This window comes from Poecilia reticulata, chromosome 6 (assembly GCF_904066995.2).
Source record: "Poecilia reticulata chromosome 6, P_reticulata-male-v2, whole genome shotgun sequence".
Taxonomy (NCBI): domain Eukaryota; kingdom Metazoa; phylum Chordata; class Actinopteri; order Cyprinodontiformes; family Poeciliidae; genus Poecilia; species Poecilia reticulata.
Genome location: NC_088835.1, coordinates 24,496,888 through 24,560,813, shown reverse-complemented (window position 1 = coordinate 24,560,813; position 63,926 = coordinate 24,496,888). Strand labels below are relative to the sequence as shown.

The 63,926-nt window shown below is 37.7% G+C and overlaps 4 protein-coding genes and 1 long non-coding RNA gene across 11 annotated transcripts; 2 read left to right on the top strand and 3 right to left on the bottom strand.

The window, feature by feature from the left end:
• Positions 1-22,917: 22,917 nt before the first annotated feature.
• On the bottom strand, positions 22,918-26,466 carry c6h15orf61 (chromosome 6 C15orf61 homolog). 3 transcript variants are annotated; one of them, XM_008412193.2, is made up of 4 exons: positions 26,376-26,466; positions 25,821-25,898; positions 23,601-23,948; positions 22,918-23,180 (listed from the first exon to the last, which is right to left on the bottom strand). In XM_008412193.2, exons 2-4 carry the CDS (start codon positions 25,843-25,845, stop codon positions 23,056-23,058), a joined length of 498 nt encoding a protein of 165 aa, XP_008410415.2. In that variant the 5' UTR covers positions 25,846-25,898; positions 26,376-26,466; the 3' UTR covers positions 22,918-23,055. The 3 variants fall into 3 exon arrangements, with proteins under 3 accessions (XP_008410415.2, XP_008410417.2, XP_008410416.2); XM_008412195.3 differs by lacking the exons at positions 25,821-25,898; positions 26,376-26,466 and adding an exon at positions 24,869-24,994; XM_008412194.3 differs by lacking the exons at positions 25,821-25,898; positions 26,376-26,466 and adding an exon at positions 24,716-24,973.
• On the bottom strand, positions 26,116-50,432 carry iqch (IQ motif containing H). Of its 5 annotated transcripts, none has more exons than XM_008412189.3 (20): positions 50,124-50,431; positions 49,908-50,030; positions 49,717-49,814; positions 49,535-49,610; positions 45,818-45,905; positions 45,522-45,608; positions 44,610-44,767; positions 43,599-44,144; positions 42,330-42,396; positions 41,361-41,444; positions 41,117-41,286; positions 39,584-39,856; positions 39,310-39,435; positions 33,443-33,563; positions 32,892-33,178; positions 29,964-30,116; positions 28,556-28,678; positions 27,790-27,851; positions 26,734-26,842; positions 26,116-26,505 (listed from the first exon to the last, which is right to left on the bottom strand). In XM_008412189.3, the coding sequence occupies exons 1-20, from the start codon at positions 50,172-50,174 to the stop codon at positions 26,437-26,439; spliced, it is 2,871 nt and encodes a 956-aa protein (XP_008410411.2). In that variant the 5' UTR covers positions 50,175-50,431; the 3' UTR covers positions 26,116-26,436. The 5 variants fall into 5 exon arrangements, with proteins under 5 accessions (XP_008410411.2, XP_008410410.2, XP_008410412.2 ...); XM_008412188.3 differs by having other exon boundaries at positions 39,310-39,498; positions 50,124-50,429; XM_008412190.3 differs by lacking the exon at positions 26,734-26,842 and having other exon boundaries at positions 39,310-39,498; positions 50,124-50,430.
• On the top strand, positions 41,453-49,124 carry LOC103466535 (uncharacterized). The gene is made up of 3 exons (XR_533955.3): positions 41,453-41,739; positions 46,479-46,576; positions 48,575-49,124. It is a non-coding gene; the product is annotated as an uncharacterized LOC103466535 (long non-coding RNA).
• Positions 50,433-50,634: 202 nt separating the features above from the next.
• aagab (alpha and gamma adaptin binding protein) lies at positions 50,635-54,301 on the top strand. The gene is made up of 10 exons (XM_008412196.3): positions 50,635-50,821; positions 51,946-52,136; positions 52,224-52,320; positions 52,418-52,507; positions 52,595-52,678; positions 52,765-52,844; positions 52,991-53,087; positions 53,182-53,286; positions 53,432-53,481; positions 53,677-54,301. The coding sequence occupies exons 1-10, from the start codon at positions 50,728-50,730 to the stop codon at positions 53,752-53,754; spliced, it is 966 nt and encodes a 321-aa protein (XP_008410418.1). The 5' UTR covers positions 50,635-50,727; the 3' UTR covers positions 53,755-54,301.
• Positions 54,302-54,966: 665 nt separating this feature from the next.
• smad3b (SMAD family member 3b) lies at positions 54,967-63,705 on the bottom strand. Its single transcript, XM_008412197.3, has 9 exons — positions 63,192-63,705; positions 61,478-61,671; positions 61,253-61,387; positions 60,850-60,924; positions 60,709-60,759; positions 59,401-59,613; positions 59,150-59,287; positions 58,691-58,835; positions 54,967-57,284 (listed from the first exon to the last, which is right to left on the bottom strand). The coding sequence occupies exons 1-9, from the start codon at positions 63,392-63,394 to the stop codon at positions 57,161-57,163; spliced, it is 1,278 nt and encodes a 425-aa protein (XP_008410419.1). The 5' UTR covers positions 63,395-63,705; the 3' UTR covers positions 54,967-57,160.
• Between the last annotated feature and the right edge of the window lie 221 nt (positions 63,706-63,926).

Genomic DNA, 63,926 nt, shown 5'->3' with positions numbered 1-63,926 from the left:
CTCTTGTCTTATCAGCAGCAGCATATCAATGAAGCCAGTGTCTCATTTGTGCAAATGGTAATTACAACATCCATATTTTCCGTGCATTAAACTAATCACATTTCAGTGAAGATTCTGCGGGAAACAGCAGACATTCAGGGAGGCATTTGGGAGATGTTTCAGCGTAAACAAAGGGAATTCATCTTTGTTCATGCAGTTCAAACACATATATACTGCTCAGGTGACAATCCGGCAGTCCCTTGGATAAATCTTCCACAGTGTGTGCTCTTCCCATCGTGATGCAAAAGAAAAGATTTAAAGTGCAAAAGCATTTAAGCAGGATGAAGCTCAGAGTTTAATGCGGTCCATCAATTCCATTCGCACAGGGCGGCTGCCTCCGTATCGGTCCTGGGAGACCATCAGAGTAGTTTAGTGGCATGTTGTAGTTTAAAGGTGCAACAGAAGAGTCAGGTAACAAGGGACAAAATAGTCTCGCCAACTCTCAGTTTTAACTACCCGGGTTCCCTTTGGCCCACACTCATTAAACGCAGAATGCATTTTGTCCTTGTAGCTTTTCACACGCAAACCACACACAAGCTCACAAAAATGGACTCTTGTTGTTCACAACTCAACACATCAAAAAGGCAACGGCCATTAGGTGTAAATGGATGGTGTTCTGCACTAGTCTCAGCTGAGCCCATGTTTCAGGAGCGGAGGAAAAGCAAAGGCCAACAGATCCATTAAACTCTGTCCAAAACCACAGGAACTATCTCTGTCACAAAAGGCTGATGGGGGGGGAAAAAAGCTCAGTTAGGAGTCTCAGCCAAAATATCTCCACAGAAAAATCCGAAAAATGTTTGGCAAGGACTACATTTCATAACCCAACACAGGAGCAAATGCAGGGAGGAGTGAGTAGGTGAACATATGATTTAGAAGCAAAAGAAAAAAAGAAAATCAGTGTGGTGACAAAATTATAAAGATTTTGATATGCAAAGAACTGGTTACATATGACAAAAACATGTACAGTACCAATACAAATCTAGAGGCAGCTTTGTGTGTCACTAAAGACTCTGTAAATATCAGAGCTTTTCATTTTTAAATTTATGTTTTTGAATTTTTTAAACATTATTTTTATATGCTTTTACAACACATTTAACAACATAGAAAAACAGGTCCTCATTCACTGTACAGCTCATTTTATACAGACATAAAGGAAACATAAAAATGAAAGATTTACCAAGTTTTATTTATTTCTATGGGCCATAAAGTAACACTTTCCACTGCTCTACTTATTGCTATGCGAGTGTACCATAAGCTATGCACATGTAAAAAAAAAAAAAAAAAAAAGAAATTTGCTTTTATCTTTTCCTTTGTTAAAATGGATCAAATCTGCATTTTTTCAGGTGTTTCTTTTATGTTGTTTACAAGTGAAACACACCTTACACTTTAGATTAAATCTTCTTTGAAGCGCATATTAGCGAGAAGCTAATGTTGCTAATAACTGTATGGCGTCTCCAAGTTGTGGCCTGTCTAAAAATCCATTGAAATTAAATCTCAGGACATCAAATAGCATACGCTACAGCAGGCACGTGCAAGGAGGGGTGGGGGAGATGCTGGGGCTTTTGCTCCTTGCCCCCAAGTGCCTTTTTGGTTAAATTGTTTTTATTTATTTATTTTTTTGGGTATTATTATTTCCTAAGCCCTCTTCTGACACATAATATGTACTAAAATTTTTTTTTTTTTTGTGCAACATAATAAGCCGGTCACCTTGTTACCGTTGACCTTTTGCCCGTGACGCATGACGCAGTTGCCCCTCGCACAGTGCGATAAGGCGGCTAACTGGAGCTCAACGTAGCGAACGTTCCAAATTACAGAACAGTTTTTAGTGAATAAAAAAAAAAAAACGTTTTTGGTGAATAAAGTGGAGTAGACTTACTACTTGTCAGATGACGGAAAACGTTGAACGTATCGTTTCTGCTTCAGCTCGGAGTCGCGGTTTAAGCAGAGAGGTAATTAAATACAACAGACACTGACAGGCCTCTGCGTCTGCCTTTCTCTGAAGAACTACTGAGCGGGAGGAGACAGCCAGGTGAGGAGAAACTGTTCTTATTTACCAATTCAGTATTTTTATCATACAGACATTAGGCTGTTGTTGTTGTTGTGCTATTAGCTAGCTGCTAGCTAACGACTTTGCTAGCAAAGCAAGATAACTGAAAAGCTCCTTCCCTGTATCTTTAATGATATCAGTCATTCTTTAGTATTGCTTATGCAATAAGGGCACATCGCCCGTCCAAAACCGATCCTTTCCATAATGGATATATGTCCAATCTTCTAATTTCCTTTACTGCATAATGTACATTGCATTTATTCTAGCGTTAGGTAAATGTATCTTGAAGGAGAATAGCACTTAAATAAAAGTCCAACAAGGATATTCATTTAGAATTAAAAATAACTCACCCTGAATTACCATGATAGATATAATGTATGTAATAAAAGATAACTAACCTCAGTTAAGTAAAATAAAATTGTAATCAAAACTTTTGGAATTGTAATGATTCCTTTTTTAAAAACAAATCGTGTTGTTTAAAAAACCTTTTTTTTAATAACTAATTTTTGTCTCGTGAACTTAAGAAGTTATTTGCCAAACAAACATTTATTTGCACACATCAGAAATCTTTTGTTGTGATTTTAGGTCCTGCTCAAGATGTCATGTGAGAATCACAAGCAAAACTTTGAGTCACAAACAAAAACTTAGAATAGCAAGAAAAGATTTCTGACATGCGCAAATAAGTTTGTTTTGCAAAAAAAATTTCACTTCATGAGACAAAAATGTTATTTTTATTTTAAAAAAAAATTTTTTTTAAGCAAAACTCAGAAAGCTTTTCTGATGGCGACATGCATCAACAATTAAATATTTGCTTTTGTTTTTTTCTTTTTTCTGCAATTCCACGTTAAAGTTCGATGCAGCTCTGCTTTCCTGAATGGACCATCTTCATCTCCACTGCAAGTGTAGCAGACTGACAGCTGTTTTTTATAGATTACAGTCCACCAAAAGGTTGCATTGTGCCCTTGTTTATTTTTTTAATTCTGTAAAGACAAAATATGTCTGGTGGTCCAGCTCTGTTTCACACATCTTGCTAAATTGCGGGTTTGAATATTGCAATACTTTCCTATAACAAATAAAATATCTTAAATATGCATAGTGTTATGCTCTATGTAGAGATTTTCCTTAGCTTTGATTGTATATCTCACAATTTTGTAATTTATCATTGTTTATTAAACTCTGAAACCTGAGTGGCTTTATTAATATTCTGTCCTAGAATGCGGTTTTTTTTTAGCACCTGCCCCTTTAGTGGTCTCTGCACGGCCCTGTGCTACAGTGTAAATCAGATCTGTAAGTGGTGCGGGAGAAAAACAAAAGACAACAGTAATCTTTGCTTAAAGATGATAATTTTTTTTATCTTAAGCTCAATACTTCGACAATAATTTAGTGTTTATTGTACATTTTTGCTCATGTATTATCCTACTGCGTAGATCTGTAAGAAAACTTTTTTCTTCTGGTGCTCAGATAACACCAGATGCTGTTCCTCTGGTGCTCACATATTGTAATTTCCTTCAACTTAATACTAAATTACTGCATTAGCTTTTCAGCCTTGATTTTCACAATATCCAACGCTGACATTAGAATTGCTAAGAAAACATGAGGCACTGTTGATATCAGACGTGCCTAACTCTTCAGATCTACTAAGGAATAATAGAAAATGAATCCAAAAATGTAAAAAGCGTCAACACTACTGTGACAAATGTGATATAATTTTTTTTGATTAGTAGAGCTGGTAATTGTGTTTCAGTATTTCAATTTTGTAAGCAGGTGTTTTTGCTCAAGGTTGTCATCCCATTACTCTGATATTGGCTCATGCCTGTTAAAGACTCTAAATGGGGCTCCCGATCCTGTATCCTTGACAAAAACTATAGCTATTGATGTTCATGTATAGGAGAAAATTGGTTGGTAAGAAAACTGTCTGCACTTTATTAGAACCACACTTATGGAATGGAGTGTCATTTAAATGGAAAAACATTTTTAATCAAAGATCCTAACTGTGAAGTTTTTTTTTTTTTTTTTGAAGATAAGCAACTATGCGAATGCCCAAAGGTACATAAAAAGTCAAATAGAAAAATAACTGCCATTGTTGTGCGAGTCAGTATAAAATCCCTTCTTAACATAATCACATTACTTTTAAAGAGTTACACTAATGAAAACTGGAGGGCATTTAAAGTCCAGTAAACAACTAAAGATTCAGTAAAAAGAACAATTAAACTGGATAATAATGTTTGGAAGGCACAATAAAAACTAGGATAAGAAAGTACTTTTATATTAGACTCTGGGGGCAGACACAGGGTCAGAGAAGAAGTGGTAATCTCTACAGCCACAGTCAAGTGACTCTATTACCACATTTGCTCTTTGTGTTGACCCCTCAATTAGTGTGGAACTGTAACAATCTGCCCACCAAATACAGCCATTCATCACCAACTGCCCAAACCACCAGCCTGCTTCTCTGAGGTACCTCGCCGCAAAACAGGGCAGCTGGAGGTCAAATTAAAGTCCGGCCTTTGTGGCTGCCCTCTTTAATATCCCCTGCTGAAGAGGATGAACTCTGATAGGTACAGAGTCATTACAGATGCAGTACAACATGCTGCCGTGGATTAGGCTCACAGGAGAGACGTCTGCATGACGCTAGTCGGAGCATTTATGGTGAAAAACTAAAGATTTTAGACATCTTAAGAAACAGAACAGAACTTATGGTTCTGACTTCAGGAAAAAAGCTATCATATTTTTTTTAAACACTTTTTCTTGCGCTGACAACTTGAAATATGTCATCGATCCAATATACCCATTAATCCTTGGTGGTTGACAAGGGGCTGTCTTTTGCAGTCATTGGGTTAGAAGCAGTACACTGCGAGCAGGTCACCAGCCAATCACAGAGGCTAACAACAACATAGATACACTCACATCTACAGGCAATTTAGATGCCAAATGGCTCACCGAAGGGAGATGAGGATCAGGTGGATTTGTGTAGTACTAGCAAGGCAATGACCAAGATATTTAAGATGTTTATAATCAGTCATATTTTCTATAATGGTAACAGTCCATTTCCATTTAAGTAACGGTCCTACTCGATTTGATGTTCTTCTAAATCTACTTGCATGTTTTGATGTAGTACTATGAAAATATTAAGTTTTATGGTGTGCCCAGCTCAACAGCATTATTGGTGAGTTTTCTCCCTTCATTAAATTTGTTTAGTATTCCATTGAATGGTAAGTTATATAGTATTTATTCAAGGTGGTTTTGAAATGATTTATTATGGTCTTAACTTTTACCCTCAATTGATCATTAAAAAAAAAACAGCAATAAGAACCACGGAGGGGAGTTTGGCTCTTTTCCTAGAATTGAAAGCTATGCAGGTCATCTGCAGATTAATAACTACATCTCTTCTCCTCCTCTCAAAGGTAATGAATGATGTTTTTAAAAGGAGTGCAGTAAGTAAGGACAATGTAGGAGTAACTAAGAGAACGATGGTGCAGATAAGGTCTAAGTGGGTGTTAGGTGGGTGGTTGGCTCCCCACCGACTCCTGTCCTGCCAGACCATTCAGTGAAACGCCGAGCTCTTGGTCACGCCGTCATCGCAGACCGCCAGTGCCACGTTCCCCTTCTCCCTCTCCTGCTGCGGTTAGGGTTGCAGGCACAGTAAAAAGCGAAGCAGTGATGATTTAATTATGACACAGGTTCATTCAGTCACGGCGATTAGGTTTCCAGTCAAGGGTGAACCGATGTGAGGTAAGTTTGGTTTATGTTTACAGAGACACATGTTGGATCCCAGACAAAGAACATTTAATCTCCCAGGACGCGGGGTCTCCTGAGGGAAAAGGTCCCATCCTGCGGTCCTACTCGGCTCTGAGGAGAGCAGGGCCCGTCGCTCCGCTCTCAGAGGCCTAGTTTATTCATGATAGATAACTTTCCACTGTCCTGCTGCCCAAGCCGACTCATCTCCTGCTTGGCAAAGTGAGTGACGCACCTTACCTTGGGGGATTCAGTTACCCTGAACGCAACTTCACAGGTCCCTGACTGACTGCTTTGATTAATGGCTGAAGGCAGTTGTGATCATAACTGACATTAATCTCAACCTGCTGATTAATCAATCTTGTGCAATTTACAGCAACGGACCCATCTAGAGAATAGCGGCTCGCCCATTGTCTCGCAAAATGAAAACGCACCACTTTAGTCCGTCATGACTCCAGGGTCGTCTCTTCACTTTTCACTTTAATAGCTCCCTCTTCCTTTAAACTCCGATCAATACCTTTTAAGCAGAATTTGCATTTCATAATTAAAGCAAGCGAGAGTTATCAATTTGGAGCTATTATGCACCATGCCTTATGGTGTCTGACATTTAGTTGTGATTACACCAGTGTCTGTATACTGTCATGGAAGTCATTAGACTGCTGTCATCACAACATGTTTTCCTGGCCTCATTAACACTGCTTCCTTTGTTGTGCTGCGACTGTGATATACAGCATAGAGATAGCTGAGAATATAGGGGGAAAAAACAAAAAAAAGTATTTATTAAGAGGAGTTTCTCTTAAATAAAGATTTAGGTTTAAATGACGCAACATCTCCCCTTGAACCTTTTCACATTTTGTCTTATTGCAACTTCTAGCTTAAAAGTGTTTTGGGCAGTTTTATGTATCAGACCAACATTTAGTACAGCAAAATTGACAAGTGAAAGGACATTTGCTTTTTGTTAAATAGAAATGAAATTGATTTTATAGAAATTAAAATCTATAAAATTCAGATTTTAATTTTGTAGAAAAGAAAATCAAATAAATTGTCCAAAACAAGACAGAAATTCTCTAACCTCACATCTTGACAGAGACCAAACTGCTTATAGGTTTATATCAAGATAGAATACACATTTATACGTATAAGATCTGCATTTCTCTCAGCTTCAAATCAAGCCATATTTTATAGAAATCTGATAAGAAATGAGGACACGTCAGAATCTCCATCTTTGGAACAGCATGGTTTTGTTGCCATGACTTGATGCATAGTAATGGTGCCTGTGAGCGGGTGTCACTAGCTAAAGCGGCTAATAGATGCTGTCCAATCCACTAATATATATCAATAGCCTAACCAATCCCAGCCTCTGACAGATGTTACGACAAATAGATAATCAGTTATTTTCACTTCACCCATCAGTGGTCATGTTTGTTTTCTGACCGACATTCATTTATGTATTCAAGATCTCGGATGATTGAATACGTAACACAAATGTGCAGTTGCATTTAGCTCACAAAGCAACAAATTAAAGTAAAGCATAAAACATTTCATATTCTTTTAGAAGTACCTGTAATCCCTCAGGCTTGTTTTATTGCTGCTTTAATTTAAAAAAGGTGTATTTATTTGTGTTCAAAGAATTATTTTTCCTCACAACAGCCTGACTCTGGCTGACAGCTACATGGAAAATACCCAATGGAGCACCTACAAAAGCAATCTAATAGTATTCTCCATGACCTGCTCCACAAAAATAACCCATGTGTAGCGGTCAGCCTGGTTCGCTCTTACAAAAGACACTGCATGTACATGAGCTAAAGCACAAAACAAATGATAAAGCAGCTGAACGGCCTTGAGGCTCAAGAGCGTTTTACAGCGGCTGCAAATGGAGGAAACATCACCAACATGTATTTGTGTGGGGAGCTGCTTGAAGCCAAATGACACCGTTAGTGTTCATAATCAATTCTGTGGGATTAGTTAAAAGAGGAGGACAAAACACAAACAAATCAGGGGGCTTCTTCTAAAACAGCACCATAAAGATGTAGAAGCATATGGATTTTCTGGAGTGCTCACTTGTGTGAAGAGTTGTTGGGCTTGCAGTATTGACTTTCTCAGAACGGTGGAACCGTGATATAGTTAGAGCGCCTTTTCTCAACTCTAATTATGGTGTCATAAACGGGGGGAGACCATTAATGAAAACCACTCATGGCTTTAAAACAGCAGATAGGAATTGGACGGCTGGCAGAGGCGTTGGGGCAGCCGCTGGTATCAATCATTGCCAAGTACTCCTGTGTGTCGTAACAAGAATGAGAGGTGGTCAATAAGTCAGCCGAAGAGTCAACAGACTGTAATAGAGACACAGCGGAGGATGGGAAACAGAGGTGTTTGACCCGAGACTGCCTGTCATTTTCACGAAGCGGTGATTGTGCATCATCTGGGACAAAAGGGCACTCTGCCATGTGTTTGTCTGCACAAATCAATATCAAAGAATATCACTTTATGCCATCAGTGTCCAACAATATCATGATTCAATAAGATAGAAAAAACTTCAGAGGGCTCTGCTTTTGATCTCCTTGTGCCACGTAGTGCCAACATTGATCTTCTAGCTATGCAAAACAGCACTTGGTTAAGAAAATGTGTACAGAAATTATGAATTATTATGGCACAGTGGACTTCTGACAAACATTTGTTGTAACAAGAAGGATTTTTGGTTTGTCTAGGTCAGATTTCTGTAAACAAACGGAAACCTCTGTTCTCTGGTAATACAGCATTAATCACTAACACTAATGTGTATTACTGCAGTAAAATAACTGATGAAGTTGCACGAATCAATATATTATATAGAGTGGTACAGTGGTGATACTCTGCAAAGACGAGTGTTAGAAGTATAATTTTTTACTGTTCATTACATCAATTTGAGAGGAGAAATTGTGCAGCTCCTGTAATCAGCTCTCCTACTTTACAGCTCTGTTTTACTCTTACAGGCCTATTGCATGTAGCAGTGAATTACTGTAATTGTAAAATAAAATAAAAATATGGATTTTAAGCATTTTCAAGAATACATGCAAATATGTTTTCTATAAAAAATAAATACAATTTTAAAATGCACTTTGAGTGTTTTAATGCCGTCTCCTAGTTGTTGAAGCTGTTTCACCCTGTGAAAACATTTGTGAGGTGTTCTACAGATAACGAAAGGCATTTCTTGTTATCCTGAGAAGAAATGAAAGTTAGGCGTTAATTAAATGATCACTTCCTCACTAGAAGAAAAGTTTATTTCACTTGATAAAAATAAGTTTTGCTGAAAAATGCTCCAGGGCTGCTGAATAATACTGTAAGTGCAGTTTTTTTCAAATAATCTGATTATTCGGCATTTTTGAAACACCACCACAATAGAAAAGTCTCTTCATTTGGTGAGATTACTTCTAATAAAACTACTGTGATGCAACAGAAGTTGGAAAATCCAAAATAGTCGTATTTCAGACACTTTGAGAAAGCCCGCCCCTGGTTATACCCTAACATCATGTACTGAAAAGTTCCCAAATAAGTAAAAACTTTACTATAGCAGCATCTCATTAGAGTCTTGTTTTTCTTCGTGTTTGTGCTGCTCTTCTAGTGATGATGTGGCACGTTGCACGTCAACATGCATTTACAATATGATAGCCACAGCAAAGCCAATTTGATTTTCCACAGTGAGAGGCAATAAAATGTAATTACAACATGTTTTACCATTAACTTCAAGACGGAGTCACAATATAGCCAAAGCAATTTCATGCTGCCTGTAAAAGACAGGATCCAACAGGAAGGAGAGGCAGAGTCATGGTTGAATGGCAGAGTGTGTGTGCAAGGCACTGATGGCCCTCAGTGGACTAAAGCACAGAGCAGACCGCACGCACGCACGCACGCACGCACGCACGCACGCACGCACGCACGCACACACACACACACACACACTGTGGACCTAAACCATACAAATCCATCTCATACACATGTTAGATAAATATTCATATGCAATAAACTGTATCAATGAATCCTCGGAGGAGTGGAAGCTATTCCACAGCAGGTCAATAACTGATTCCACCAGCAGATAATCATTTTTCTCTCAATGGTGGAGCTTGATATGATGTCGATACGCGCTGTCAGAGTTCATTCTGGCTGTAGCGGTGAGAAAGAGCATCACTGAAAGGATATGACACCTTCCTATTCAGCTCCATTGATCGGGAGGTTGTGTGTTAGTGGTGACAGAGGAGCGGGTCGGCACATCTTGTGTTTTATGCTGCGTTTTGTATTAATCTGAGGCTACGGGGCACGTGGAAGGTCTGCGGCTCAGTTTGACCGCAGGAGTCAGGCCTTTTAATTGTCTCATTGAGACACAAGTAGCCGTGATTTGCAAGAGCGCTAGTGGTTGGGTGAGGGAGGGGTCTGGAATGGCAACAGCACTCTGATACGATGAACATATACAATCAGTCAGGATAAAGATCTCACCCTTGGCGGCGTGAAAGGGGGAAGTGAGCAGTGCTCGGGAAAAATCAATACGGAACCGCTCATTTTGGAGGGACATGTGTGTCACAGTCAATAGGAGTTAATAGGCTGGGTTGTTCAGCGAAGACAGGCGGCTTGGGAGAGCAGCCGCGCTCTGACAGCTTAATACATACTGAATGGAAAGCCGGCTGCATGTAACAGTCACTGTGGACACGTGGAGTGTGGAATAGAACCTGATGGGCGCAGGCAAAAGTTAATTATAGAACAGAGCTGAAGGTCTTAGACACAGAACTGCAGAATTACCCGTCCAGTAATCAGAACAGACGGAGGCTGCTGACCCTCAGTATACAGACTGCCAGCACTCACCAGTTAGCAGCAGAAAACAATGTAATGTTTGCACTGTGGGAAGGTTTGCAGGAAGCTCCTCATCTGACAAACAGGCTTCTGCTTTATAGTTACATTTTTTTAAAGTTATCTAACTCCATAGGTGTCAACAAGAAATCAATTGACAACACCTTTATGATAGATTAATAAATGGTTAATAATTTGTGTTTAAGGCATGTAAACACTTGATAAACCTTTTATATCAGATTGCGCTAATTTTTACTTTTGCTCTGTGGGTGTTGATCATTTCGTTCTTTCAACTTTTATGATTTCCAATTTTATAATTTTGTAACCGACTTCTTCAGGTTTAAAATTGGATGATTTAAAGCAGCTTTAAACTTTAAGAGTGCACCCATTAGGGGTTCAATTTAAGAAAATGTCATTTTATGATTCCCAAATATTGCTTTTGTCTATGACCATAACTGATCATATCAAACCGGAATCAGAAATGAAATGAAGACAGGGTGTGATGGAAAACATCTTAAAATTTAATATATTATGTATTTTTTTATAACTAATAAAAATACACAGTTATCAATTAAAATAAACTGAGATGCAATGGTTTAGGTATTTTTCAGGGTAAAACTGGCACAGTGTGACAAAGTGGGTTTGAATCATGACAAAGGAGCCAGTCTCTATAATTTCACTGTTTACTTAGGGTAGATTATTGCATTTTCTTTCTAGGTGGGGAGTCAACCACCCACTCAAAGTTTTCTTGGAACACTTTATCGAGTGACTTTAATAAATCAGGTGATAAACAGGAGAAACTTAAGAAACTGAGCAAAAAGCAAAGCATTTACTCTTTGGGGGTAGGTAAAAAATTATAACACATGCTTTAACTCAAATATGTCCTGTATTGACATATTTTAATGAATGTTTACATTTATGAATTAAGCCACAATCCAGCTTCATATAGCAACAACCCAGCTTTTGTAAACTTTGGGACAATAAAGGATATTTTTATTCTATAAAGTTTAGTTTGTTTGAGTTTGGAACAAGAGACTCTCTGGAGACCCAAGATGGGTCCAGACAGATTTCTTTGCACATCACCTTGTTTCCTGTTATTGTCATAATTGGTTGGGATGATGGGTCGGGGACGTTGTGGCGAAACAAACCAAAACACATTGCGTTCAGTTTCTGTGTTTTGAATTAAATCTAGATGCAGAAGGATTGGTATAATAACTTCATTAATTGGGGTCTTTAGGTCACACTATTCAGTTCCATAAAGAAAGATTGTCCTTTTAATTAGTGCTCATCAAGACCTAATTTTGATGATCATAATCTCTTAATTTTATCCAGCTAATTAATAATTAATTACAATTTCAGTGTACAGTTTAAATTGACAGTTGAAAGGAAAGGTTCAGGTCACTGATGTATTTAAAGAGACAAAATTATCTTTAATACAATTTGATAGTCAACAAATTGTATTAATTATAGAACAGAAATGTCTCATCCTCAACGATAAATAACAGTAAATTGTATTCTTTAATTTGCTAAACAATTTTGCTTTCAGTGATTGGTGGCGGCTAAAAGAGTACTGAGAAAGAATGAGGGGAAAAGTAAAAGGGCTTCAGCTTCAAATGACATTTCAATAAGTGGAACAGAGCGTTAGCAATCCATTCCCAACTTTTCTGAAACAATTATTGAGATGGTACCTCCGGGCGATGTGTGTTCCCGGTCCCCGGAGTGCTGCCGGCTGAAACAGTAATTGACTAAATTGTAGAACACATCGAGGCCATTTACAAATTTGCCAAAAATGAATCGTTTAAAACGAAATGAGGGTGACTCTCAAATTAGCAAGGAGTATGATTGAGATGTGGCTCTGGGAATTAAGAAGCGTGATTTAGAGCTCTGCAGGAAGGAGCATCTGTGGGCAGTCCAGTGTTACTCAAACCCTGTCTCTGACTCGTATTTAAATATCAGCGTGGTTCAGCAGATTATATTTTATATTTAACAGATAGTTAACACAGACGAGCAGAACTGTGCCTGAGCACACAATAAACCACAAACCAAACAATAAAAGCCGCGAAGCTTTAACACTGAGCCACACAGCTGTAAAAGAACGTAACATTTATCCATGCAGTACACTGGAGCAGAGAGCGACTTCAGACTAGAGGCCATAAACCACTTTCTTAGCTCCAAATAATTTTTCTGAGAGCAGTGTGATAAATCATACAACACAGACCTCATTGGTTTAAACATATGGTGCTGCAAGGTGTTTGAGAATGTGATCTTAGCTACATTTTACAGGGTGCACTCATTTCTGGAAAACAGCGCCGAATTACTCTGACGGTTTAGGGCCTGACAGTCATGATTGATTGTTGCACAGACACTGTGTTGATTGTTGCCTGTTGTGCCGTTCCTGTGGCTCCTAGCAGCCGCTGCTGCTTTTCATCTCACCCGGGCTAAACTCCTCCAACCAGTGATGAGTAATTACTAAGTTCATTAGCTGCGCCAGTGGCCTGGAGATTTGTTAAAACAAAATTTGTCAGCAACTCCCCTCCCACCCCCATTGCCTTTGAACATCTTAGACTGGATTTTGCATTTAAAAAAACATTTTACCTATCATGTTATTGACCTTATAGATAAAAGAAGCAAAATGAATGAAATAAAAGTCTTACAAAACTAACTCCAAGACAAATTTTCCTAAAGAGGTAATAAAGTAATTGTACCATGTTGTTTTGCATCGTATCGCACTGTATCACATTACATAATTTGTGTGATGATGCACTGCATCGTATTTGATTGCACTGCTTTGTGGTAACAGCGGCTAACAAGTGTTTTAGGCAACTGGGAGTGTTTAATGTTGCTCTGAAGGAAGTTTGGCCCTTTAACCTCTAAAATTGTTCTAAATCCACCACATTATGTTAACCACAGCATGTTAATTTAATTTAGATCCTGGTATTGTCGAGGTCAATCCAAGATCTGTTTGCATTTAGGGCAACGTTTTAAAAATGTTGTTTTAGAAGTTTCTAAGGATAGGCAAAAATGCTCACATGCAGAAGTTTCTAAAAAGCCTCCAAACACCCAGCATCCATCTTTTCATGACAATTTCAAATCAGTTCGTCTTTGTCCTTCTCTAGTCCAGAAAAAAACTGTTGAAAACTGGACTTTTTAGGCCGTAGTGTGGTCTAAATTTAGTTTTAACAAACATACTGAAAGTCTAGCATGGTAAGCCAATTTGATCAGTTCTAAAAGCTTCTGTATTAACTAGTCATTTAGAAAACACTTTTCATATGACACAAGGGCAACACAAAGTGCTTCAAGTAAAGTGTTTTCATACGAAAACAGAAGGTAATTAAAACAGAAAACGATGAAAAAATGAGCTAAACAAGGCTAAATATTGGGGCGGGCAGCGTAAAAATATAAAATAGGTTGTTAACAGAAAGGACGCTGATTTGAAGGACTAAGGAAACACAAATGTGCTAAAGCTGAAGAGACAATAGGTACAAATTCAAAAATCCCAGCAAGACCCCAAATTAGAACTAAAATAGAAGTAAATCTACATTTATATCAAATAAATGATTTTAACAAATATGCATATATGCATATTTGTAGCTTGAGACTTTGATAGTAATATGGAAGGGTAAAAAAAAAGTTGTAGACCTGGGTTTTGAGCAAACTTAAAAAAAATAAAAATAAAATCAACAAAACCTAATCATTCAACCCTAACCAATTTTTTTTAAATATGTGGTTTCTTCATTTAAGAGGAAAAAGATGTACATTTTAATTTCATCCATGATTAAAACCTTTCCTCAACGAGACATTTCTTCTGTTTCATAAAGAGCCACTAGCTATCACACTACAATGTCCAAGTAATTTTCCTTTAATAGGAATATTGTTACTTATTGATCTGCACTTTGTAAAGCCTTCCAGCGATGCTCCAGTCACCACAGCTGTCAAAAGCATAAAATACACTCCGATCCTTTGCGATTTGATGGGACACTGGTTCCCGTTACTGGCACAGTTCCAATGTTAATTACCTTCAACATCACATCTTCTCTCTCTCTCTCTCTCGGAATAGTCTTGCACAGGCCAGTAGTGTCCCACCAGAGGACAGTGGGGGGTAAGAGTGATGGGGTGAGTGTGGAGATATTGTGCTTTGCCTTTCTAGAGCTTGTGGTGAATATGTGCATCGCTGAGTCTGGCCATTAGGCAGCATGATGTGCTTTTCTTTTCCAGATCATTTCATGTGGTCAAAATAGCATAAAAACACCATTTTGGTTCAATAGCAAAGACTTCAACTGAATAATCACGAGGGTGAAACTGTAACTATTACAGAGGTACCTCTGGGATAACCATATATAACTGGGGTGTCAAAAACAGTGTAGGGTTTCTGGAGGGCAAAGTGTTTGAAGTGTACGCTGTTGGCTTTTGCTACAACATCTGCTTTTAATTACTCAATTAGCACCATCATTTAGTCTCCTTGACATTCATCCAAATGGCAAATCATAGCCGGAAGTTGTTCTGTTTAAACAGAGCGTTAAGAGGAGTCATGAAAAATGCATACTCGATAATGTATATGGATACTTAACTAATTGAACCAATTAAACGGAGGAAACTGGTTTGAGTAAGAACAGTGAGAACAGAGCCCTCGGGGAAGAAGCTTTGACATCTCTGATGTACAGCCTCCCCTCTCCCTACGCACAGACACGGGCCTGAGGTCATATTTCAACAGACAAAAGGTTCTTGACTCCAGTCATACAGCAACAATGAGCCAAGAAATTAAAAGCCATTCAGACTGAAGGTTATGGAAAGCATTAGCGGAGTCTAAAAAGGAAAAAAAAAAAAAAGAAATCCAGGTTTTTCAAGCAACTTGAAACTGTTCAAGAGTGTAAATGTGTTTTGGAAGTCAATAGATTGCAATTTTATGTTTTGCTACATCACTGTGAGCTCCGTAGGTTTCACGTTTAAAGTGCACATGTTTTATTTTAATGGTTTTTGTTTGGATTTGTGGATCAACACTCCTCTCTCTGCAATATGAATGTACAGTGTTGTAAACAACTATATGTCCCCTCACAAATATCTTCAGTGGTTGCTTTTTTTTTGTCACACATTGTTTCAAATCATTAAATTTTATCATCAAAAAAAGACAACATATGTATGGCAAATATAATCAAATTATGACTTAATTTACTATAAGGCAAAAAAGCTATCCAAATCAACCAGTCCCAGCATGAAAAAGTAATAACACTATGTGTTGAACAATCAACCACTTTTTTGTACTGCTGAATACATGTCCATTAGTCACATCCAGGTCTGATCAGTTTTTGACCTTTAGAAAGAAGAAAACATTAGGAATAGGATGCCATATCTCAAAAAGCAACACATCGTACCTCAATCTAAAGAAACTCAAAAGCAGAAGAAAAGCAAAGTCTTAAATATCTATCAGTGTGGAAAGAGTTTAAAATCGTTTTTGGGAAAAGACATCAACTACAAAACCAGAAAGCATAGAACAGTGGTGAATCCTCCACTGTATGGAATGTTGGTCGACCAAAACTACCCCAAGAGCACATCAACAACTATTCTAGGAGGACACAGAATAATCCAGAACATCCTAAACCTTGCAGGTCTCACCCGCCTCGACTAACTTCAGAGTTCATGAGTCCAAAAGCTAAAACTACGGCTGAGCAAAAGGAACTAAAGAGCCACCTCATAATTGCCAGAAAGTATCTTAATCATACCAGTTTTTGGGATATGTTCTCTAGACTGATAAAGAAAACTTTCTTAAAAGTGTATGTCCTGTTAGTTCTGGTATAAAAGTCAGATATTTCAGAAAAAGATCATCATATCAACAATCAAACATATCCATGATAGTTTGATGGTCTGGGGCTGCTTTGCTGCAGCACTTGATTATTTTTTTTGGTCCTTTTGTGTTTGTCTTTGTATCTTCTGTACAGCACACTGGTAAATGTTGCAGTTGTTTGTTCTATACAACTATGTTGAACCTGAACTTGAACCGTGCGTTTATGATCGAAATACTTCTAAAATGACGAAAAGGCAAACGCTGAGAAAATCTGTTCCCAGAACTGTATTTTTGCGTCACCACAGACATACCAACACATCGGCCCTGGGGTTAAATGAACATCAGCTCAGTTCAAGCTTACCTCTACCCAAAGTTAAACCAATTCAATCCCCCACCACAACAAAAAAATAAGAATGATTGTGCCCCTGCGGTGGTGATTTCCTGCATGCTATGGATGCATAAATAAACATAGGCATAAATACACAGAGGACACTGACTGGGGCTAGCTGGCCAAGTGGGGCAGCTGTTATTAAAAGGGCTATTTATCACTGTCACCCCTCTCTGGTTCCCATCCTTCTCTGCCCTCCAGCGATGTCACTGGGCTTCCCGGGAACAAAGTGGCTCATCCCACCAAATGTAACCCCCAAAATCACAACTAAAAATGCTCTGTAAACACGTGCAACTTTTACCACTTCTATATGCATAGCGCACCAGAACACCTTTTGCTTTGTGATCTAATGGCTTGCCTGGAAAGAATAATAATAGTACAAATTCACAAGAGCAGGTAACGTAATTCATTCGATTTCTGAAAAACGTCTTACAGCACAACTATGCTGCACACGCCGTTCATTTTCTGCTCCGTTTCTTTATTGATCTTAGCCACAATTATCCACTTTTCTGAAGCACTGCATTAAGTGAATTCCCTCTTTGTTGGACAATAAGTACAGAAGGTTGGCTAAGTCAACCTATTCTTCAGCCTAAGGGGACATGCTATTTCTCCAGCACCCTCATCCTCATTAGCAAGACCTGATAATAAAACACACACACACACCTCAATTAGCTCATCCAGGGCGAAGGAAGAAGGCAAAATAAAGTCTTCCAAATAGCAAAGAATACCATTATTGCACATCCAAAGTGAAATATAAAGATCTTAAACTGCATCACAGCACTAAAACGACCCAGTTCAGTGGGAAATCAAAAGATAATCAAAACAACATTCAACCTGCCTGGATTTTGCCAGTCACTTGATTTTATAGTATGTCAAGTGTAAAGTTACAGTAACGACATATGGCACCAAAAATTACCCAAAATGCATAAGAAACAACTTGCCTCTGAAGGGAAATAGAACATAATCTGGCAATAAGAACTGTAGGAAGTGTAAGGTAAGGTACGATTAGGATCCGCCTTGTACTGATGATGCAACAAAATAGCAAATGTCAAACAGCAGTGTTAATATTTTTTTAGTTTCTCTACACAGTAATATACAGTAACTTCAACAAAATAAAAGTGACAGAAAACATATTCCCCTTTTTCCTTAAGCAGCAAAAAACCATTTGCTCAATTCATTTATAGAGTGCCCTTTTTTATTTTTTGCCATAACACCATGCATCAGCCTACTTTCTTAACACAGAGCTCTACTCGCACTGGTGGTCTACAGAGCCCATAAACCTCTCACATGCAGCAATCCACTCACGATTAATGAAGTGCTTACTTAACCAATTTAAACCCTTAATTCCTATTAATTCAACATAATAGCCACCGTCTCAAACAGAATTAGCACCACTCTAGCAGGAAGCCTGCAAATCTCCGAGGGCCAGAAAGAGTCAAGCTGGCAAATTCCACATTCTTTGATAAATATGTAACAGTATGTATATCACTGTGAAAATGCATAACCCTCGTGTAAGACCCCTATCAAGTCTGCTTTACACCTGTATTACATTTCTTCCTCAATCAGCAGCTTTTCTGAGACGCCGGCCTCCCACGAGGAGCAGAAACCATTACAAGGCAGCGCAGCTCATTTGCAGAAAGATTGGAGATCACGCCGCATCAAAAAAAAAAAAAAAGCATGTGAGACATTTCTCAGGGCAAAATTGATTTATTCCATTTCTAGGTTTGCATGCAGCATCAGTATCAGTGTATTTAATGTAAATCCCCAATCTGGAGCTGATTTGCTGCGTGGGCTGCTGCTTACCGTGCAAGTGAGAAACACGGCGATCGAACGGCACAAAAGGTGGGCTGTTAAATGCAAAATGAGGGTACGTGCCGCATTTCTTTACGCATGGATGTCAACGTTGCTTAAAGTAAAAATGCAGTATAAAATAAAAAATAAAGCAATTGAGAAATACAAAAGTGATCTAAAACATCACTTCCAAAATACTGTTCAGTAACTTAAGGGAATTAAGCGAAATGAAGAAAAAAAAGAGCATCATCTGTGACTGTCTTTTTTTTCCCCCCTGCACATCCACATCTCTAAATCTAATGGTTTTTCTTAAACATCTAACCTCTTTAAGGTTTTCGGTATCTAACTTTACAGGAAAGATTTTCCTTTTCTTCATCAAAAGTGCTCACTCAACCAATCTTTACAGGAAAAACTTTGCTACCGTTTGTTGAGAGTTTCACTAAGAGCAATCTTCATTATGAAGGTTTTGCTTTTCTTTATCAGGATCCATTTAATGCAATCGTTCCAAGAAAAAGTTTGGTCAACGGAGCCATCCCGCTATGGAAACTTGTTTCGACAAGGCAATGTCACAACAACTATTTCACAGCAGCAGATACAGTGACTAAACTTGTAAGCTTGCAGTCGAGACCAATTACTTGCTTAAAAGATCAGATTCATTTTGAATGTAACAATAAAGCAAACAAAAAAAAAAGTGCACAGTGATTTTGGTATTTAATTTGCCTTTTGTTGTACTGTTTTCATCTAAATGTAGAGATTAAATATTGTGCAAATCACACCATTTTGCATTTATTCATATTCTGACCAGCTTTATTGGAAACGAGTAGCATATAATAAAAGCCTATGTTCAGATAAACAATAAAACAAAATAGTGGCAGTCTCCCAAATTACAGTATAAAAAGAAAACTGGCTTTCTGTTTTTCTCATCTGCTACGTCACTTGTGTATAAGCCACAAAGACATTATGCCATTCTTTGGTTGAGATAAAAATACATAAACAAATAAATAAATATTTCAGAATATTTCAATTTTCACTCAAAAGAAAAAAACAGATCAAGCACAGCCTGTGGCTAGGGGAGCCTGACTGCATGCTGGTGGGGGGTAAAAGACAGCCTTCGGGGGTGTCGAGGGCGTCTGTTTTTTAATGAGCTGAAACTTTAAATACTGCATAATATATAACAAAAATGGATAGCGCATTTCACTCTCCTGAAAGAAAGTGGAGAAAAAAAAAACTATTAAAATCCATTTGTCCCTTAATGTCAACAGAGTAAACATTAAGTATGAATGAAGTTTAATGTGATACGGCAACATCAACAAGAAAGGAACCAAAAAAAGAAAATAAATAATCAACGGGAACTGAAAAAAAATGCAAGATGGGTATGGAGATAAGTGCACATGCTCAGGGCCATTGACTCAACAGTATATGTAAAAACAGTGAAACATTAAACTACAACTGGAACTTTGATAGCGTAATTAGTTTAAAAGTTATTGCTTAGTTTGCTAATTTGTTCGAGGTTGCAGCCGGACGTGCTTTTGGACCAAAACAACCTCAACTCACAAATATTTCGACTCCCTAAAGTCAACGTAATAATATTTCTCTTTCCTCAACCGGAACTCATTATATAAAGCAGGTTACAGATTTTAAAAAAAATTACTGTGACCTTTGTCATCGCTGGGGTTAAAGAATACACCACACACCATCATCGGCAGAAGAAAAAAAAAATATGAAAGGCAACAGGCCAGAAAACATGAACTCCTATAGGATGAGATTTATACATCCACAGGCCTCTCCTAATGAAAAATAATGAGTCTTTTGTGTTTAAGCTGTCAGAGTATGAAGAAAAAAAAAAGACATCTTTTCACAGTAAATATTGTGACACCGTTGGCTGAGACATCAACATCGACGTGTAATTCCAGTGCCGTCCTTAAAGTGATCCAAGTGATGGCTCAGGTGTCCCCGCTGCTCGCAGGGTAAGCACGGAGACGACGCTGGTGGCCGATTCCACAGGCTCATATAATGATAACCTCTCCAGCATTAGCTGCAGGGGTTGCTCGCGCAATAATTGTTTCTGCCAAGCCATATATCTGTATGACAGGGGAAACGCTGGCGTGCTAAATAATTCATTTGCAGAGTGGCTCCATCAACTATTTCAAGGAGATTAAAGTAAAATTTTTTTTTTCTAAGGCCAGAGAAACTGAAGAACGCTGCAGCTAATTAGAAAATAATTACAACTCTCTGAAAGTTGATTAGCAATTTCACTGCTCGACATTAACAATTTACATTAACACTCCTCGGTCTGAGCACTTGTTCTGCTTTACTTACCTAAACTCTAAATAGTACAAGTATTTAAAGATTTCACCTTGACAAAACTTATTACCAGCACCAGCTCGCAATTAAACGTGCCAAACTGGCATTAATTGTTTGCTCATTACCACTTTAGATGCCTGTTGGGTAATTTAGACACTTCAACATGGGACCAGACTATTAAAAAGCATCAATCACGCCTTAAGTGCAAGCCACGTTTTGTTAAGTTACAGAAGACCATTTGAAGTTCAGATAACCAATACCCATGGTGGTGGTGACTAAGGTTTAATATGTAATGCTAAGCTTCTGTCCCACCTGAAGGGGAGACCTCCCCCGCAGTTTAGAGTGACTCAAAGGTGAAGCCCTGAAAACAAATACAAGGCACTCACATGCTCCGCAGTTTGGATTTCACGTCATCCTGTAAAGGCCGCACACAAAAGCTGCAAGACGGCTGCAACCCCGCACAGTCGTGCCGGTCTGCGACGTGGTATCAATGCAGCACTTTGGGTCAAAGGGTCAATGAGTAATTAAGACATGGTTGCCTGAGCATTCCCCATGCACACTTTCAGTCCTGATGAAAGGCTGCCAATGAAAGGAGGAGGATTTAAGTGCAGCCTGATACCAAGGATCAGATTTCTGTAAGTGTGTCTAAATGTTCCTTGTTCAGGGCAATTAGTTTGATTAAAGTGATAGTCTGGTGTCATCGTGCTGTTGAAGAGGATTTTGTGCATGCATACTGCATGAGATTCAAAAAATTTGCATACAACCAGGGTTACATTACCACCTTAAAACATTTAACATTTTTTGGGGTTTTTTCAGTGTATATGAGCTTTCATTAAAATTATTGCACACATTTTGTCTCCTTGCTAAACAAGATGTTTTCTAATATCACTACTTGCTTGTCATGGAGGCGGTACTGGTTACGATTTGGTTAAAAAAACAACAAAAAAAAACGCATGATGAGCAACTTTCAGAAAACAGGTCGAGAACAGGACAAATAGCTTGACTTGTCGCAGCCTTCGTGTGCACAAAGAGGTCAAAAGGTGCATTGATTTCCATGTACAACAAGAAATTATTCGTTCATTTTCATCGCGTTAAAAATGAAGAGGCCAAGGCCTGAAAATTGAGGTCGCTGATAAACGCTAGGAACAGGAGACGCTGAGGGGAGAAATCAATACGGCAGTTTGTCAGCCTGCCTCTCAGAGGGCGCAGGAGTCTGAAGAGCGGCTAAGCCTGCGCTGTCAGCAAAGCACATTACCAGAAATCAAAGGCCAGTGAAGGCCCGAAGGAAGGGATGTACACGGCCCCCGACAAAGGACACATTTTGGTAATTAAAACCTATTTTATCAGAGCTGTCCCGTCACTGATTTTTCTCTAACACTATTGACTATCTGTTGTGTGCAGGATGACCACTAATTCAACTTTAAATAAATGTTCTGGGCTTTTAGGGATTCTTGTTTCTTTTTTTTTAAGCAAAATACAACACATCATTATATAGACAATGGCTATATGATTAAGGACTAACTGAACCATTTTCTGTTTTATTTACACATTTTTGAGAGGCGGCATAAAGAAATTATTTATTTCTATACAAATCACAGAAAACCCATGATTTCAAACCACATCTATGTTGCTGTGTACACTTTACTTATAAAGTTAGTATGCTTTGGCAATAAATAAACATTACTTCAAATGACTTTTAGTCAGTTTTACAGGGAAGTACTGAAGTAACTCCTTAATTTTTCCACAGTTTGGGGAGCATTTTATGTAATAAAACACCACAAACTAGTGAAGAATTGTGAAGTGGGAGAAATGTAATTTTTTCTTTCTTTTACAAATAAAAATCTGTGAAGTGTAGTGTGCGCATGTGTTCAGTTCTACTTTGTGGAACCATTTTTCACTACAACTACAGCTTTTGGTGTATAGATTTACCAGATCGAGCAATTTTTTTTCACGTTTTTGGCAAATACCTTCAGCTTAGTAAGAAAAAAAAATCAAGAAGGCACACAGATAAACAATTAATAATCATTTCAGTTGCTTTATACACTTTGAGCCAGACAGAGTGATGTGACTTCCAGGAACAGCGGAACATTACCAGGAGGAGTAAATCCAGCAGTTTGGTAGACATTAGTGTTTAAAACAGTAAAGCAGTGTCCACTTTTAGTACTGTGCACCTTCTTCTTTGTAGGCAAAATAGACGGTGACAGGTCCAACACTCGTCTGCACCGTTTCTGCAGCTCCTATCACCATCCAGCAGCCAATGCCATAGGCCAAACAAGGGATGCCTGCAACAATGAGTCATGTCTATTATTTTCAGTCCGAAGTTTTCATCTTGCATACAAATCATTACAACAGAGGTCCTGCAAGTTTTCAAAATTCTATACCCAGATTTTCTTTTGTTTGGAATTCATCTGTGATTGCCTAGTATTTTATAAATGAAAACTAGCAATGGGTTTGGGAAAAAAAAAAAAAAAAAAAAAAACTGAAGTTGTAGCAATAACAAAGAAAACAAGCTATGTAATTGATGTAAGAAGAAATTTGTCTTAGGTATTTGTAACATGTTAGATTTTTACTATTTTAGATACTGAAATAAGGAATCTTCAGGCGCTTTTCCTTTTTTAGTCTAAAATAATGAAATCAAATAAACCTCTAGACTTTTACATAAAGAAACTGCTTTGTTTGTAACCGACTCTGAAAATACTGACCTAGATTAATAACTTTCAGCATAGTAAAAAACTTGTCTTCAAAGTCCAGGTTCTGTGGAGGTGCTTTGGTGCAATGATATTTCACAAAAGGGAAGCAGCCGGTTCGCAATATGTGGTAATTGGATCCCTGAACTCTCCAGTTGAAGTTGGACAGGCCAAACTGGTCGTTGTGGATGGAGCTGTATCGCACGCAGAACGAAGTCCAGGGTGGGAGTCTGCGCTGCTGCAGGTGGCAGGTCAAAACCTCTGAAGCTGCTGGCTGTGGACCCGTTTTACCAAATCTGCTCGGAAACAGAGCGATGTGCAAAAAGATGCTGTGTATCTTCCGCAAAAACTCCTTCATGACTTCTGTAATAAGAACAAGGAGTCATCTTAGCTTTTAGAAAGCTGCGGTTAGCAGCATCCAATCTGCAGCTTTTTATCCAACATTCATCTCTAAAGGGATAGTTCACTACATTTATGGACTCTTGTGATATTTAAAATATCTGGAAAAGTCAAAGCTGCAACTGGAGTACTCTGTACTAATTATTTATAATACAAAACACACTGTTTTCCTAAAACTTTATTTAATTTGGGCAAATTTTGAATACGTCAACCACCTGCATAGGTTCACTTCGGCATGTGTAAGTGTTGAAAACTAAAACACCTAGACAATTCAAACTCGTGCAGTATTACTTTGACAAATTGCAAAGCTTACAAAACATACTTTCTGATTTGTTGGACATTTAATTAGTTAAAATTCGAAAGGGTGAGTTTAAAGCTTTGAAAAGACCCCCATAAAGCAGACTATACAGATTTCCCAAATCATAAACCGATTTTATCCGGTTAGTTCATTTTCCCCATTTTAATGAGCTTATTCTAAGGTTTTAAGTTAAAAAGGCTTTAAAACTGACCTCGTTATAAATTAACGCTTTCACAAATTACAAACTATAACTTAAAGAATACATAATGAATATAAAGCACAAGCTAAATTGTCTTGAAGTATTTTTTATATTTAAAATAAGAACGGAATGAAGATGACCTGATTCTCAGTAGTATATAGTCTGACACACTAGTGACAGGTGTCACGTTACTCAGAACAAACACTAGGAAACAGAACATTTGAGACCGCTCACCATAGCAGATCCCGACTCCTGGAGCTTAGCTGAACTTTGCTAACAAGCTCAAATCCGGTGGTCAAAGTTCCAAAACATTAAGGTTTAAAAACATCCTGCTACAAAGAGCCGCATGCTGAGAAACGCATAGTTAGCCAGCATTATTTGCATCACCTATGATCAGTGATTAGGTCATATTCCGCCTCTTCATCCGAGTTTACCTAGCGACTTTAAATCTAACCTGGTACTTCGTTCAAATCTGTCCGGTCGGAAACACGGCGCGGTAAATATAGTTCTTGTTCGGAGCGCCATGAACGTGCACGAAAGTTATTTATGTCCTGTCAGTTTTTAAGGTCTTTTATGGCATTATCGATACTGCTACAATCAGTGAAAGAGTAAGAATAAAAAGGTCGTTATGAATAAAAGGCAATTGTATTTCAGGAATTGAAATATTTCTGGAGTTTTCTGTATGGGTTTACATACAACCCATAATGTGATCCATAGGCTTTCAACACAATTGAGTTTGGGACCACTCCACTATTTTAATATTGACCTTCTATAAAATTGACCTGCTATTTTCATTTTTAAAAAGCTGTTTGGACTTGTGTTTGGGATTATCATCCTTTTGGAACACAAAATTGTGTTCAACATCCAACCATTTGAGGTGAGCTTGATGATCACATGCTTAAAAGCTGGTCATATGTACTTTGGATTAAGTCTCACCATAAACTGTCCTAATGTACGTCTTGTCATAAATAAGTTTTGCAACATAGGTTTGTTTATACGTCAGCAAACTCTTTGCCCATGGTAATACAGGTACAGAAAGGAAGCTGTGCAATTTAGGTGGAAGTTCTTTTTAACTTTCAGCTCCAGCTTTTCAATAAAAAGAAACTTGAATAAAAACATAATTATGTCACAAACTGTTTGACATATTTATTAGCATTTTATATACGGATATGCTCCAAAAAACAATTACCATTTAAAATGAGAAATAATAAGGAAGTCAGTAAAATAGCAGTAAGTTAGGATATGTCGTTCATACTCAGTAATAAAAAGGTAAAAAAATAAAAATAACATGTCTTCACGGTTCACAAGTTTTGCAACTTATTTTTAATTGTCTACTTACCGAAAATGTCCTTTGAGGATAACATTGCAGACCGCACCAATCACTTTTTCGCTCAATAACCAAAGTAATCTCTTCTTTCTTAAACGGTGCAGAGAAAAGATTACTAAATATCATTATCTGTCTATCAAGGTACCCTCGCTGTTCATTATCATCTATTATCAGGTGTACCTACTCTAAGAACACATTCATGTTGTAGTCTGAAGGTTCAAAAAAAGTATTGTACAGCAGCTTTCAAAAGTCTACCTGCCTCTGTTAAAATGTTTGTTTTTATGTGTAAAAAAAACATCACAATAAATCAACTGACATTTTCCACCAAAAATGGGACATTTATTCATCACAACTCAGATGACAGGAGCTCAGATTTGTTTCATTCTTGTCTCATTTTAACAGAGGTGCATACACTTTGGGATGCCATTGCACATAGGAAAATACATTCTGTTTTTAATGGAAAATTTTAAGCATTTCTTTTCTAAAGTACGTCAAGGTAGCTGACAGAAAACTCTAACATTTAACAGATTCATGTCAGAATATTAAGATGTTTATTTAGACATTTACATTTGATCAGCCTGTACATATCTCTGGGGTTCAATGGTGAAGCTCGTGTCTAAGCAGAAACTTAATCCTCCAGTTGGTTTTTGTTCTGAATGATCACCTCCAGCATGTCCTCTATGTTTGTGATCACCACCTACATAGAAACAAAGTAAAAGAAAATGTAAAGTGCAAGACATATTTCTTTGATAAGCATGATCCTACCGACAAAAATGCATCTGTAGTGTTGTTCTAATTACAAACTTTGTGAATATTAATTATTTGCACTTTATTAAACAGACACATTCCAACTGACAAGCTATAAAAGATTATGAAGGTTTCATGACATGGATGAGGGGAAATCGTTAAGTCGTTAACACGGTACCTCGAAATTGGTTTCTTCTCCCTTTTTAGAGGACAATATTTCCTGATGAATGACTGACAAATTCTGAGCAAAGGTCACCAGAGCTCCCTGGAGATCCTCCGAGACCGCTCTAATAACAACATTCCAAACAAACGAGTTTACTAATGATCCCCTTGTTGCCTGCTAAGAAACAATCACCTTGTTCATTTGATGGTTGTGGGTAAATGAAACTTTCAGCAGATAGCATCTTCGGTCTATAGGGGGATGAGCACAGCTTGATTTAACTGTCCCAGTGCTGTGCAAGCTAACGGATTTCTGTGATAAATATGTTGAATAACCCTCTGCTTAACAACCTGTGGAGTTTCTGATATTTACAAAACCAGAGGTGGCATCTTAATCCTGTGAAGAATTGTTTTTTACGTTGGGACTTGGCAAACTAATTGAGCCTTCTAATATTCTTCAGCGCTTTACTGTTCTAATGAAGTGAAATTATAAGTTCTGAATCTGTACTTGCTTCTATAAAGAGAACAGCTGCAAATTAAATATCAAGATTCACTGAGCGGTCGAGGAAGGTCAGAGAAACAACCGTTGCCTTTTAATGAACACTTTTATTTGTCTTAATCTGAAAATGTTTGGTGCTCAAGGAGTACTTGAATCTTTTTAAAGTGGTCTTCAGTCAAGAGGTTTTGACTGAAATATATTTTAAACAGCTTTGTGTTTTGAATAGATAATTACTCTGGCTGGATATGCCAGTTTTGGGCAATTTTGTGTTACAACCAATCTGATGAGCATTTGGCTGAAAATCCAACCATCGTTTCATTCAAACTGAGGATGCCACGAGGGTAATCTACTGCAAGATTGTAGCAGAACTTTACTTCAAAAAACTGAATTATCCTCTTTAAAATGAGATATTAAGAAGAATTTATTATTGCCAAGGAAGGAATGTGGCGACTTTCCTTGATAAATTTCAAGCATTTGCCAACATGTGAGCTCTTTAAAACCACTCAGTTTTAAAGAGCTCACATTTGTTTTATTCTTGACATAATATACAAAACCGATGCAATAAAAAATACTCACATCATCCCAATGGTGCATCGATCATCGCTGTCATAGAGAGCAAAAACAGTGCCTTGATTTTCCTGAAGTGGAATTTCACAAATTTACTATTAAAAGTAGATCCAAAACCCGTTTTTTTTTTTCCTTCAGTTTATTCTCACAATATTACAGGAGCAAGTAGAGTGATCTATGAGCAAGTTAAGTAGTTAAAATATTTAAGATTTCTTATAATTTGTTGCATACAAATATTGTAGCTAAAGGTTCACTTTCAATGGTTGAAATCTTATTTTGGTTTCGCTTTTAGAATCAGATCGAAACATCGGAAGTAGAACTTTTTTTTTTTTTTTTTTTACTTCAGCATTCATTACGCTTTACATGCAGAGCAGCCAAAAATGTATTTTGACTTCAGGCTCAGTGAGAAACCTTTCCAGGTCAGAATTTCAACTTCAGGGTTACTTTCTAGCTGATTTTGTTGCGTTTGCAACTGATAAATCTGACTTTTGAATACCGATTAAAACAAATTTGTCTGTTTTCCAACTATGGCAGTAGCATTAGCCTAATCTTAAACTCAACTGCACACCAAACCAGGTCTAACTTACATGTTTACTTACTTATGCATTTGTCATGTGATGTAGCTGAACAACTGTAGTTGTTGAGTTAAAAACGTCAAAAACATTTGAAGCTAACAGCTAATGCAGTGGAAAGATTCTAATATATTATCAAAATGTTTCACTGTAACTTGAACACTAACTTCAAAAAAGTAAAAAAAAAAAAATGTGATTCTTACCTTCTTGTTAAAGTCAATGCATTTCGATTTGCATATATTTAAGAATATACTGTGGTACAACATGGAAAGGTTGGAATGAAACAGACGGATCCCAACAACTGCATAGCGACTGTCCACCAGACGCTGTGAAAGAAAAAGACAACAACACAAGTGAAATATTTTGGTCTACTTTGTTTGAAATATCAAATATGGTGCTGTATGTCATATTAAAATTGAATGTACAAATTTGGTGAAAACATGATTTACTAATTTTACTCACAGCTAAATAGCTATGTTTCTTACTAAGGATTTGTTAATAGAGGGACAAACATTAGCAGGAAAATGCAGTGAGTTTTAATGAAGGTTAGCTCTAAGCCTCGGCTTACAAACTATTCTATTATTCTATATTAAGGGGTTATGTTTAAAAAGGTTTTCGTTTGTGTATTATCACAAAGTTAAAGGTTTTTAATCCCTTGGGTCACCGCTAAGTTTCTGTTTCTGATCGATAAACCTGATGACTAAACAGCAGATGAAGTAAACTTAATTAACTAGAGGATGCGACAGTTAGATCGAATGCATTAGCCTAGCTGTTACACAGTGTAGCACTCCAAGCAAAGACCATGCAGCTTCAGGAAAAGAGAAGCACAACTGGGCTCCATAAACACAAAACATATTACTAGAACAGAAGAATCCTAATCACAAGTAGCACTGTAGAGGTTGATTACTTAAAAATGTCAAGTCTTAAGAGGATAAAATGTTGCCCGTTCTCAGCCACCTTTGGGAGACAAAGAGAGCAGGCCTGAGCCTTGAGGAGCTCAGGAGATAGAGCCCATAACTCGCTGTGAAGGCTGCGTGTTTGCACTTGTCAAAGGCAGGGCCCTTACCCAACAATAAAAGTGTCCAACAGGGACTTAATTGTGTTTGTAATATGCAGGTCCCTAATGATGGCCACTATTGAAGCCATTAACAACAGCAGTGGCTCAAACTGCTGCAGTGAAGCACCAGGCCACCAGCTAAATGAATGTTTGATAAAATAATACAAGTCGCAGATTAACAAGCGTAAACTGAGGCATACTGCTAATAAAAGAACTCCATTGTTTAAGTCCTGGCACCAGGTTGATGAAGTGTTCAAGCATGCATAATGAAAATGGTATGAATTATTAATGTGTTGATTATTTAGGCTCATCTATCAAAATGATAATGAATTCGGCACCTAAACACTCATTCGCTTCAGTGTGTAGTTACAGTTTTTGGGTGTGTTTTCTAAAATCAAAGATTTTACAACACACACACACACACACACACTGATCTCTTACAAATGCTTGCTTAAGACTCAGACTAATTAAAAATAAGGGCTGTTTTATTACTTAGAAAAATTAATTAAAAAAAATATGCAAAATATACATTTTAGTAATTAAAATTGTCATACCTTTGCTTCAGCCTCCTGTCCAGAACATTTCTCCTTGACTGGCACTTCGAAACAGCCTGTGCGCCAGTTGAGCGTTCCTCCAGTCGCCATTAGTAGCATCTGGGTCATGGCAAGATGGTCACTGAATCCAATGTCCAGATCAATTCCCCATATCTGTCAAAAAGACATTATGAACTACATGTGAAGGAAGGAGAAAGCAAAGAGTATTTCAATAAATGATTGTTATTCACACTGAGAGAAAGAAAAAAAGACCAGTTATGTAGCTCAGTGTGTCTAACATGTTTAGGCAATGCAGTGATATGATGACACAAGCAAACACAGAGATTTTTCTCCATATGTGGATTGAGTCTGCCCTGGGCGCTTTGCCTGGCTCAGGTCTGATGAGAACCAAAGTTCAGATATGTATGGTAAATGGCATCATTATAAGTATATTAAGGGGTCAGGTATGGACGTAGCCTTCTGCTTAAACTGGGCTAATTTTGCAGATAATAACCTAATAGCTATGCCCTTTCTTCAAAAGTGGCAAATAAATCACCAGTGAAGGAGTTGTTAATAACTAAGTGGCAGCCGGCTGCCTCCTTTAGCTGTTCCTATTTGTCAAAGCAAGCACTCCTGCCACCAGATGCAAATTGCGGCAAGTTTGAGCCTACAGTAGACAGAGTTTCTCTCTGCCAGAATGCAAACATATGTGAAAGTTTCCATTTTCTTATTCTTGAATTGTTGTAGAAAAAAAAAACTGGAACAGTCAAATTGTATTTCACGAATGATTTAACAAAAGTTAACAATTCACCAATGTGGTATGATAGAATTTTTATAAAGATGAACTAAAAAGTAAAATATATATTGCTCTCAATGACCAATAATAAAAACTTTTTTCATTTGAGAAATGTAGTTAGGTTTAGTGTGGTATTTTTATTTATAAACTATTCAAAAGGTTTCCCTGCAAACAAAATTACTGCTGGTAATTTTTGTGATGAAAATAATAATTTGGTTGATTTTCTCAAAAGAATGATAAACAACGAGAGAAGTTGCAGATACAAAAGACAAAAAAAAACACAAATGCAAAATGAATGCAAAATATTATCAATATATGTATTATCTTTTTTAAATATGCTAAACAAAATGACAGAATCCTATGTAAATCCTGATGTAAATTTAAGCACAAAGGCTTTTTACATTAACTTTTATAGTTTTGTTATAAATTAAAAATGTGAGATTTTCACTGAAATTTCAATTTTTACTCTAATTTTACATGAAAACTACACTTGCTCCTGTAGCAGTATAACAAACTGCCAATGTTTATCTGGTTCCCTTAGTGCGGGAGGCATAGAAGTTACAACTTGGTTTGATGCATGTTTGAATCAGACTGTTACCTGGCCCTGCATGATGGACACACAACAGCAAGCCATTCACTCAACTCCCTAAAACTCATACTCCCGCGTCCCATTGTCGCTCTTAACAAAGCCGCGGGAAATGTAAGCCTGGATTGTACCTGTTTTCTATTGCCTTGCATTTTCATTAAAAACCCCGATGCTGCAGCTGTGGCCCCGCTGCTCCACAATGTGCGCCGAGACTGCAAGGGCAAACATATGTGACCCACTTCTTCCCATCAAATAAAGTAGGCAGCTTTTAGCAACAGGTTTGAATCTAAATTGATGTTTAAATCCAGACAGGTTTGCCCATGTGGCTCCCCTTAGTCTGAGCTTTGTCTGTGTGTGTCAAGAGACGGGCAAGAATTTGCCATTAAAGTTCCTGCATCTACGGAAGCATGTGGTGTTTTATTGTTATTTATGCCGTCTTCAAATCCTTTACAATTGGATCAAAATTAGAGATAAGAAAGGTGATTTTCAGCCATCTTGGAAAAGGAAAGGGGGCAGCTTATGTTACATCTGAATCGAGTTCAGACATTTATTTTTTCTAATAGGAATAATAAATAAAAATGACTGACTACAATAATACAAAATATTTTTAATCAAATAAATCTTGAGTAGATGTAAAAAAATAAAATTGTATTAAACAGTAAAAAAGAAAAAAAAACTTTATTCTATCAGTTATATTCTAACCCAGAACACACTACCCTCTAGTGGCAACCATGCCCAAAGCTAATCCTGTTCAGTTTATATATATGGATGTATATATGTACATATAATGTACTTAAAACAATTGATACTAGCCAAGCAGATGACAAGTGGTTTATTTCTGTCAGATGAGCTGCTAAAGGCATGAGAATTTCATCTTTTTTTAATCTTGCCACATTTTTAGCATGTTTAAAATAGTTTCTGTTTCCCCTCTCCATTCTGCTGCTTCAGAAATGTGCAGAAAATGCTTTGCTTTTCTGCACAAGAAAAGCAAAGCGTTTTATTTTGCAGGATCGGATCAATAATAGTCAATGCTGCCACATGTTGGGAGCAGAGGTTAAACCATCATAAAGAAGTCCATTTCAAATATCATGAATCAAGAAGATTTCAACAAAACTTAATCCTGACAAATGAGAAGAGGCTTCAGCAGTGTGCTGGTATAATAATGTGATTTATTTCAGCAGAACACTGCAGGTAACCATCTAGGGGTTAAACACTTGACAGGTTATCCCAGTGAACGTACTAAATCACTTCAGAATGACCTACTGTTGGAAAGCTTCTGAATTTCTCTGCATCGTAAGGTTAAAGGGCAAGCTTTAAACGGTGGAATCAGTGTATTGACACAATAAGACCTGACAGTTTATTAGAGGGCCTTGTGACACATTTCGTCCCTGTGTCCACAGTTTACCTCGTCTTGTTATCTGGATCCCTAGGGAGCAGTATATGTTGGAGGCACCTATCTGGGTTTGTGGATAAAAATTGATCTTTTCCACCCAATGTGGGTTGTAACAAACCAGATCATATGTATCATGACACCCTGAGTCCTCCTCTTTACCTTTGCAAGTCTCACCTTCTGCTTCATGGTGTTGTGGTCCACAAAGGTCGCCAGGCCAACAGACACATAACCCATTATGTAGTTCTGCTTGCAAGCGTGAGCCACACACATGCAGATAGAGTGCAGGGTCTCTATGTGAACGGAGGTCTTAGGAATAATGGATCCCACAATGTCTAGATGACAGTAGCCGTGCAGCTGGTCTCCCCAGGACAGAATGGTCACCTCACCGTTGGGCTCCAGGAGCATATCCACAGTCACATAGGTGACGTTCTCCGAAGGGGGGTACGCCTCCACTACTCCACCTGAACAGAATGAATGCTGAGAAATGGCTACACGCACAAAGACATAATACCAAAAGAATAAGGGAAAATTCAACATTTTTATTACTGATAACTTCATAAAAGGTCACTTGAAAATTCTGAACTCTGATAACTACTAAAATAGATATGTAAATGATTCAGTTTTTACATTTATAAAGGCACCCAGGAAACAGAAAAGCTCATTGAAATGCATAGATTTCATAAGTTGCGGGTGAATATAATAGTGCTTGACAATAAATGTCTGACCTTGCCTGAGGAAGATCTTCAGGAACTCGGACCAACTTTGAAAACGGGAAGATTTAGCCAGAATGGTATAAAAAATCAGCCATTCTGGGATCTCTTCTAAATACTTCATCATCACTGTTTCCTGTAGAATGAATGTTGAAGCATAAACATCAGATACCAAATAAAAAAAATACTTGGAAATGAATGTGGGTGTAGTTTTTCATTGATTCAACTCAAAGTTCTAAAAAAAAAAAGTAAGTTGCATAATTTTGCTCTGAGCTCAGAGTCATGATGTGAAGACCCAAATGTAGAGCCAGGACAAGGCCGAAAAGAATCATGTTTAATGAACTGAGAGGACACGAGAGTAATAGCATATGTGTGACAGAAACAAGAAGTACATATCCTGAGAACTTGATTAAAAGATGCAACACAGGTGAGTAAATGAGCATATGGAAAGCAGGTGTTTAAGGTCAGAAAATTAAGGAACTGAGGTAAAAGTAACATTAGCGATCAAGACCACAGAAATAAATGAAACGCGAGATGCAACAAAGTAATCAAAATAAACAAACTGAACTCAAACTCCAACAGACTGTGACAGTCAGGCCGTATGGCTGTTGGCTACAAAACGGCTACATCCTGTTATCCAGATGACTCCGGTGATTGCGAGTTATTCTTTAGACTTCAGAGGCTGCTTCAATTTCTGTGTGAGTGTCTGATGGATACTGCAGGAGTGTCTATCTGTGAGTGACAGCCTATTATCAGAAGGCCTCAGGAGTCTAATAGCTTTAACTCGCAGCCTCGAACCACCTGCCCTCAATAACAACTCTCTCCACTGGGCGGCTGATGAATACTTAAGCAAACCCCATCTATCTGGGGATCAATCAGGGCCTGACTGGGATCGATATCACTCTTGTTTCGGTAAATACGAAATGCCATTATGGTTTCACCACTTAATTATGCTGTTAATTTTCAGCTTTTGCTTTAGGTGTCCTTTACACAGTTTAGCAACTCAAGTACACTATTGTCTCCAAAAAAAGCCGTGCAGTTAAATGGATGGGAATATGTTGTCTAAAAGCTTTCGCTGTCGTTGTTTGATGTTCATAATGTAAAACGACAATTGGCAGATTGCGGTATGAGTCAGTTTAATGGACTGTTTGGAGGGCCTCTTTTATACACATGCTTCTGTGAACGATAATCTACAATTCCCTGGGAAATACCTAAACCCTTACAAGTTTTCCACATTTTATTGTGTTACAAATACAAATCTTAATCAAGATTTTATGATAGATTCCAGAAATTAAAATCTAAAAGTTGATGCATCTACTTGTATTTAAACTACCTGGATAAATATATTGTAGAACCACCTTTCTCTTCAGTAACAACTGTACGTCGTTTCAGGTGTGTCGTTAAAAGCTTTCCAGATCTAAAAACTGACTTTTTGCCCATGCTTCTTTACACGCCAGCTTAGGTTCAGACAGATCAGGTAGAAACCAGTTTTGAAGTTTTGCATCAGTTTTGAAGTTTTGCAACAAATCTCAGTTGGTTTTGCAGCTGGACTTAAATTAGGTCATTTTGTCACAAACTATAAATGGGACTTTTTCAGCAATGATGAGACTCTTCCATAAAAGGTCAGATCTGAGGAGTAAACGACGACAAGTTATCATGTCCATAAGTTCTTCCACCTTTACATGTGACTGCAGTTTCTCCACTTACCATTAATCAGAGAAGCATCTCTGGTTAATGATCCCCTAACCAATGCAGTCAGTCCAGCTGGTGGACAGCTTGGAAGATTTACAGCTGTGTCATTTTATTTTCACTTTTGGGCGATGGTTTGAAGGATTGCGCACAAGACTGAAAAAGTTTGAGATAAAGTTTTAAATAAGTCAACTCTTCTCTACAGTTTTACATCTTATCTGCCTGCATATTTGTTTTAGTCTTTTAAAAGTTTTATTGGATTTTATTTAGTGGTATCAGAGTAAACTGGTTTAAATACAAAAGCGGGCTATACTTTTCAGATTTTTCTTTATAACAACCTTTCACAATCTTGTATTATTTTCTTGTGTGGGGTTGGTCAGTAACATAAATTACCAACAAAATACATTGAAGTTTGTAGCTGTAATGTGAAAAGACACAAGACAATTCAATGCACTGTATGTGTACTGCTATACGAGAATTACATTTTCCAATAGAAAAAAAAAAGAATATGTGAAAATTGAGTGAAAGATAATTTGTGAATGCTGATAACATATTTGTTCTCCCCTCCTGCTCTCCAGAGCATTACTTTTTTTTGAGTATATGGCGTCTGGCTCCACCGGAGATGGGACCAGAGATTATGCCGTTGAAATTCCAGTCATGTAACAGCCATCATCATATTCAAGTACTGTAAGAGGCGAGGTCAAATGCTACACAGTGATTCTCCCTATACAAACCATAAAGCACACAATGGCGCGGCAAAAAGTGTAAGGGAACGGTTGTCATTCTCAACGGAAGAGCAAGCTCACCCTGGGACTTTGCCTGTGCAGTTCACAGAAACAGCAGGACAGAAAGGAAAAGAGAGAAGGGTATTTCGCAATAAATTATTTGGACTTAAAGTACGCACACTGCCCTGTGATAGGATTCAGCAATGGCTTGGTGTCCTCATAAAGCAGAGCAATCTGGTCAGAAATAAAAGATGTTCTCCCCTTTGATTGCTATTTTATGTCTATGTTTTTAGTGGAAGCAGGGTGTGGACAATAATTCTTATATGGGAATACCTTCTGAAAGGTTACACATTGTCAATGAATATCTAACTCATTAGTCCCATTAAAACATTAATATAAAGCCACAACAAACCATTACAAATTCAATGCTCAGGCAGTTTCAGCTTTACGCATATTGTTGAATTTTTATGAACAATAATTATTTATGAAATGAAAGAAAAAGAAGTGACATAAATTTTCTTCAAATCCCAAATTCAGGTTAACTCTGCTCAGACAAATCAGTAGACATCCGAGCTTCTCCGTGGTCCAAGAGGCTGCACAGTATTTAGACAGACAACAACTGTATGAAACGTCCCTCTACCTCTCCAGTGGTAGTGATTGTCAAATGACCCATTTCGTTGACAAACTTAACCTAAATAAGGTTTTTCTCAAGATCTGTTTGTACACAGCATGATGGAAAAAATACTCCATCTGTTGAAGCTATTAGGTGTAATTTTTACCCTCTTGTGCCTAATGATCCATATGCAAGCTGTGTGAGCGCTTAAGTGTGTGTGTATGGCCCCCTTCAGGCATTGCATGGTTGAAGATCTACATGTCTTTAACCTCTCTCTGTGTAAATGCTAAAAGAGGCCTGGGGGGCTTTCTGTGGGCTCAAACATTGTGCTGGAAGCTGCTGCGGGCCTCACAATATTTAGAGAAACACACGTGCTTTTCCTCAGACCTCCATGTAAGCGCTCATTGATGTGGATGTAATGGCTCCTCCTCCTTTTTGTACCCTTCAAGGCTTTGTTTCGCTCAGCCAGAAGGGATCTAATTGTTGGTAATATTCCTAAGGAACACATGGTTTATATATTTATATGAATCAAGTTTTTTTTCATACAAATCTTTTCAGCACAGCTGTTAATTAAAAAAATATGGACACATACTGAGGCCAATTACTTCTCTAATTCCCCATGTATTTATTTTTTTATTTATGTATATTGTTATAATTATTAAAAGAGAAAAGCATTATGATTGACTTACAATTTAATTAGTTGTAATTTACTGTTAAATCAACTTAGTGGAAGATAGAAAAATGATGGATAATTGCAATTCTTCATTCATACTCTGATCTATTTTGGTAAATGATAAAACTACCACAACTGTGAACTTCTTTACACCAAATACTTGAAATGTTTGTAAGTATTTAACAAAGATTGTCTATTTTCCTTTTTCACTTAGTTCTCTGTAGTATTTTCTGCGGAAAATATCTCCCGTTTCTCCTCTATGAGACACAATTCTCCAGTATTTTTAATATTTGTTTCAATCTGATGAGCAACTTTGTTTACTCATCTTTCAACATTAAGAGTCAAACTGTTGTGCTCAGCAGTCTTTATATAAAAGGTAACCATTCCAGTCCATTTCAATTCATTTTAAGAGAAAACAACCCAAAAAAATTACTATAAAAATCATGCAATGAGAGGCCCAGGAAGTGGGCTTTGCTTTGATTAAAAGAGCAAGGTGTAGAATAAAGGCCAGTGAAAGTGTTGTGTCCATATGGCCCAGAAGCCCCGAGGCTGCTGGCCTACACTGGGGGCCTCGGCACTCTTCTGTCTCCATGGGACCCCAGCTGGTGAAAGAAACCCCATTTACTTTCCCCATGCAGTCTCAGTCGCCATTATGGACCTTGGCTGTGGCTCAGCTCCTCTCTGCCATAATTAACAGCACCAAAGCCACAACAATTACAGCCCTGCACCATGCCTACCCCGTGAATCAAAGAACAAGCTGATGGGAATGAAACAGAGTGAGCCATAAGAAACTCGAGATGACTGCTGTTCTTTCAAATGGAATAAAAAGTAAAATCGTTGTGCTCCAAGCCCACAATCATTACCCTGTAATTAGTTTGCACAAAGCTCCCGGTTAAATGGCAAAATACGGTAATTAACACATGACAGAAAATCAAAGGCTACTTTGTAAGCATATGAGAAATAAGAGCCAGGGGCTCAGAAACTGTACAGATTGTATCTGAAGTAAGTAAATGGTTTAGCACCAATTAAGTACATTTTATTTGTTTTAAATATAAGTATGGCCATGATTATATCAGAATCCATACTTTGAAACCAAATGCTTTAGTAATATAAATGGCTCAAACCTATTCAATGGCTGTAGAATGTAGCTTTAGAGTAAATAAATCAAGCATCTGCTACACACAATGATTATAAGGTTTAAAGATATATGTTTAAAAGTAGTTCTAAGCAGGCTATGCATTTTATTCATTTAGGATATGTCGATACACTCACTGTAAATCTTTAGGAAATTCTGTGATTACATATTTTTGATCATGCAGTTTAATGGATTTTGATCTTTTTTTTTGCAAAATCATTTTTTGATTTTGCAAAACAAAAAATTATCAGAGGACAAAAAAACAACACTGATAAAATTAAATTAACTATTAAATGTGATGTGATTATTAGGGAGAAAATAATTATGTGTTTCACTCCTAAGTCCAAAGATACAAATAATAAAGGAGACTGCATATGCCTTCAGTGTTTTAGTGACCAGTTTCAGTCTTGTCTTTCCATAAGTTTTAGAAATGTCCAATTTTGTATTTTTATTTGCTAACCCTTTTCCTCATTAATGTCTGTTAACAACAATATATTTTGGTATTTGGAGTTTAATTGTACAAGATAAATGATATAGATAAATATAGATAAGACTTTTAAATTATTTATCATGATATATATATATATATTTTACATCACAAAGACCACGGAATTTCTTCTCCGAGTAATTTCTTTATCTTGTACACAATAAAGATAAAAAAAGGAAAAAAGTACTTTAAATAAGTACACTTTTTAGAGCCACAATGGAAAACTTTTTCACCAATTGACATTTTAAACTAATATTAACTGCACTATAATGTAACTATGATCAAACAACAAGATTGTACAGGTTTGATCTGATTGTGTAGTTCTGAGTATCTGAGTGCTTTGAGAGAATGTTTGTTGTGAATTGTAGTAATATTAAATAAAATGAACTGAATTATGATTTGAGGCCATTTTAATTATAAATATAACAATTTCTCTTTTGTGTGAAGAAATGCAAAGGTCATAAACATGGTATAAACATTAACTGACATTATTAGCAGTGAGTGCTCTGTTATTTTATGGCAAGGAGATACAGACATAACCAAGCGTGTCCCATTTTTACCTGAACCCATTCTGAGTGCCACAGATCAGGACCAAAATGCTGGTAGCGCCGCAGAGCCCAGCTGTAGCACGGAAGGTGGCAAACGTCACAGTATGCTGCATCACAACCTCCTCGCTGCACGTTGATCTTAAAGAGCCAGCGCTGAATGTGAATATTTTGAGCAATAAGTTCGGCCAGTGTTTCATAAAGCTAAGCCAAAAGAAACACATTTTTTTGTTATTTGTCTGTAATAGTGGGCACATGGGGGCTTGTAATTGCGCTTTCGGTGCCATACCTGATTAAGTGAAAACACATTTCCTTTTCCAGGGGGTACTTCCAGTCCTGCTTCGGAAAATATCCTTCTTCCTCCAGACTTGGTGCCGTAGAGTTGTGAAACAGCCGGTTCTGGACCCAAGATTGGCACACGCAGCTCATCAGCCACTTCCAGGTCATCCTCGTGGCCAACTCCACCCACTATGTAGGCCTGCTTCCCCTGTATTTGGCGTTTGATTTGCTTCAGGGTGCACGGACTGTACTTCAGCAGTGTAGACAGACACATGTTGCGGGTCTAAAGCAAACGAAATGAGAGATGAAGGCTGCAGTCAATTGCTACCAGGGTATCTTCCAAGGGTTGTTTCTCAGCCTGATTTATCATTGTGTACATTCAATAGGTCTATTATTGAAACAGCCAGCAGGGTTTTGACCTCTCATGTATTTCAGCAGGTTGAATTGATAAAACCAGCCTGCGGAAAACCTCGCCTATCCTTCACTTCTTTAATGTGTGCTACCAACGAGCTCCTTGGGAATACAACTAATTACTTCACATCTGTATTTATTTGATCCACGTGGAATTATCCCTTCTGTCACTAGCAGAATGCGCTGCCAGCCACGGGTAGGAGTGATTCATCTCAGCAACACGTCTGGCACAGTTTAACAACAAAACAGTGGGGAAATCAATAAAAAGAAATGAGGAAGGCTACGTCATGTTGCGTGTTCGGTCTAAAACATTTTGGAAAGAACAGTTTAATGCTGAAACACTTTAGAGTCGCAAAATAATTTTTTGGGAGTTTTTAGGTGAGAAACAGTCCAAGAAAGGCAGCAGAAGTTTAATTATTTTGTGAAAACCATCTATAGACTATTACAAATGTTTTAATTAAGCTCAACACAATCGACTTTACTGTGTTTACAAAAGATAAAACAGAAGTTTAATTTTAAATGCACTGAAAAACATTAAACAGCTGCTCTCTCAGGACAGCTGCATGGTAACGGCCACCTCTAGTACCCCCTAGAGGACACTACACAAACTGCAAATGACTGTAGCACTCCGTGGTGGAGTGCAGTGGCATGCAGGATACACACCTTGAACTTTTTCCTAATTGGTTCTGCTAGAACCGAAAACCTCAATGCTTTTTACTGGGATTTTGTGCGACAAACCAGACACAAAGCAGGGCATAACTGGAGGTTTGGCAGGTTGAAAGGAGAGTGTCTGCAAGCATCCATTTTCAAGTCTCCCCTCTGATTCTAAACTAGATTTATGTCTAACATTTGAGGAATGAATGTGCTTTGACTTTTCAAATTTCTATTTCTTCTTTTTTTTTTACTTTTCATGCACCAGTTTATGTTGCTTGTTCACATAAATTACACAAAAAGTACTAAAGTTTAGAGTTGCAAAGTGACAACAATTTAAAAGTTCAAGAGTTTTTAATAATTTTCCAAAGGACTTCTGTCTAATACTGCTGTAGCAACTTTTGCTAGACCACTGCAAATGCATTGTCATATTAGTCAAAAGCTCATGTATAAACACACAGGTGAGTATGATCAATCTTACAGGGAAATGATCCACAGCCTCGGGTGTTAGGATAAGAAACCGCTTGTTGCAGGGCAAGTCCTGGTTGGTGCTGCTGTCAGCCCCATTCCTTCTCAGAAAATTGTCGTAATACTGCAAGATGTCTTCTCCCAGACGCATTGGGCATATGTAGATCACCTCCACGTTTTCATCTGGAATCAGAAAAGGGGGTTTTACAAATTAAATATTTCAACAAGATGAGTGAGCTCTCAATAAACATCCCTACCTCTAATATCACACAGCCTGGTGATTTGGATGTTCTGGAGGATGTCATATTTCCTGGTGCTCAGTCTCCAGCTCTGGGAGAACCCTGTTAGAATAAGGTCAGACAATTATTAAATTCACTTTGACACTGTACGAACCTCCAGATCTGTACAGCTAGCTTTGGATGGGATGTGCATGTCACTAGACTTGGGGATAAGGGAATTAAAGTCTAATCAGGCTGCACAGCAATCCGATGATTAATTCAGCGTAATAACTAGCAGGTGCAGAGCCTGTCGTGTGCAGGGAGTCCTTCTACACCATGTCCAGCCACCACTAAACTACATCCAATGACACCGCCAGGATCTTAGCCTGTGTGAGAGGGAATCCTCAACTGAATCAAGGTAATTAAATGATTGGATTCATGCTAATTAACAACAATGGGGTTCAACTTTCTAATTATCCTTGCTCGCACAGCACTCTCTGTAGCCACCCCAAGTGCAAATAAAGCATTCCATCTGCTAGTAATTAGGCTTAATAATTTTAGACAATCGCTCAATGATTTACAATGCACATGCCTGATTACAGTCTAAATTTGTGCTGTGAAGAAATTAGATCATGAACTGATCATGGCTTGTACTCTTTGTTTATTGCGAATGCACAGCAGTCTTTCATTTTTTTGTCACATGCGTGCGGCGTTTTTGTGCACAGCAGTAAAATAAGACCTTTGCGCCTCTTGTACACGTTCAGCATAATGGTTTTTCATTTGCTTAATCTGCAAATTAAATGGCGATTGAGACTAAATTGTTCGGTTCCTTGGCACAGGGACTGTCATCATCTAGTGAGCGCTTTCCTGCAGAGAGTCATTTGAACGAGACAGAGTGTCTGAACCAAGGCCACGGGCTGGGGACAGCAGAGCGGCGAGACCGGGGATGACTGCCTCTAGATCAAATGTGTGCGTGTTGAAGTGTGTGTGGCGGGCGACAAATGCCACCTAATGAAGGGATGTGGATAATGGTCCTCTTGGACGACCGGATGTGTTTCCAGTTTTCTGCCAGACGCTGGGGACGGAGAAAAGAAGTGATCATGGAGGAGGCTGACTGAGCACATACACAAACACACACACACACACACACACACAAATCATCTCATCGCCGCATGGATAAAACACACCAAACCAATCTCTCTTGGCTCGCAGAAGCAAACCAAGCATAAAATACCATCATAATTAAATTAAGCGTTTACTTTTGGAAACATCCTCTCACAATTAATTCAATCAGCAAGGTACATGATGCTACTGCCAGGGGAAGATTAGCAGGCTTAATTAACAGGGTATGAATGTTTAAAGAGTGAGAACATGTTTTAAGTGCATGTATACACACACAACGATGTTCAAACTAAATGAACTTGTAGGCACTAATTAATATTATGTCAGAGCTTTAAAAGATGTTCAGGCCAGATGACAGCACAGACGTGACATCTACACGCAAAAGGAGTACATTTAAATGCATAAAAGAATCAAAGAAAGTAATTTTAAAAGGACTTCGATAAATTTATTAAAATAAAGATCTAAAATGTTTTATCTAGTGACTTTTAAAGTAAGATCTAATTCAAATACAAGTCAATTTTGGTAAGTGCAATGCTATTTTTTACTCAAGTAGAAACGGTCAAACCAATAAATTTACTGTCTCTATTTAGAATCTTTTAATCCACATGTGTCAAACTGAAGGCCTGGGGACCAAATCCGAGTCCGGCCCGCCTCTAGTCTCTGCCACTTTGAGAACAGGAATGATGTTGATGTGGCTCAAAATGAAAGTGAGTTTTCATTAGCCACCTCCAGCCGAAAACAATTGAAACTAAAAGTTGAAAAAAAAAAAAAGACAAAGTGCAGCACATTTAAAATGAACAATTGATGTTATTAATAAACAATAATAATAAATAAAGAACTACCTAACTATCAATTATAAGTATTTTACTATATTAGATGTCACGCTTATGGTCAGCTTGATGTCTCAAGTGTATCCCTAAACTAGCTTTTTCTGTTCACTAATTTTTGATTTCTTTTTGTCATCAGACATTTCATCCAAAAGAATTTGCTCTTCTGTCAAAGCACTATTTTTTTTTCTAGTTTCTGATTTTGAGGTAAAAAAAAAAGAAGTTTTATATATATATATATATACGTACAAAAATTCAAAACACAGTTAAAATAAAAAGTTTAAATATAAGTTAGTAAAAAGAAACGCAAGTATTGATGGTACATCACCTCTGCTCTGCGGCGATAATTTATCAGCTGCCTGAAACGCTTGGCCTGAAGGGTTTTCTTCACTTGGCACTTTTGATAGTGAAACATATATGACAGCGAGATAGCTTCCGCTGCCATCTTGCGGCGGTAGTAGTACAGGTAACAAGTCCTGATGACGTAGCGCCTCCACCAGGTCTGTATACGGGTGGCAGCAACATCTCTGCCTCCTTCCCCTCTGTAGCGTTGACCTGGGCGTGAGACCAGTTCTAATACCTCCCCCTTATTTTCAAGCACTGAGAAGAGAGCGGCCTTTGGCAGAGTCTTTCTCCAACAATAATTAGATTCACGGAGTAACTCTATCAAGTGTTCTCCATCAACTTTAGCAAAAGGCACTGCAAACTCTCGGAGCAGTTTAGTCAGGTCATTCAGAACTTCCGCCACGTTGCTCCAGCACCAACTAAATTTCTCCTTGAAGCAAATGAAATCTTTCGCCATCGGATCGATTTGTCCCTTTACGATTGTAAAAGGGAATATGTTGGTGCTTTTATAAGCATCTACAGACTGGTCCTGCAGAGCAAAAATATACAAAGTACAGTGTCTTCAAATGTATTCAAAAATGAGTTCACTTTCTCAGATTTTATCACAAATTTTAGTGTGTTTTGTTAGATTTTTACATGACAGATCAAGTAGATTTGAGCTATTGCATAAGAAAAATAGATAACTGATTCACAATTGCTGTATATCTTATTGACTAAGTGCTCTTAATTTGTAAAAACAATGTTAAATCCTAATTTTTTCTTCCACTACTTTGTGGGGTGGTCTCGCATAAAATCCTCATAAAATGCATTGTTTGTGGTTACACTTTTAAAAAATGTGAAAAAGTTCATTTGGGTATGAATACTTCTTCAAAGGCACTGTAGGTGCATCACCAGAATATTAATAAATACCTGATGTGGTTTTTTTTTCATATTATTACACAACTCGTTGCAATGATTTGATCTAAAATAATTAAAAAATTGAAAGAGTTCAAACCTGGGTTTCCATCTGGTCCATGCTGTCAGAAGCTGTGATCTGAGTCTGTAAACTTGGTAAACTAGTCAAGAGATGTTCGGATTCACCAACCTTTATGCCAACCCTGGATTCTGAATGCGCCTGACATTCTGACTCCTTATGTGGCTTGAAATCTAATTCTGTCATGTCCAAACACACACACACACACACACACACACAAAAACCAAGGACAGTTTTTTTTTGTTTTTTTTTAAGTTGATTGACTGAATGTTAGTATCTAGTCAATACTGTCAATTGATGGAGTAGGCATGGTATTTACAGTCCTTTTTAACTGCTTTGGTGCATTTCTCAGAATTAAAATTCTCATAGCTGTTCCTTTCTGCTAATCCTAGTAGCAGTTTCTCATTCTTTCCAACAAACTGCATATATTTTTGGACATGTATCAAGAGCATTGTCTGCTCTGTTATAGATTTATAATCTGCTTATTTAAACTAAACATACGAATAGTGTTATTCCCTTTCCGATTAAAATTTCTCATATCATTGCTTGAGTCATTGAGCAAAACTGATGTATTTCTTTATCATTCGTTCCTGAAATTTCTTTCAGGTGAATCTCAGCTTTCACTGATTACATTGTTTACAGCTTTACCCAAAGGGTGTTTCTTAAACTTGTTTTACACTTTGCTTTTGCATACTGACACTGAAACTGACATGAACACTTCACTTTTGAGGAATGAAGTATCCATTTTGTGCTAGCCACATGCTTTTGCGGGTTATCAACAAGGTTTTGCAGTTTGTGCTAATTATTTCAATTTGAGAAACTAAAGCAAAAGAGAAACTGTAAATTAATGGGAAAAAATCTGTGTTTTGGCTATGCTTATATTTTGTACAGACAGACAAACTTCAGTATTGTCATAATAAGCTACTGTCTAACCTTTTTTTGAAAAGTGCAATTCCAGCCTGGGCTGAAGAGACATAATGTTGTGCTGAGCCGACATTCGAAGCAAGCTTGGTTTAATCACTGCAGACATAATTGAAAATCAATAAAATAACAACTTAAAACAGTGTGCTTGAAGTCATGCACTGAAAATATAGTTGGACACACATTTTAGCAGATAGTTTGGAGGTAGTTATTTACAAAGAGAAAGAAAGAACTAGAAAGGTTGAGGAAACAGAAGTGTTATGCCAGGAGAGTGACAGATATGAGGTGGTGGTGAGATGACATTTAACCTGGTTCCAGTTCAACTTCAGGAAGATATTGAACACATTTTCCTTTTGCTTTGGTAACTGCAAGCCTCTCTGCGGCCTCAGGTTTCACCTACACAGAACATTTCTTTAATTAGTATTGTTCATTATTTACTGGTTTTCAAATAAGTTAATGCATAAACAATGGAGGGTTTTTTTTTTGTTTTTTTTTGGAAGAGAACACCAAAGTTTTATTTTGATTATTGTAACCTATTAAACACAGAAGCTTTTATTTTGAAAGTGTTTGTAAACTTAATTTTGAAAGTCCAAGTTTAAGGCCCAACACCACTAGCATTTGAAGATGCTTTTAAACAGTGAGACTACAGGCCATGACTAGGTTAAATATAGTTAGGGTTGGGCATTGGGGCATGAAAGCAAAGAGAGGGGTCAGCAGAACCATTTTCATACAAAATATCCCTCTCAATATTCTAACATTTGCTAATATGCAAGGACTAGCTAACATACTACTACTACTAGCATGCAATATAACACAATGGCAATAAATGTATAGAATCTACCTGATTTAAAGTAACCAGGTAGATCTCTAGACATAATTGAAAGACTTTACTTCTTCTAAAAACTCAAAGTGGCTGTTTCTCAAGACTATTTTCCCAATGTCCTCATGTTATCTTTTTGTTCTTCTCAGACCACTGAGCACTATGACAGACCATGGGTAGGAGCCAGGTGCTGGAACACTCTCCCCTCACAGGCACACATCTGTTTCAGACGGGGCTGGGGAAAAAGGTGCCACCTTTTGTAAAATTGCAAAAATGCAAAAAGCCCATCCCTTGGCACAGACATGGTACAGAAAAGAAGTGGGCTCAGTCGCAGGAGGCGGTAGCAGGCAGAGAGCCAGTGGTTAACAGTTGCGGAGGCTACGGCTGTCTTATTGGCATGCAGGAACAGGTAGTCGATTCTGTCTGGAGACAGCTGTAAACCAGCAGCCCATAGCGCAGCAATCAGGTGCCTGTTTCTTCAGGAGAATGCTGATGTGCTACAATCTGCTGTTTTCCGCTTTCGCTAGCCAGCACCTCCATCTCTCTTGGAGCAGTGTGACAGTTTTGGCCTCTATTTGTCATGTCAGGTACAGATTAACAAAATCATATTGGCAAAGAAAGTGTATATAAAAAAAAAATCTAAAACTAATGTCGACCTTTGTAAAGATTCATTTGTTTGTTATGATAAGGGCTAGATGTCATCACTAAGTCAAGTGACCTTTATGTCACAGTTTGCCTGAACGAGCGACTTGAGGAATCTAAATTCAGGCTTTGACCATTACTCTTTGCTCCACTATAAAGTGTCTGAGGATGTCAAGAGTAAGAACTGACAAAAGTAACAAGTAATTATATAAAATGTGTCAGAAATATAGAGATGTATTGCTAATAAAATATGTAGAAACAAAATTTGCCAAATTTAAAACAGTGAGAATCTTTAAAGGTTCTAAGTAGAAGTAGAGATTATCTCCAGCAGTCATTGGGCAAGACAAAGGGTACATCTTACAGATAAAGTCTATAAAATAACAACTTAAAATATTAGAGATGCAACAATCAGCCAGCACTAATATCCAGATTTCACTGAAGTATAATGTTCTGATTCCTTAAAAGTACAACATATAAAAGATATAAAAACATATTACAGGTTTGTCTTTAGAGGTTATTGTTTTAAAGGAGTCTCACTGATGCGACAAAAAAATGTCTACATTTTGTTTTTAACTAAGAAATATAACCAAAGTACATTTCTCCATTTTTAGGTTGGAAATTTGTAAATATAAAAAAACAGATTTTTTTTTTTTTTTTTATCAGACTGCCAAACAAAGCCAGTCATGGAAAGATTGGCCTATTTTGTTCTCTATCCGACTGACTGCTGAAATAGATCATCTGTTTTTACCGCATCTAAAGTTCTCAAATTCCTTTTGCAGTTTCAAAATCCATGCATATCATTTTGTCTACCAAAGCGTGGTTAATGATTTTTGGAAGAACAAAATTGGGTATCAAACGTCCTCTAGAATAAGAATGAAAGGCCCAAATAGACATGATAGTTATAGTTATGTTTATGAAACAATTTATCATGGCTCTCATAAAACACAGTGAGTCATATTTAGTATACCTCCAGCATTCATATATTTTTCTGTTATCCGCTCAAATTTCTCCCATCTGGGAATCCAATAAAAGGCCACTTTTCTTGTCTTTGTTAAAAATGCTTTGTTATTGGACTAAAGGGGCTAGGTTATGGATAATAACTTTGCCAATGATTTTTTTTTTCCTTCAAAAAGACAATAAATGTTCTAATCTGTGGCATCTCAACCTCCTTCATTATCCATAACTCAAGCAGCCACCCCAGGGATTCATCCTGAGCCCTGCTGCACACAGATCTAATTTTCCTCTGCTGGAGTCTAAAGCAGTTGTTCTGTGATATTTGCATGTGCGTAATATAAAAACTGTGATTCTTGGGACAACCAGAAGTCGATAAGACCTAAAGGCCACTGCAATAATTCATATTTGTATCAATGTAAAACGACTTAGTAGATGCTCTTGGGATTATGAATGGAAAGTAAAAGCTCTGCTTCTGATGTCCAGACAAAACAAATGTGAAAAAACTGTCCAGATTTGGAAGCACCCACGTTTTCAAGGTGCTCATATAGACCAAGTACCCAACCAAAAGTGGACCAGCTGTGCTCATCATACCAGTTCTGACAGCATTCTTTTCATGTGTAGTGAAAGGGGTCCTTAATTTCTCTTACAGAACACATTACAGGAACAACTCTCACACTGACAGGAAGAAGGGGCAGCTGTTGTGAGAGATAAAAATCGTTCATCTGCTGAGGGTGTACCTGGCTAGAAGCAGCAGCAGGGATCCTGTGTCATCAAGAGTCCCACCCACCCTGCATATGGACTGTCACCTACCTCCCCACGGGCAGAGAGCAGTAAGGCATAAAAACCAGAACATAGAAACCAGTTTCCATTTAAGGTTTGGTAGACTCAAGAATTTACTTTAGTCACTAAATGTACGTCTTCTTTCCTTGCTGCCTATTTGGTTTAAAGACTGCATGACATTTATCTTTTGTATTTACAGAATTACTTAAGATTTACAACCATTCAATTTATAGTTTGGGTTATTTCATATTTTGTTTCTTTATGTCTGCAGCCACTTTAGTTGGTAAAACTGAATTACAAATGTAGTTCTCTCCAAGGCAGATACTATTTTACTATTGATACCAGCCATTAGATAGGTGCTATTTCTTAATTATTTGTTATGGTTTCTGTTTCTATATTAACATTTCAATTTTGTAAAAAAAAAAAAAATAATAATAATAATAAAAAAAAGATGGTGAAAATAAAACCTTAACAAAAAATGCTTAAATGTCTGAACTGTTTATTTCTATCCATCTATGTTCACTATCTGCTAAATTCTTGTAGGTGCATGGATATGACTTAGGGTAAACCTTGGACAGGTTTTTAGCCCATGTCCCACACCGAGACACATATAGGAGTATTTACGATGACCATTTGTCTTACATTCATGTTTTTAGACTGTGGAAGGAAGTATGCTAGGAAAGAACCCACATAAGCCCTGGGAGAAAATGCTAATTCTACTCCAAGGACTGGCCTTGGTTTGAACTCAAGATCTTCTTGGTAACAGCGCTAACAGGAACAGTTTCTTAGCTTTTAGAAAGTATGAGTGAAAACTAGTGGGGGAATGTACCTTTCTTTCAGGGAATACTGCGCCAAATGTCTTTCTTTTTGAATACACATCAGGGAGACTTTCAAGAGAGGGTTTCCTGTACAAAGTCATTATTTCAGGATAACAGTTATGCAAACTCTTAACATCCATAAAAATATTCTTAAAAATATATCCCCTAACAGGCTTAGCTTTAATTCACTTACCATTTATAAGTCTTTAAGGTCTGTTTTTCTATGTCTACAATGGTTGGAAGAACCAGCTGCTGCTTATTTACACTTTTCAAATAATCCTCTGCGTGTCTCTGTGTGTTAGAAGTAAAAGCCATTATCTTTGTAATCAGTTCATTTGACTTCTATTAAATGTAAATATTGTAGTTAGCATAAAACTTTCTTACCCTGATGCTACTTTGGGTCTTACTAATGGCATTGTCCAGTACTTTGATATCCAGAGTTGCGGTCTTTTCGCCCACATTGATTTTTTCAATATTGTACTTAAGTTGGCTTAAGTCATGTTGAACCTGCAAATACAAACATACCTCAGTCTGACAAGTCAGTGTAGACTAAATTATATAATGGAATCTAATACACAGCCAATAAAACTGAAACATTACCTGAACTAAAACGTCTTCAAATTTATCTTCGTGTTTGGGTATGTCAGCCATTATTTATTCGTGGTCTGGTAACTTTAACCGGAGACAGTATGCTAGTTAGCGATCAAAACTCTTGAAACATTACTCGTAACCATGGCAACAAGATGTATTTAGAGCGGGTTTAACATTTTCCGGAGCAAGCCTCTCAGGTGTCTGCTCTTACACCAAATTAGCTAATATTCTGTAGGTCTTGCAAACTAATCATGTTATTTTCTCAACGGTACACTAACAATGTGCGTAGACATCATTAAATAAGTGAACGCCTTAATTACACGGTCTAGCCTTACAAGAAAATTTACAGGGCTAAGATTTCCCATTATTTTTTAACAGGAATTTAATCTTAGACTATTTCTCATTAATATAAATATCAGCATTATTATTGCTATTATTATTAAATATTAATCCAAGAAACTGCACAGTAAATTAATAAATAGGCTTTTATTGACTTTATTCTTATTTTAAAGAAACCGGAAGTGACCTACGGCGGAACACGGAGTTCAAAGGTTATAGACGTTAGCTACATCTCAAGCTAGCACCTGAAAACCGATCTTTAAATATTTGAGAAATGTCATCGGCAGAAGAAAACACTGAGATGATTCTGCCATGTGTGCTTGTCACTAGCACTGACAGCGAATTTAAAGAAGAAGAGCTGATAAAACGTAAGTTTTCGGGGCAAAGCCAGTCTGATTTAGCAGGAAAGCTAATGTTTAACAATGCTAACTGAGCAGAGCACCTGACCTGAGCGTTGATAAACAGATTCTGGGTTAAAACCAAAATGTACTTTTCAAAGTATAAATTCATAAGGAAAAACATCCATATCAACACGGTTCTATAGCAGAAAGGAACGCCACTTGTTATGTTATGAATTATTACAAATAACTAAAGAAAACACGAGACACAGTCATGAACACCTGTCAGACTGGAAAGGATCGAAAAGCCATTACTAAGGCTTTTAGGGGCTCCAGCAAACCACAAAGAGAGCCATTATCCATACAGGTAGAAAACATAGAACAGCTCTTCCTTTCTTGTAGGAATGACTGTCCTCCCAAAATTACTTGGATTGCATCAAAGTCTCATCCAGGAGTTCACAAATGAATCCAGAAAAGCAACGAAAACACTTTGTTGCCTTTGTCCCACATTTTTGTGATCAAGAATTTGAGGATAGTATTGTGTTGACAGAAAGGAACGGGTGTGTCCCGTTACACCTAGCACAAAATTAACATGGCATTTCAGAAAAAAAAGAGCATGATTGCAACAGTCTAACATAGTAGTAATATTTTGTTATTATTATGTTGGGCTGGGGTTGCATTGCTTCTTCAGTACCTGGATGGATCCATGAAATTTGCTCTCGAGCTGAAAAAGCTGTTTAGTTCATGACCCCGATTATGTTCATGCTCCAAAGCCCTCCAATGTGACCCAATTGTAACACACATGCTAAGAAGAATGGACTACAATTTCTCCACAAACACTTAAAAAAAACGTATCACCAATTAACTCTAGATAACAGTTGTTAACACCAGAGTTGGCTCGGGTATTTAGTAGGTTTAGAGAACAGTTACTTTTCACATAAAACCAGCTGGCTTTGGATATATATTTTTTTCCCTTAACAAATGAAACTGTTATTTAAAACTAGCATTTTTTATTTATTCAGGTTGCCCTTGTCTGATTTTTAAAAAATTATATTTTACTTAACGTTTGAGCTTGAGTAAAAAAAATCACCTTAGCTTAATGTTGTCTTTTTGTGATTTTTAAGTGTTTTTTTTTTTCTTCTCTCTCTTTTCAGAAATACTCAATTCAAAGACTTTGCCTCAGTCAACTAAGCGAGAGGAAACTGTTGTTTGGTATCCTTGGACTATCAATAACAAATATTATACGGCGGACGTGCAGTTGTGTGTTGTACCAAGCACATATAAAATGTCTGCAGAGATTGCCCAGTCTATGCAGGCTTTCATTGCTTACTTTGATAGCAAAGTGGTATGTGACCTTAAGAACAACATGTGCTTTTCATTTGCAAATCTGTTTCAGTTTGCTGTTTCTATGATGCATGTTGGATGTTTGCAGAAGGATGGGCTGGAAAAGCTAAATCCCTGGATTCCTGTGGTGGAAGATCTGAGCCCAGAGGTGCTTATTCTTGTGTGCGACAGAGTCTGTGAAGACGGTTAGTTAACGTAGTCGGTTAGAATGCAGGATGAATAATTACGCACATACACTTGATACTGCCTCAGCAAGCAAATTAAATTTAATTCATGCTTTAGGTGTCACTAGGCATGAAGCACAACAGTGGTGTTTGTCTCACGCATTTGAGCTTGTGGAGCTCAATCCACAGGAGCTACCAGATGAGGATGGTGAGTTCTGCATGAAAGAGAAAAGTACATTTCCATGACCAAGTCTTCCTCCAATTCACTTTTCCTCATCACTTTTGCACATTTCAGATGACTTTCCAGAGTCCACAGGAGTAAAGAGGATTATTCAGGCACTTAATGCTAATGTGTGGTCCAGTGTGGAGATGAAGGATGGTAAATTAATATCAACTTGGCTTAGTTTGATAGAACAATACCTGTAGATGTCATCATATATGACTCTTTGCATCTTTGTCTAACAGGGCACAATCAGGGTTTTGGCCTAATGAGTAGTTTGGTTGCTTCCAGGCATAACAACCCACGCCACAGCCAAGATCCACCGGTTAGATGACATTTCTGTTGATATAAATTGCAGATTTATAAAAGGCCGTATTTATTACATTCACATATTTGTTTTAAGGAGGTTTTCCGCAGTAAATTTTAAAAGGGACCTGTTTTTGAAGACGCTAATGCCTTTTGTTGGGACAGTCCTCCAGCTTGCCAGCAGAGGGCACACACACCAATGAGGAGGCCAACCACACAGACAACAGTGCAAACTCAGATACACAAGAGGGATCAGTTGTAGGCAAGTAACATTCTTTTAAACATTTACTTGGCTATTTTTTTTAATTTATTTTCCATGATATTACACAAATTGAACATGAATTTGATCCTTGCAGATGCAATGACTGATTTAGACATACAGGAACTCGCCAATCTTACTGCTGGGGATGCAGATGCAGACAATTTTGAGCGGCTCTTTACTAAATTAAAAGAGATGAAAGGTAATTGGGGTATTTAAAGCAAGTTAAAATAAAAGTTACTCTCTCTATTCTATTGATGCTTGGTGTGGAAGTTAAATATGTTTTTACTTTGTAAACTTTTTTTCATACATAAACTTAAGTGCGTTTGTTCAATTTCACCATGTAGATAAAGCTTCATCATTACCACATGAGCAAAGAAAAGTTCATGCTGAAAAGGTTAGTCATTATATCGCTTTTTTGCTTGAACAACAGTTAAGGCTGCAGTGCCTCGAAAATGTATTCAAAATCCCCCATAGAAGTGGGTTGAATACTGTGCGAGGCACTGCATGTTGTACTCCAGTGGAAAAATATGTTGGATCGGTTCACAAGAATAAAGGCTCCGTTCAGAAACGTTTCTCTTTTGTTTTCCAGGTGGCAAAAGCCTTTTGGATGGCCATTGGTGGGGAAGAAGATGAAGTAGATGGATTGTCTTCAGGTGAAGACAGCTAGAATCAGATATCAGTGACTCTGTCTTCATTCCTCTGATCGCACCATTTTTCCTGGAACCCACATGGGTGTCGATGTGGACGTCCTGCTCATACTTGGAAGGTGGATTTGCTTACAGATGGCACTGTAAGAATAGTTGTATGAGATTTTTAGGATGGAAATGATGTATGCAGAAATACTAATTGGAGGGTAAGCCATGAGTGGCACCGGTCTTTAACCTTCTTCCCCCGGGTTTTTTAATGTGGTTTAGCCCTGTGTGATCCTGAATATGTGGTTGGTATGGAGGTAAAAAAATAATAATAACGTGGGACATCTGATCCGTAATTTGTTTGTAGGTAATAACATGTATTTTTGTTACATATGTGCCTTATCCATGTAAGAGACTTAATGCACGTTCTCATAAATCAACATAAAACTTTTTTCAGTTTCATTGTGACTTTAATGTATTTGTGAACACTAGTTTTCAAGGGTGCGTACTGCAATTTGGTTGAACCAAATAAGATATGCAGAAACAGACTTTTCAGCAAATAAAATTAGTAGTTGGAATGAAGTATTTGTGGTATTTCTGCTGTTCAGCATATGGTGACTTGCAAAAGTAAACACATCCCCTGAACCTTTCCACATTGTCACAAGCTAATTAATTTACTGAGCTTTCATGTGACAGGCCAACATAAAATGGCACATAATTGAAAATTATAAGTGTTCCTGTGTGCCACAGCCAATGTGGGTGAAAGTACACTGGTTAGGTGAGATCACATCTCTACTTTTAGGCTTACATTGCAAATGCTATTTGTGGTGGAAAATTAAAGAGTGCACATCCTGATAACACCATCCCAGTCAGGTTTCACAGTGGCAGCAACATGGGGTTGCCATACATCCTGCAGGGACATGGAACCTGCCTGCGCTGATAGAAAAATGGATGGAGCTAAAGAAAACCTGTTAAAGGCTCCAAAAGATGGGAAATTGCTGCAAAATGACCACCTGCATCCAATCTGAGTTAAGTAATTTAAGCTAGTAGGGACCATACCACAGACTTGCTGAAAACACTTCTCAGCCAGTGTGCCATAAAACAAAATCAGAAAACTACTGCACCCTGTAGAGTTGAGAACAATTGAGGGTCGACTTTGTCTACTCTTTAACCTCCACAATGACAGCAGATGTTATCAGGAGATGGGTTTGGATTCATAATTAAAGAATTGAAAAAAACACTGAGAAGACTTGTCTGTTGCGTTTTAATAAAATTTCACATTTAGAACAATTTGTTTCATTTAACCGAAGGCAAAAAGGCTACATGTATGTAAGACTCGGCCCAGAAAAGCCACTACAAAAATAAAGAGAACACAGAAGTCTACAAACGACATAATGCACTATAGTACACAGTTTAGGCAACTACCATGTTGGCGTTATGGATCACATGGTAACATAGTTCTATGTACTGTAAGTGCAGGACAAGCACTGCATCAGAGACAGTAATCAAAAACACATGCCTTATAACGTAGATGTGGTATACAGTGTTTTTGGGGCAAGCAATCATTACAATGTTAAAGTGATGGAACAGTAAACTGGAAGTACATAATTTACTCACAAGGACAGTGAATCACAAAATGTTACCTGTTGGTAAAAAGACATCAAAGTAGCATTTCTTGTTTTCACCCCACAGTCACATGGTGTCTAAATTCAGTTAACCTCCTACAAAGACAAATATGGTCTGCAATGTGCCTTTATTGAGAAATAAATAAGGTTTGATACAGAAATCTGTTCCAGACGTGCACAACCAGCTCACGCAGGTTAGAAGCACACTTTATGCAACTCAAGTTTGGGGTTATTAAAGTCTCATCAGTCAGCCCTACTGCAAAGGTCCATCGGGTCCACTATTTCACTATTTCAAGCTTTTCGCCAACATGAAATTACGAGCTCTAGTCGCTTATTTACAGTCATATTTAGGAAATGATAAAAATAGATTACCATGCCAGACAATATGCAAAAATAACTTGTCTCTTTCAGAGAAGAAAATAGTTTATACATTTATTTATTTATAGAAACAATAGTGCTTTGTTTTTTCGTAGTGTAGACAAAATACCAATTGAATCATAAATTAGATAATTTATATAAATAAATCCCTACTTGGGAAGAAGTGTGTACTTAAAATACAGATTACATGAAAGCGCATCGGAATACTTTTCAAGTTACTTCATGTATCATTTAATTCCCCTCTGTTAAGTGTGCGAGATTGAGTCTCAGAAATAATGGACACACAATTAATTTTGATTAAGTCACTGAAAAAAAACAAAAAAACAATTGGCCAAGCTTAACCTGCATCATGATCTAAACTTGGGGAACACAAATTTTAAATGTCTGTAAAGAATACGCATTGTATGCTTCATTCATACAATTTCAATCTCTTTTGCACAGGAGAGAGGCCTTTCAGATGCAGGTGCATCTAGAATTACAATATCATTGAAGCCCTGCTGTTAGTAATTTCATTCATACAGTGTTTTAAAGAGTGATCTTTGCAATTGTGTTCATTTTAATAATCGAGTACTACAACTGAAACACCCCCAAAATTCAGTTTCTTAGAATATTTGAATAAGACATGTTTTCTTTTAGCAAGAATATTATGTTAGACCTACACAATCATGGAAAAAGTTGTTAGTTGTAGACACCAGTACAACTTCCTCCACTAGGAGGGTCAGCCACAAAGAGCTGTAATGTCGTTTACTGCTGTCGGTTCTCTGTGTTTTAACAAGTCCAACATCAGTGAAGGCATCTACCAGGAAGCTTCAGAAAAGCTCATGCTTTGGTCTGCTGACAAGCTTTATGGAGATGCTTATTCCACACCTGCCCATACTGCCAATAATTGCTTTATTGGCAATAGTTTTCCAATACCTGAGAGGATGGCAAACTTACCAGATCTAAACGCCATAGAGAAGCTACAAAGTACTGATCAGAAACACCCATGCAGACAACCTGAAGCAACCTGGGCGTTCTTGACCCCTCTGGAAAACCATGAGCATACATTGATGCAGTAAATAATCCAAGATCAGCTTGTACCGAGTGCATATAATGTACGACATATGGAAATTATTTTCAGAAGGCCAACATTTCTGCTTTAAAACTAATTTTTAGAGGCTTTATGCGAGACCAATATTCCAGGAAACTGAATCTTGTGTTTTCATTTGCCGTCAATCATATTCACCATAAACGACAGACATAAATACTGGATATCTATCACTCTCTCTGTGGTGTACTTATATTATAGTTCCTAGATTTACTTATTGAAAATTACATTTTCACTGATATTCTGATTACGTGAAGTCCCCCTGGATGAAGTGAATGATGCTTCTTGTTTCATCACAGACAAAACCTTGACTTTTCCTACGTGACAGTTGCATATCTGGGACTAGTTTTCCTAAGAGACACTGGAGCAGTGGATGCTTGGAGAGCCCATCTGGGTGAGGACCTTGTCCAGCCATTGTAAAGGACCGTTAAGGTGCAGCTCTATCCAGCAGGGGGTGCTGGTCACTGTCTGACGTCTGTGGAATAGAGATGCACCGACTGTTAGACAGTTATTAGAAATGGGCTTGCCTAAGCTGAATCAGTATGCTAAATATGAAAAATTCTTGAGAAACAGGTCATGGTCATTTAAATGTGTTGTATTTAAATACATACTTTTACTCAGTAGCTTTAAATGAATTAACACAAACATTAAAGGTAACTTTGCAGGCTATTCCTGAAGTCACTCAAGTCTTTACCGGAGATGCTTTTCTCTGTGGTGTTTGGTGGCAGAAACACAACACGCACAAATCCACAGTCAAGTGGAAATCCCCACTGCAGAAGGATTTGGAAATATGTCCACCACACCACCGCATACATTACTTCCCCTCTGTCACGGCTGCACCCTCACCATTATCCGACAGAACTTAAGGAATCTATAAACAATTTTAAAAAGGCTGACTGATGTCATCCTCATTAAAAATGTTCTTTGTCTGTATTAAAACTACGTAACACTCATCTAATTGAAAAAAATCCAACAATCTCAATCAGTTTTGTACACATTGGTTATGTGGGGACACTTCAATCGTTGTCAGACAATATTCCTCTGACCTTAAAAAATATACTAGGAAACGGGATTCCGAAAACTTTCCTGCTGGTTTCTGATCGTAGTGACATTCGTCAAAAAGAGGATCAGTACCTTCAAGATTCTCACAAGGAATTGGCTCAAAGATGAACCACCAAAGTAGAATCATTGGACAGAAATGTTGGGAGAGATCTACTTCATGGGAAAAAATGACTTGTTGCTTGAGGAACAATGAGGTTAAAGACAAAGCTGTGGGAAAAGTGGGCAGCAAATACAAAAAAACAGTGACTCCACACCCTGAAGAGCCAATGGCTCTGTTAGTAGTCGAAATTACCCCCTGTAATGTTTTTGCAGAAAATCTTTTCCTTGTCATGTAATGTTCATTTTTTATCAATCAATCAAATTTTATTTGTATAGCACATTTCAGCAGCAAGGCATTTCAAAGTGCCTTACATAATTTAAATAAAAACAGAAGAAAAATAAAGATAAAAAAAATAGAAATCATCAAAGACATCAAAACCCACACACTAATCCTAATTTAGCCATAAGCAAATCGTACTTAGAGTACCAAAAAAGAACAATCCAACAACTGGATATAATGTATTTCCTGCATCACTGATTTACAAATCATCGTATTTGTATAAAGGATGTTGAGGTATGTGCTCTGAAAAGAGGAAGACAACTTCATTTCTGCAACTAACTTGTCTGGTATTTCCCTGTCAAACTCACTGCATCTTAAATATGTCTTTGTTTTTCTGACCATCAAAATCATTACCAAATATCTCACTGTGTATCTATAAACATTAAATTAAGTATTAGGCAGTTGAAACTACAATATCAACGGTAAACAACCATGCTTACCTATACTCAGCTCCCCAGCCCTTGACAAAGCTCATGCGAATGGTGCACATCCTGGTGAGCTGGTAAACAGCCTCGAAGCCCTGATTGACCGACTGAGCCAGGAGGGCAGCAAATTCTTGGTTGTTAAAAATCTTCAGGTTGCATCCTGGCAAAAATATATTTAAACTTAACAGTGCATAGATCAAATAAGTGTCGTTTTGATAGAACTTTACAGCTCGGGTTATAACTTGCTAATTAAAAGTTTGCATTGATAATCTTAAAACGTAGTGTATAAAACAAGTTTAGTAGTACTGATTTTAGAAAACTTTCTCAACAGATGACATTTACTCTCATTAAAGGAAGGATTTTTCTAAACGTTCCAATCAAAGGTTATGCTACTTCAGCACAACAGATCTTTGTCAGCAGTTTTCCTAAGTATGGAGGACACTGGATTTCACCTGGGATTAGTTTCACACTGACCTGGAGGTATTTTGCACACTGTGGCAGGATGCCACCCATATCGCTGGTTGCAGTTAGGACTTTGAACAAAGATGGCACTGTCACTAAGACACTCTGCAAACACTTCTCCCCCAATGTAATATAACCTCACGCCACGTCCTGGAAAAGGAACAGAAATGATTGCAGCCAAGGAAACAACCTGTAACCTACAGATTTCTCAAAGCATAAATATGAAAAGACTGGCTGGAAAAAAAAAAAAAAAAAGTATGCACCTATGTGTCGGCGAGTGAGCTCTACGGCTGAGTTCCGGTTGACGTTGGACAGCAGGCCCAGACAGAAGCGCTCAGAATTTGAGGGGTCAGTGAATCCATCTACCGTGAGGGAAGGCTGGGATGCATGGAAGGTCTCCCCAACACGCTGGTTCAGCTCATAGTAAGAGATGGAGCACCAGAAGGCTGATTCACAGTACGTCACAGGCTGTGGGTCTGGATTAGTGGAAAAATTACAGACATGAGCAGACGCAAGCTCAACTGACTCAAAATACATAATAATCTTATACTTATGGACCAGTACAAATAAAAGCAGAACTAATAAATAAAATTATTCTGCTCACCATGCTGGTGAGTTGCAATGTCCACAATCAAAAAAAGAAAAAAAAAAAGTTATAAAAGGCAAATGAAAACCTTTCTGTTCTAAGCAGGGAACACTGTTGCAATAAAACATGATGTGGTCATGCGCTATCTGCAGAGCACAAGTATTTTCAGTGCCTTGCAAAAACATTAATACCCCTTATCTTTATTTTTTTAGATACATTTTATCACATTACACCTACAAACTTTCATTTATTTAATTGGAATTCTAAGTGAGAGACCAACACAAAGTAGAGAAATAAAATATATTCCTTAAACTGATACGTTGTCATAATAATTACATTAATGGCAATTCAATTCCAGTTAAGATGAAGGGAATAGTACCAAGTTGTCAAGTATACGCTCAAGTCAACTGACTAAATTTAAATCCAATATTAGAAAATATACAAGGTTACTGAATATTAAATCCACTTAAAAGCTTTAAAGCAACATTTATTATAGCAACAAGTGATGTTATAATAAAGGTAGAAAGACATTTTTTAATGTCTTTCTTCCATTAAAAAAAATAATAAAATCTAACTATTTATTAGAAATAATGAGCATTATCCTAAAACCAAACTGCAAAGCAAACAACAAATATGTTTGATTCATTTTACAAAAAGCTCTGGTCAGTAAAGTTCAATAATTGTGATATAAGCTAGTAATTAATCAATCATGCAGTCTTTATATATGGAGGACTTGTCAGTAATAATGCTTTGATGCAACATAAAAACAAAAGACAGTGATAAAAAAAAATAATAGGCTAATTATGGAAAAGTAAAAAAAAAAATACAGAAATGTAAGATTAGAGGCAACTCTTGATTTGAAGGTGTTGATGATGATGATGAGAAAGAGATTAGAGTTAAGCATAAAATACTTACAAAGCATAAACTCTAAAATTCATAATGGTGTTAAAATTCTCAATACGAACAACCAAAAGATTTTTCTCACCAGAATTATTGTTTGTGGGTGAAACAGTGTTGGGTGAAAGGCTGGGCGAACCTGAAACAGAGTGCAGGGTTGGATCATGATCGTGATGAAAGGTTTACAGAAAATGAAGGCTCTGGTAGTGCATGTAGTTATGGGGCTCACTTGTGTCCATGTTGCGGTTGAGTTGGTTATCATTTGTCTCACCATCCTCACTCAGATACCCTGGAGGGGGAGTTTCTGCAAAATACAACACATCTAACATCCAAAACCTGTAAGCACCACACTTTCAAAGGACGAAATGTTTTTTTATGCCTATGGACCAGAAACTATAACAGTTTGTCATACACCAGTAAACATGTTGGCACAGATCACATTTCAATGGAAGAAATAAATTTAAAAAAACAAAAAAAACAATGCAGTCATCCAGAGATGTTTCTGCTTACAGTCAGGCTCCTCTAATATGTTTTCTAACTTCTCTTTTAAAATATTCAGTAAAAAGAAGTTGGATTTTTTTTTGATAGAAAGGAACTTCACAGTTTAAACTTCGAAGCACAATGTCTCTCACCAGGAATATAGTTGCTCTGAGGCTCAATGCCAGAAGGGAAATTGGTATTTTCAGGTATTGATGGGCTGTAGTCATCCAGTGGTGGGAACTCAGCAGGTATATCTGTGTGGCGTGGGACTAGAACAGGCAGCAAAACTGGAAAAGTGCAAAAGATCACTTTAATTCCATTCACAGTTTGCTATGTGAGTTCAGAAAACTGTGCAGCATAGCAATCATTACACTCACTTGGCGTCTCTATCCTCTGGTAGTGGTAGGGGTTGACGCACACTTCATCCTTCTTGGTGTGAAAGGCATATTCACAGTGATCTACAGCCCTCAGCTCATGATGAGACTGCAGGTCCGGCCAGCGCCACAGGCGACAGTAGATCACATGAGGAAGACCTTTTCTGTGCGAGACCTGCAGACGTCCATCTAAAGACCTGGAACATACAACCGGAATGCCACGTTACGTGTTCTGGAAGTTTCTGACGAGAGGCAAAAATATTAGCAAATTACCAATCCTCTGTGGCAAGGATGTTGGTGTCACTACAAGGTGCCAGTGAAAAAACATCATTCTGTTGTAGGTTTCAGAGTTTATTTCTGAATTGCTACACGATGAAATTAGCCTCCAAATGGCTCTTTTTTTTTTTTTTAAGATCCTATAGCAGGGGTTCTCAATCCTGGTCAAGTGTCCTTCATGTTTGGATGCACCTGTGCTCCAGCACAGATTATGAAAGTGACTGCATTAGCTCCTCAACATATCATCAAATGCTGCAGAAGCCGGTTAACCACACATTCATTTAAGTGTGTCAGCACTCTCCAACAACTCACATGCAGGTCAGTGAGCCCTAAGGACTATGATTGAGAACCACTTCTACAAAGCATCCATGCTGTACTGGCAGCAAAGGTGGCGGGGGACAACACATTTTTATGTTAAGTGGGTCACCACGTCATTCCTGATAAGTAAAATAACAAAGAGAGCTACTAGGTTTGTTTGCAGTTGGACCTACAAATGTACCTAAAAAAGAAACATGACCAATTCAGTACTGAAAGTTACCAAACATAAACTTGAAAAGTAATCACTTGAAACACTTAAGAGCTAACTAAAAAAATCTTAAAACATAGCCAAATTATTTGTTTATTTATTTACGTAAGGCTAATTTTAATCACTTAGTCAACTAAAGAAACAACCAACTGTCTGACAAGCTATCATAGAAGAAAGATCAGTTTGCCTTATGGGGAATCCCAAACTCAAACCTCTAATACAACTTTCCCAGAGTGCAAACACTCCAGTCTAAACATCCTCTGTTGGTCAGAGCTCTGCTCTGCCAGATTTCTACCCCTGTGTTTTATCACATATGTGAACTGTGGACGTGTTTATATAGCAGTTGATGAACTGGGGCTAACCGCATAGCATATTTACACACTCTTCACCAGCTTTAATTGCTTAGACACTAGGGAAACATGAGGTACTCCTGTCCCAGAAGAGTATATTTGAAAACGCACTAAAATTGCTATAAATTGTGGGATTAAGTCACATCTTACAAGAGCCTGTGTAACACGGACTAGCAAAGTCTTCTGACCAAAAAAGTACAAATATAATAATAAATTAGACATTTGATGCCACTATTAATTGTTTTAATTTTATATGTTTGTTGAACGAAGCGGAGCTGTTCTGTTGGCTAATTATCTGTAAATATAATTGATATTTTGTTAACTAAAGATAGTAACAACAACCTGGGAAATAATTTTAAACATTATATGCACTTTGCAGTTGATAGGACAAAGAAAATAGCAGCTAAAGCACCGCTATCAAATAAAACCTGATTTAATATTAACTGCTAGTGCTAGCTCACGCTAACTAGCAGGCTAGCTCTACAGCTGTGGGCTAACATTAGCTGTCATCGGTAATAGCTGTTAGTTTGAGCCACTTGGACCAGTTTGCGCCCTGTGATTTTACCTGGGTATGGTTAAGCATTTTGTGTTGATATTCTGTGTTGTGATGGCCTTTTCCAATTCCTCCAGCTGTCCCGTCCTCTTCAGCTTCTTTACGAGACTTTTGACAGCCTTTTCGCACCATTTCTCCTCCTGTCCGTTTTGTTCTCCTTTCTTCCAGCCCAGTAGCCTCTTCACGATCGGAGGAGTGAACGGCAATATGGACATATTAAATGTCACTTAATTCAAGTGGTTACGGGTCTCTGATTTAATTTGATAACCTCCAGGGCTGCACAAAGAACAGTTCGCTGTTGCTGTAATCAAGGTTAGGTTGGGTGTAGCTGGTTGGACTAAACTCCCAGAGGCTGGTTGCTCCCTGGAGCTCGGTAACAGCGGCTCGCATCAAGGTCCAGTCCGTTCAGGTTGCCTGTCTGTCGGAGTAAAACAGCAGCAGAACCCAGTCCTGCCCGATTGTTTGCCTGCCTCCGCCTACCCACCAGTCAGCTGGTCTGCCCTCCACCTGCATCCTCATGCATTGCCATAGTGTGGCAATGCAATGAAAATAAACATAATCTGATATTAAAAAAAAGCTCAAAGAGCAATCTTAAAACTTCGATCTCCCCACCCACACACCCCACATCAATATGCTGCCTCTAAATAAAATCCCATATATAGCCAGTAGCTATTCAGAAGACACCTGAATAGAGTATATGAATCTCACTTGATGTTGTTTAATTTGTGTATAAATACGGCTGTTCTG

Bases quoted from the DNA above. Each gene is read 5' to 3' on its own strand.
- c6h15orf61 (XM_008412193.2), bottom strand. From the start codon at position 25,845: ATGTTATCCTCAAAGGACATTTTCG. The intron at 23,949-25,820 runs GTAAGTAGACAA...TTCTTATTACAG, and splicing joins ATCCTCAAAGGACATTTTCG to AAGTCATGAAGGAGTTTTTG. The intron at 23,181-23,600 runs GTCAGTATTTTC...TCATTGTTGCAG, and splicing joins GCTGAAAGTTATTAATCTAG to GCATCCCTTGTTTGGCCTAT.
- iqch (XM_008412188.3), bottom strand. From the start codon at position 50,174: ATGGCTGACATACCCAAACACGAAGATAAATTTGAAGACGTTTTAGTT. The intron at 39,499-39,583 runs GTATGGCACCGA...CTTTTGGCTTAG, and splicing joins ATGTGTTTTCACTTAATCAG to CTTTATGAAACACTGGCCGA. The intron at 33,179-33,442 runs GTCAGACATTTA...CATTCTGTTCAG, and splicing joins GAAGATCTTCCTCAGGCAAG to GTGGAGTAGTGGAGGCGTAC.
- aagab (XM_008412196.3), top strand. From the start codon at position 50,728: ATGTCATCGGCAGAAGAAAACACTGAGATGATTCTGCCATGTGTGCTT. The intron at 52,137-52,223 runs GTATGTGACCTT...GGATGTTTGCAG, and splicing joins CTTACTTTGATAGCAAAGTG to AAGGATGGGCTGGAAAAGCT. The intron at 52,508-52,594 runs GTGAGTTCTGCA...TGCACATTTCAG, and splicing joins GGAGCTACCAGATGAGGATG to ATGACTTTCCAGAGTCCACA.
- smad3b (XM_008412197.3), bottom strand. From the start codon at position 63,394: ATGTCCATATTGCCGTTCACTCCTCCGATCGTGAAGAGGCTACTGGGC. The intron at 60,760-60,849 runs GTGAGCCCCATA...ACTCTGTTTCAG, and splicing joins CAACCGCAACATGGACACAA to GTTCGCCCAGCCTTTCACCC. The intron at 57,285-58,690 runs GTAAGCATGGTT...TCTATTCCACAG, and splicing joins GGCTGGGGAGCTGAGTATAG to ACGTCAGACAGTGACCAGCA.